The 72,089-nt window shown below is 35.7% G+C and overlaps 2 protein-coding genes across 2 annotated transcripts; both read left to right on the plus strand.

Annotated features, from left to right (window-relative positions):
* The first annotated feature begins 20,864 nt into the window (after positions 1-20,864).
* Positions 20,865-21,362, plus strand: LOC141703457 (uncharacterized). Its single transcript, XM_074506986.1, has 2 exons — positions 20,865-21,020; positions 21,066-21,362. Exons 1-2 carry the CDS (start codon positions 20,865-20,867, stop codon positions 21,360-21,362), a joined length of 453 nt encoding a protein of 150 aa, XP_074363087.1.
* Positions 21,363-33,089: 11,727 nt separating this feature from the next.
* On the plus strand, positions 33,090-34,160 carry LOC141703474 (uncharacterized). The gene is made up of 3 exons (XM_074506996.1): positions 33,090-33,102; positions 33,340-33,752; positions 33,825-34,160. The coding sequence occupies exons 1-3, from the start codon at positions 33,090-33,092 to the stop codon at positions 34,158-34,160; spliced, it is 762 nt and encodes a 253-aa protein (XP_074363097.1).
* The last annotated feature ends 37,929 nt before the right edge of the window (positions 34,161-72,089 follow it).

Below are 72,089 nucleotides of genomic sequence, written 5' to 3' on the forward strand. Positions count from 1 at the left end.
AGATCATTTATTTCTGAAAGTGTTATTGATAGATTAAAGTGTGTAGCGTACCCTCTAGAATCTAATTTGGTTATAGAAGTAGCAAATCAGGAACGAGTTGCTGCCGATAGAATTTGTCCTAGTTGCGAGATTGTAATAGAAGCTCGGCACTTTTCTGCTAACTTAATTCTGTTTAAGTTAGGAGAATTCGACGTTATTCTCAGAATGGATTGGTTAGCAAACCACGATGCGTAAATCGAGTATAGAAGCAAGAAAGTGAAATTGAGAACCAAGGATGAAACTAAGGTGATATTCAAAGGAAGGAAGCAAGATAGGAAGTTTCTAACAATAATTCAGACAAGAAGATTATTATGACAAGGATGTGAAGCTTATTTGGCTCATGTAAAGGATGTAGAGAAGGAATCTGTGACACCCTCCAAACCCGGGGTCTAGATTTGGGGGTCACTTGCCACTAAATTATAATAAAATAATCACAGCGGAATAATAATATAATAAATACGACCCCTTTACCTGCACTGGATCGATCACAGGTTATAGTATGGAACAGGCACTACTACAAATCAAGTGTTATTACAACCCATAAGTCTAATTAGTTTTACAGATTATTCAAATTTTATTACAAACCTCTAGACTATCCAAGCGTCCCAAAACAGTCTACCTGGAAAACACACCAAACTATTTACAAGCACTCGACTTCTGGTCAAACCTGGATCTCAAGCTTGCTCTGGTTTAGCTGAAAGATTAGATTGATAAACAAGTATGAGCGAAAGAAATGCTCAGCAAGCAATATAAAATGCACTTGTAATGATCAACCACATTCCAATAATAACTGAACAAAAGAATAAAAGCAGTAATATTTGATCATTAATAAAAGCTTCACAAACTATCAACAATAAACGATAACTTTTAGATTGGAATCTAACTCCGACGGACGTACTATCACATGCTGATCAGCCCGTGTGATAGCACAAGGTCATGATTCATAGAAACATGTCCCCAAAATACGAGTACTCAATTAAAAAGGCAATATACCTGCCTGTGGCAAAAATGGTGTCATAGTATTTCATACAACACATAGAAATAGCCCTCCGCTGGACCGTCCGTCCCGGTCACTTACGCATTCATCCAATCCATAAAACATTTTGATCAAAGGAGCCGAATCAAAGGACATCCTTATCCATATAACTCTCCATTTCTCATGGTCCAGAGTTATCTCAACAATCGATGGCGAAATAACTAGAACAATTAGTTATTCGCTAATCTCAATTCAATGTTCCACTGTATAGAGTGATTTATAGCGAAATATATAAAACGTTTAACTATTCTGAACTTAGAATAGTATGGAAATCGAAAGAATAAAGTTCAGAGTCAATATCAATTGAATGATAAACGAAGATAGAGGTACTTGCATAATATAATTCAAAATAAACGTCACTTGAACAATAAGTGAAGTTAGGGGTACTTGCCTGGTATGCTCAATAATCTCTTACTTTAACTCTGCTTCTAACTGATGGCTATTATCTTCATCTAACACTTGACTGCACTCCTTGCTACTTGATTCTATAAACAAAAGGACTATCTTAATTGACAGAACTAAACTCAATCGACGTAACTATACGTCTTGATATCTACCCGACCGTTTATAACTAAGCATGGCATATTAAACTGTAACAGATAGCATGTATATCACGTAACACGTAATCATGGCATTTATATAACACGTACTCACATATTTCATGTAATACATAAGTCAAATCATTAAAAGGTACGTCTCAGTGCATTCAGAATGAAAATTAGGTCAATATTAGTATTTACCGATCAAATACCAACTTAAACTGATACACAAATCAAATGACATTGCAATACAAAGGAAATTAGGTCTCAAAAGTATTTTTATTAAAAGCGCAATATTTTTCTGAATCTGTACGCATTCGTTTCGTATTAAACGGACGAACGGTTGATTTATTATGAATTTTTGAACATTTTTCGAAATAAAAACGATCTCCGAATCATTTAATAATTAAATAATAGGGTTCGAATACCTAAATATGACTTTAAAATAATTTATAATAATTATCGAGTCTTGAAAATAATTTAAAATAATATTTTAAAGTTCTAAACTATATTTCAAAATTTTTAAATTTATTTTTAAATAATTAAATCTAATTATTAAATCAATTAAAATTAATTAATAATTAATTAAATTAATTGATCAATTAATTATAAATTAATCAATTAATTAAAATAATCAAAAACTAATTAAAATTAATTAATAAAATAATTTCGATTTATTTTTGAATAAATAAATAATTAAAACAATTTTCTGGATTTAAAATAATTAAGTAACCATTTTCTGATTTTTCAATAATAAAATATCATTTTCAAAAATAAATAAAACAGAAATATGGTTTTTGTATGTTTTTGAAACTATAGTATTAAAAATGGAATTTTCTGAAACTTGGGGAGTTAAATTGCAAAAACAACATTTCAGAAACGTTTCTGCACCAAAACGAATCAAAACCGGGTCAAAACCCCGGGTCAACCTGACCCGATCGGGTCGCCCAAGTCTGAAGAACACGATGGCCGGAGAAAGAATCCGGCGAGGCAATTCCTGACAGAAACGGGGCTGCTGAACTCGATTAGTACGGGGTTATCATTCTAAATTCAGCCAGGAACACGTTGGAATCGTTTAAACCAGCAACTTACTGCCTGGACTCATATTCCGGTGAAACTCGAACCAAGCCCGACGAATATCCGACGAGCTTCGTTCATAGTCTTCCCGGATTCGATTGTAACATTAAAATACATATTTCGACTGCGAATCGAGCCGGGAACATAATCATGCTATCATAATCAGCTAATAACCCCTAGTCCAGAAATACCCAAATCGGAACATGAACCCTAAAATCGGGTTTATAAATTTACCAGTCGTTTAAATTATTTGATGGCATAAACAGAAAGAACATGAAAATCTGAACATTTTGGTTACTTATACTTCAAAATCTGAAGTCTGCATCACCCTCAAATTTGGGTTTGATTCTCAGAAATCTTCAAGAACACCAAGAACACATATTCAAGAAATTTTCAGAAATTAAAACCTTAATTTCTATATGATATTGAACTCTATTTTTGACATATAATATACCAAATTGACCAGAAAAACATGCTCTACAACATGGAAGCATCAAATCACATCAACAACATCAAGAACAAAAATTCATAATTTAATTATCAAATAATTCGAATATAAATAATTAAATAAGAAAATTACTGTGATTTCTGGAAGGAAACTGATGATTGATTCAGATAGAAGATTTCGAGAGCTTCATTTTGATATGCTGCACGCCCGAATCGGAGTTCGATAACGCCTTCGTTCGTGTGTTTGATTCTCGGGAACGTATCGGTTTTTCTCGGGTTTTTCTCTGTATTTACGGTGTTTTAACTGGTTGCAAATGAATAAACGGAATAAACGAAATAAAAAAAATAGGCTATTTATATTTATGGAATATTGGATCGTTCTGGATCATTTTGGATCATTTTGGATCATTAAATTAGTTGCTTAGCCGCTAAGTAACTGCAATAACGATCCGATTCGATACCAAAATTGGATAATTATCAAAACCGGGCTTTTTATAAAACACCATATACGAACATAACGTAAAAATATCCCGTCTTTCGAGATTACGGGTTTTATTGATTACCGAAATAACTATCGTATCGAAAATATTGCGCCGGGCCGCGCATGGGTCAAACCGTAATCCGGATCGAAAAAGTTAAAACACGGAAAATGTCCGGAATTACCAGATTAGGTTAGGAAGGAGTTTTTGGAAGAGTTTCGGGTTGTAAAAACGCAAAACGGTTGAAGTTTGGAAGATTCCCGGCTTTATAAAATAATTTTATAATTATTCTGAAAATAATTAATAATTCATAAATCATTATAAAATCATATAACATTCCAAAAATTACCAGAAAAATACCACAATTATCTATATTTTATTCTGGACATATAAAAATTCAACTATTCAAATAATGTCACATATAACATTCAGATATCTATTCTACTTTTCAGATAATTCACCAAAAATTTACATAAAATCACATAAACAATTCCAAATAATAATAATAATATTTGAAAATATATGGGATATTACAATCTACCCCCCTTAACAGGATTCTGTCCTCAGAATCAGCCTAGGAAAACAAATGAGGATACTTGGATTGCATTTCGCTTTCCCACTCCCAAGTCGACTCTTCAACCTTGGGATTCCTCCACAAGACTCGCACTAAAGATACAGACTTATTCCTAAGTACTCTTTCTTTCTTATCTAAAATCTGCACTGGTTGCTCAACAAAAGATAAATCTGGTTGGATCTCGATTGGCTCGTATTCTATTACATGGTTCGAATCAGGCAAATAATGCTTCAACATTGACACGTGGAACACGTTGTGAATATGTTGCATGTGAGGGGGTAACGCTAATTCGTAAGCAACCTTTCCCACACGCTTCAAAATCTCAAAAGGGCCAACATAACGCGGACTCAGCTTTCCTTTCTTTCCAAATCTTGATAAACTTTTCCAAGGTGAAACTTTTAATAACACTGCCTCTCCAACTTCAAATTCCATATCTTTTCTGGTAGGATCAGCATATTTGCGTTGACGATCTTGAGCTGCTGTTAATCTTTTCCGAATGAGTTCTATTTTCTCCTTCGTCTGTTGGATCAATTCTGGACCCAAAATCTTTCTTTCACCAACTTCTTCCCAACATATTGGAGATCTGCATTTTCTACCGTACAAAGCTTCGTAAGGTGGCATTCCAATACTGGCATGATAGCTGTTGTTGTAGGAGAATTCAACTAATGGCAAATGTTCGTCCCAACTACCTTCAAAATCTAGTGCACATACCCTTAGCATATCTTCAATAGTCTGAATCGTTCTTTCACTTTGACCGTCTGTCTGCGGATGATACGCGGTACTCATGTTCAGCTTCGTTCCGAGACAATCTTGAAAACTTCTCCAAAATCTTGAGTTAAATCGAGGATCTCGGTCTGAAACTATGGATACTGGAACTCCGTGTCTTGTCACAATTTCTTTAAGATATAACCGTACCAATTTATCCATTGAGAATCTCTCGTTGATAGGAAGAAAATGCGCCGACTTCGTCAATCTGTCGATAATAACCCAAATAGCATCATGATTCGCCCTGGTCCTTGGTAATCCAACTACGAAATCCATCGCTATATGCTCCCATTTCCATTCTGGAATGTCCAATGGTTGTATCAGTCCACTGGGCCTTTGATGTTCCGCTTTGACTCGCTGGCAAGTATAACACTTACTTACCCATTCTGCAATTTCCTTCTTCATGCTTGGCCACCAAAAGTTTTCTCTTAAGTCTCTATACATCTTCGTACTCCCGGGATGAATTGAGTATCTAGAGTTGTGAGCGTCTCGAAGAATTTCATCTTTCAGCTCGGCTATGTTGGGTATCCATATTCTGGAAGAAAATCTTAATATTCCTTTATCATCCTTTTGACCCCCTATTTCTTCTCCCGTCAAACTGTCTCGTTCATGGCTCATAACTTCCTCCTGACATCTTCTTATCTTCTCTAATAATTCTGGTTGAAAAGACATTGCACACAATACCTCTGTAGATATACTTGGAATACTAACCTCTATTTCCAGCTTCTCAAATTCCCTGATTAATTCCTCGGATGAAGTTATCATGTTCAATCTTTCTTTTCTGCTTAGCGCGTCGGCCACCACATTTGCTTTGCCTGGATGATAGTTAATAGTACAGTCGTAGTCCTTGATTAGTTCTAGCCATCTCCTCTGCCTCATGTTCAATTCCTTCTGGGTAAAGATATATTTCAAACTCTTGTGGTCCGTGTAGATCTCGCACTTTTCCCCATAAAGATAATGCCTCCAAATCTTCAATGCAAATACTATAGCTGCCAATTCCAGATCATGCGTTGGATACTTCTCTTCGTGTGGTTTCAACTGTCTTGAAGCGTAGGCTATCACCTTGTCATGCTGCATCAAAACACATCCCAATCCTTTGTACGACGCATCACTGTAAATCACAAAATTTCCTTGTTCATCTGGCAAGACTAGCACTGGAGAAGATACTAATCTATTCTTTAATTCCTGGAAACTTTCTTCGCATTTCTCATCCCATTCAAATTTCTGATTCTTCCTGGTAAGCTTTGTCAATGGCGTAGTTATCTTCGCAAAATCTTGCACGAATCTTCTATAGTAACCTGCCAGTCCCATGAAACTTCTTACTTCCGTTGGTGTTTTTGGCCTCTCCCAGTTGATTACGGCTTCAATCTTTGTTGGATCCACTTCCACTCCTTTATTGCTAATCACGTGCCCAAGAAATCGTACTTCTTTTATCCAAAATTCACACTTGGAAAACTTTGCGTATAACTTCTCATGTCGCAGTATCTCCAGAACTATCCTCAAATGCTCTACATGCTCCTTTTCTATTTTAGAATAGATCAAGATGTCGTCTATAAACACGATCACGAATTTATCCAAATACTTCTTAAATACTCGATTCATTAGATCCATGAAAGCTGCTGGTGCGTTGGTTAATCCAAATGCCATCACTAGAAACTCATAATGTCCATATCTGGTTCTAAATGCGGTCTTCGGAATGTCTTCAGGCTTGATCTTTAGTTGATGATATCCGGATCTTAAATCAATCTTAGAAAACCATACAGCACCTCGCAATTGGTCAAACAAATCATCGATCCTTGGTAACGGATACTTGTTCTTAATGGTTAGCTTATTCAGTTCTCGATAGTCGATACACAGTCGCATACTTCCGTCCTTCTTCTTGACAAACAGTACTGGTGCGCCCCATGGGGATACACTGGGTCTTATAACTCCTTTCTCCAAAAGATCTTGCAGCTGAGATGCCAATTCTTTCATTTCCACTGGTGCCATCCGGTACGGGGCTTTAGAAACTGGTTCTGTTCCGGGTGCTAGATCAATCGCAAATTCAATTTCTCTGTCGGGAGGTAATCCTGGTAGATCATCTGGAAAGACATCTGAAAATTCGTTGACAATTGGAATCGCTTCTAATGTTGGAACTTCCTTGCTGGTGTCTACCACATGGGCCAAATATGCTTCACAATTCTGACGCAATAACTTTTTCACTTGAGCGATCGCTAAGAACTTCTTCTCTTGCCTATTTCCTCGAAATATTATCTTCTTCTTACTATCCAAAGTTTGAAGTCTTAATTTCCTATTCTTACAATCAATCTGAGCATTATTTTCTGACAACCAATCCATTCCTAAAATAACATCAAATTCTCCCAACTTAAAAGGTATTAAGTCGGCATAGAAATGATGTCCTCCTATCTCAACATCGCACCTCGGGCACACTCGATCGACAAAAACTTGGTCCTTATTAGCTAACTCTATCGTTAACGCTGGTTCTAACAATTTAACTTCACAATGCAGTTTATCGACAAAACTTTGAGAAATAAATGACCTCGTAGCTCCAGAATCAAATAGAACTTTAACATCGACGGAGTTTACTGGAAGCGTACCTGCAACCACGTCTGAACTCTGAACAGCATCCTTCATAGTCATGTTAAATGTCCTGGCTTTTGGTTGGTCCTTTGCTGGTGGTCCTTCAATTCTTGGCATATTCTGAGATGGAGCACCTGTAAGCCTTGGGGTGTTGCTCGTCATACCTTGTGTTGGGCAATTCCTGGAAATATGCCCTGGCTTTCCACACTTATAACATCCAGTTCCCACATTCAGACCTTGAGTCGGATTCTGACACACATTAGCAAAGTGTCCCTTCCTGCCGCACTTGAAACACGTCACATTAGCATTACAATTCCCAAAGTGCTTCCTACCACAAAACTGACAATCTGGTATTGGTGGACGATTGGGCCTCTGCTGATTGGAATTCTGAAAACGGTTACCTTGTCCTCCATTTCCTGATTGTGGTCTTCTGAATCCCATATTCCTATTACCCTGAAAATCTGGCCTTTTGTTGAAACGGCCCTGAAAATTACTTGACTGCTGACCTCCCTCTGAGGTTTCCATTTTCCTTTTCTTCCCATCTTTTCCTTTCTGTGACATATCACTCCTACTCTCAATCACCATTGCCTTCTGAACCACTGCCACATATGAAGTCAACTCAAACATGGCCACTCTGTTCTGAATCCAAAACTTCAATCCCTGTTCGAATCTTCTTGCTTTCTTTTCATCTGTATCAACCTGGTCTGGCACGAACCTTGCTAACTCAGTAAACTTAGCCTCGTACTCAGCCACAGTAAGATCACCCTGGGTCAGATTCAAGAACTTAATCTCCATTTGATTCTTCATATACCTCGGGAAATACTTCTCCAGGAACAACTCTGTGAATCTCTCCCAAGTTATAAACTCACCTCCTTCCAATGCTCGCGTAGATTCCCACCAATAGTTCGCCTCACCCTTCAGAAAATAACTTGCAAACTTGGTCTTCTGCTCAGTTCCCGCTCCGACTAATTCAAAAGCCTTTTCCATTTCCTTGAGCCATGCATTGGCTTCCACAGGATCAGCACTTCCCTTAAACTCAGGTGGCTTCACTGCTTGAAACTGCTTAAAAGTCACTACAGATGGTGCTGTTGCTTGCTGCTGTTGTTGCTGTTGTTGCTGTTGCGTAAGATGTAACATCTGTTGCTGCATCAGTCCCAGCATCTGGATAATCGCTGGATCTGTACGGCTCTCGGTACTACCCTCTCCTGAATTATTCCTTCTCTTTGGAGCCATTATTCTGGTAAGAAACAAGCAATATATATAATAATCTGTCAAGCATTGTGTCAAATATGTAGCAATTCCTTAGCATATTAAAATTCGCAAACACTATCTCTTCTCAAAATATCATAAACTTGCTACCATATTAACACAAGCGACATGATTATCACATAATCCTGCTTATTATCTCGAGAATAATAACATAAAGAAAATTTACTCCGAATTATCCAAACCTTTTAAATCCTTACTTAAAATCTCAACTAAACCAACAAAATAACAGGGCAATGACACAAGGCCTAAGGCTAAACGCAAAACAGGAAACCTAAACAACTTAACTATAACCCAGCCCAATATCCTAAATTTAATCCTATAAATGCTAAACTACACGCGCCTATCTTATGTGATCTTCCTATGACTTATCTATGACAATCCTACGCCTGTTTCAGTGACCATAACCTGTAGCTCTGATACCAACCTGTGACACCCTCCAAACCCGGGGTCTAGATTTGGGGGTCACTTGCCACTAAATTATAATAAAATAATCACAGCGGAATAATAATATAATAAATACGACCCCTTTACCTGCACTGGATCGATCACAGGTTATAGTATGGAACAGGCACTACTACAAATCAAGTGTTATTACAACCCATAAGTCTAATTAGTTTTACAGATTATTCAAATTTTATTACAAACCTCTAGACTATCCAAGCGTCCCAAAACAGTCTACCTGGAAAACACACCAAACTATTTACAAGCACTCGACTTCTGGTCAAACCTGGATCTCAAGCTTGCTCTGGTTTAGCTGAAAGATTAGATTGATAAACAAGTATGAGCGAAAGAAATGCTCAGCAAGCAATATAAAATGCACTTGTAATGATCAACCACATTCCAATAATAACTGAACAAAAGAATAAAAGCAGTAATATTTGATCATTAATAAAAGCTTCACAAACTATCAACAATAAACGATAACTTTTAGATTGGAATCTAACTCCGACGGACGTACTATCACATGCTGATCAGCCCGTGTGATAGCACAAGGTCATGATTCATAGAAACATGTCCCCAAAATACGAGTACTCAATTAAAAAGGCAATATACCTGCCTGTGGCAAAAATGGTGTCATAGTATTTCATACAACACATAGAAATAGCCCTCCGCTGGACCGTCCGTCCCGGTCACTTACGCATTCATCCAATCCATAAAACATTTTGATCAAAGGAGCCGAATCAAAGGACATCCTTATCCATATAACTCTCCATTTCTCATGGTCCAGAGTTATCTCAACAATCGATGGCGAAATAACTAGAACAATTAGTTATTCGCTAATCTCAATTCAATGTTCCACTGTATAGAGTGATTTATAGCGAAATATATAAAACGTTTAACTATTCTGAACTTAGAATAGTATGGAAATCGAAAGAATAAAGTTCAGAGTCAATATCAATTGAATGATAAACGAAGATAGAGGTACTTGCATAATATAATTCAAAATAAACGTCACTTGAACAATAAGTGAAGTTAGGGGTACTTGCCTGGTATGCTCAATAATCTCTTACTTTAACTCTGCTTCTAACTGATGGCTATTATCTTCATCTAACACTTGACTGCACTCCTTGCTACTTGATTCTATAAACAAAAGGACTATCTTAATTGACAGAACTAAACTCAATCGACGTAACTATACGTCTTGATATCTACCCGACCGTTTATAACTAAGCATGGCATATTAAACTGTAACAGATAGCATGTATATCACGTAACACGTAATCATGGCATTTATATAACACGTACTCACATATTTCATGTAATACATAAGTCAAATCATTAAAAGGTACGTCTCAGTGCATTCAGAATGAAAATTAGGTCAATATTAGTATTTACCGATCAAATACCAACTTAAACTGATACACAAATCAAATGACATTGCAATACAAAGGAAATTAGGTCTCAAAAGTATTTTTATTAAAAGCGCAATATTTTTCTGAATCTGTACGCATTCGTTTCGTATTAAACGGACGAACGGTTGATTTATTATGAATTTTTGAACATTTTTCGAAATAAAAACGATCTCCGAATCATTTAATAATTAAATAATAGGGTTCGAATACCTAAATATGACTTTAAAATAATTTATAATAATTATCGAGTCTTGAAAATAATTTAAAATAATATTTTAAAGTTCTAAACTATATTTCAAAATTTTTAAATTTATTTTTAAATAATTAAATCTAATTATTAAATCAATTAAAATTAATTAATAATTAATTAAATTAATTGATCAATTAATTATAAATTAATCAATTAATTAAAATAATCAAAAACTAATTAAAATTAATTAATAAAATAATTTCGATTTATTTTTGAATAAATAAATAATTAAAACAATTTTCTGGATTTAAAATAATTAAGTAACCATTTTCTGATTTTTCAATAATAAAATATCATTTTCAAAAATAAATAAAACAGAAATATGGTTTTTGTATGTTTTTGAAACTATAGTATTAAAAATGGAATTTTCTGAAACTTGGGGAGTTAAATTGCAAAAACAACATTTCAGAAACGTTTCTGCACCAAAACGAATCAAAACCGGGTCAAAACCCCGGGTCAACCTGACCCGATCGGGTCGCCCAAGTCTGAAGAACACGATGGCCGGAGAAAGAATCCGGCGAGGCAATTCCTGACAGAAACGGGGCTGCTGAACTCGATTAGTACGGGGTTATCATTCTAAATTCAGCCAGGAACACGTTGGAATCGTTTAAACCAGCAACTTACTGCCTGGACTCATATTCCGGTGAAACTCGAACCAAGCCCGACGAATATCCGACGAGCTTCGTTCATAGTCTTCCCGGATTCGATTGTAACATTAAAATACATATTTCGACTGCGAATCGAGCCGGGAACATAATCATGCTATCATAATCAGCTAATAACCCCTAGTCCAGAAATACCCAAATCGGAACATGAACCCTAAAATCGGGTTTATAAATTTACCAGTCGTTTAAATTATTTGATGGCATAAACAGAAAGAACATGAAAATCTGAACATTTTGGTTACTTATACTTCAAAATCTGAAGTCTGCATCACCCTCAAATTTGGGTTTGATTCTCAGAAATCTTCAAGAACACCAAGAACACATATTCAAGAAATTTTCAGAAATTAAAACCTTAATTTCTATATGATATTGAACTCTATTTTTGACATATAATATACCAAATTGACCAGAAAAACATGCTCTACAACATGGAAGCATCAAATCACATCAACAACATCAAGAACAAAAATTCATAATTTAATTATCAAATAATTCGAATATAAATAATTAAATAAGAAAATTACTGTGATTTCTGGAAGGAAACTGATGATTGATTCAGATAGAAGATTTCGAGAGCTTCATTTTGATATGCTGCACGCCCGAATCGGAGTTCGATAACGCCTTCGTTCGTGTGTTTGATTCTCGGGAACGTATCGGTTTTTCTCGGGTTTTTCTCTGTATTTACGGTGTTTTAACTGGTTGCAAATGAATAAACGGAATAAACGAAATAAAAAAAATAGGCTATTTATATTTATGGAATATTGGATCGTTCTGGATCATTTTGGATCATTTTGGATCATTAAATTAGTTGCTTAGCCGCTAAGTAACTGCAATAACGATCCGATTCGATACCAAAATTGGATAATTATCAAAACCGGGCTTTTTATAAAACACCATATACGAACATAACGTAAAAATATCCCGTCTTTCGAGATTACGGGTTTTATTGATTACCGAAATAACTATCGTATCGAAAATATTGCGCCGGGCCGCGCATGGGTCAAACCGTAATCCGGATCGAAAAAGTTAAAACACGGAAAATGTCCGGAATTACCAGATTAGGTTAGGAAGGAGTTTTTGGAAGAGTTTCGGGTTGTAAAAACGCAAAACGGTTGAAGTTTGGAAGATTCCCGGCTTTATAAAATAATTTTATAATTATTCTGAAAATAATTAATAATTCATAAATCATTATAAAATCATATAACATTCCAAAAATTACCAGAAAAATACCACAATTATCTATATTTTATTCTGGACATATAAAAATTCAACTATTCAAATAATGTCACATATAACATTCAGATATCTATTCTACTTTTCAGATAATTCACCAAAAATTTACATAAAATCACATAAACAATTCCAAATAATAATAATAATATTTGAAAATATATGGGATATTACAGAATCCTTAAAGATTGAGGACATTCCTGTAGTTGAAGAGTTTCCCGATGTATTTCCCGATGAATTACCTGAACTACCTCCAGATCGAGAGATTGAATTCACGATTGATTTGGCTCCTGAAACGGAACCAGTTTCGAAATCCTCTTGTCAAATGGCGCCCAATAAAATGAAGGAACTAGCAACGTAATTGCAAGAATTGTTAGATAAAGGAGTTATTCGACCGAGTGTATCCCCATGGGGTGCACCACTGCTATTTGTAAAAAAGAAAGATGGAAGTATGAGATTGTGTATCGATTATCACGAACTTAATAAGTTGACTATCAAGAATAAGTACCCTCTTCCGTGAATTGATGATTTATTTGATCAGCTAAAAGGAGCTACTTATTTCTCAAAGATCGATTTAAGATCTGGATATCATCAATTAAAGATTAAGGCGGAAGATATACCCAAAACGACATTTCGAACGAGATATGGACATTATGAATTTTTGGTAATGGCATTTGGATTGACAAATGCGCCAGCTACTTTTATGGATATTATGAATCGAGTATTTAAGAAATATTTGGACAAGTTTGTAATAGTATTCATTGACGATATCTTGATCTACTCAAAGTCAGAAGCGGAGCACATGGAGCATTTGAGGATTGCTTTGGGAATTCTGAGAAAAGAGAAATTGTACATGAAATTTTCTAAATGCGAGTTTTGGTTAAAGGACGTTCAGTTTCTTGGACACGTAGTCAATAGTGAATGTATCAAAGTGGATCCTGCGAAGATTGAGGCTGTTATGAATTGGGAAAGACCAAATACTCCAACGAAAGTGAGAAGCTTTTTTGGACTAGCTGGATATTATCGACGATTCGTTCAAGATTTTTCTAAGATTGCAGTTCCACTCACAAAATTGACAAGGAAAAATGAAAAGTTCGTTTGGACGGATAAGTGTGAAGAAAGCTTTCAAGAATTAAAGAAAAGGTTAGTTTCTGCACCAGTATTGGTTCTGTCCGATATGAAAGGCGAGTTTGTGATATATAGAAATGTTTTGTATAAAGGATTAGGTTGTGTTTGTTGGATTTTAAACGCAGCGGGGGCATGGTAAAACACTTTTACACATATAAAATCCAAATAATAGCATATAAATCGTGGTAAAAACATAGAGATCGAATCTAACCTTTAAAATAATTCGGAGACAACGATCAGAGATCCTTAGCAGTTGCTCCTCAAGTGTGAAGCACTCCACCGGTATCCACCAAGAAAACGATGTTAAGGAGGAGGAAGGAGGTGGAGAGAATTGGGTTTTCTAAACTTTTTGGGTTTTTGGGGTTCCAATAAAAATAGGGTCTATAATAGTGTATTTATAGGCAAAATTTTCAGCTGAAATTTTTCCATAAATATTATTATTATTATTCCATTTATTATTCTCATTAATAATTAAAACACCTTTTAATTATTAATCCTTTTTCTAAACACTTTTGAAATAATTCTCTCTCTTGATTTAATTTCCAAAAATTAAATCCTTTAATTAATAATATTAAGAACTTTTCTTAATTAATTTATAATCAATTAAATCTCATTTAATCAATTATTAAATTTGCCAATTAATTATTTATTTCACAAATAAATAATTATTAGCCATTATTAATTAATTCCTCCACCATTAAATCATTCTCTTTTTATGGTGTGAACCTGTAGGTTCAATATTAAGTCGGTAGTAGAAATAAATAATAATAAAACTATTTTATCATTATTTATATAAATTCTCTAATTTATTAAATATGATTAATTAATTAATCATATTTATTCTACATCGTGAGGGATACTTCTTAGCATATCACGACTATCCGGATAATATGAATTCACTGCTTAGAATACCAAGAACCTATTCAGTGAATAGTTACCGTACAATAAACTCCTTCTACCCTACAATGTCCCGATTAAATACAAGGCATGGATCTCGTGTCAAGCCTATCTAATTTAATCACTTGCTTACCATTTACTATGCGTAGTTCTATGCAAATTAGAAACTCCTTTCTAATTTCATTCACTCTGGCCAGAGATTACTGAACTAGCATAAGTGGATCAGCCTTGAACATTCGCTTCCTTCACTGGAAGGGGTAGATCCTTTATTGATCATACACTATCTTCGTGTACAAATTCCTATACCCAGTAGAGCCCTAATAATTGTCCCTGGAGACTAAGAACTAAACCAAAGCATAGTTCAGTGTACACAAGATGACTATGATGACCTCAAGTCTAAGGATACTTGTACAACTATCACTATGTGAACAACTGCTGACACGTGAGTGAACTCCATCAGTTGTTCAGCTGGGCGAGTCATGTTCAGTGAACTTATTCTATAATAAGCACCTACATACTAGCTATAGTGTCACCATAAAAATGTCTATGAGAACATACATCCTTCATAATGAAGCAAGCATAGTATGTACCGATCTCTACGGATTATTAATTACCAGTTAGTAATCCTACGACTATGAACTAATTAAGTTTAGAGTTATCATCTTTTAGGTCTCACTATTATGATCTCATCATAATCCATAAAAAAGCTTTACTCTAAACTATGGTATATCTTATTTAAACACTTAAATAGATAGAGCCCGTAATAAAAACAAAACAAGTCTTTTATTAATATTAATGAAATCAAAACAGATTACATAAAGAGTTATTCCTAAATCCTCATACATGATTGGACTTAAGACATATTCCTTTCAGTGTTTTGATGCAGCACGGAAAGGTGATAACATATGCATCACGATAATTAAAACCACACGAGCAGAAATATCCTACGCATGATTTGGAGTTAGCGGCAATTATGTTTGCTCTCAAGATTTGGAGACACTATTTGTACGGAGAAAAGTGTGAAATTTAAACGGAGCATAAGAGCTTGAAGTACATCTTCACACATAAAGATTTTAACATGAGATAGAAGAGATGGTTGGAATTAATCAAGGATACGACTGCACAATAAGTTATTATCCCCAAAAGGCAAATGTGGTAGCGGATGCGTTAAGCCGCAAGGAAATATTGAATATGTTGACTTCGTCTACATAATTTATCAAGGAATTCGAGAAGTTTGAGATAGTGATACAGAGCCCAAGATTAGCTGATGAAGTGGTTTACACCATGGCATTTCAGCCAAAGATTTTGGAAAAGATTCGATGTTGTCAGGAATAAGTGATGGACCACGAGAAGGATAAACTGTCAGGTGAAGAAAGTAAAGCTCAAAAGGATGATAAAGGGATATACAGGGTTTGTTCACGTATTTGGATTCCTAATGTTATGGAGTTAAAGCACGAGATTTTCCATGAAGCGCATAACTCGAGATTTTTGATTCATCCTGGAAGTACGAAAATTTACAAGAATTTGAAAGAGAACTATTGGTGGCCGAATATGAAAAAGGAAATCAAAAAATAAATAAGTGTTACATGTGTGAAAGAGTAAAAATGGAACATAACAACCAAGTGGATTGCTTCAGCCACTGGACATACCTGAATGGAAATGTGAACATATCGCAGTGGATTTTGTGGTAGGACTACCAAAGACTAAGGCTAATCATGATGCAATTTGGGTGATTATCGATCGACTGACAAAGTCAATGCATTTCTTACCAATCATAGAAATGTTATCATTGGAAAGATTGTTCAAGTTGTATTTGGACGAAATTGTAATGCGTCATGGAGTACTAGTGTCTATCGTGTCTAATAGAGATCAAAGATTTAACTCAAGATTTTGGCGATAATTTTATGATCATTTGGATGCGAAATTGAAAATGAGTACAACATATCATCCGCAGACAGACGGACAAAGTGAAAGGACTATTCAAATGATTGAAGATATGTTAAGAACCTATGCGTTGGATTTCAAAGGAAATTGGGACGATCATTTGCCATTGATTGAATTTTCCTACAATAACAGTTGTCACGCAAGTATTGGCATGCCGCCTTATGAAGTGTTATATGGAAGGAAATGTAGATCCCCTACATATTAGGATGAAGTTGGCAAACACAAACTGTTGAACCCAGAACTAGTTCAACAAATGAAAGAAAAAGTGGAAGTGATTCGCAAAAGACTGATAGATGCTCAAGATCGATAAAAAAATTATACTGATCAGAATCGTAAAGATACGACATTCAAACCCGGAGACAAAGAGTTGGTGAAAATATCTCAATGGAAAGGCTTATCTAGATTTGTAAAGAAAGGAAAACTGAGCCCAAGATATATTGGGCCATTCAAAGTAATAAAACAAGTCAAAAAAATGGCATACGCGTTAGCGTTACTTCCGCAAATGCATCATCTCCATAATGTGTTTCACGTCTCTCTTTTGAAGAAGTATAATGCGGATGCTAGTCATGTAATCGAGTTGGAAACAGTGAAAATTCAGCAAGATCTATCTTATGTGGAACAACCCTTTCGAATTTCAGATCGAAAAGAAAAAGCGCTTAGAAATAAAGTGGTACCATTAGTTAGAGTTTTGTAGAGAAATCCTAAAATTGAAGAATCAACTTGGGAATTAGAAAGCGATATGTGAGAAAAGTATCCCCGTTTGTTTGTTTAGACTAGATTCTGAGGACATAATCCTTTTAAGGGGGGTAGATGGTAACGACTGGGATTTTCATGATGTATTTATATGAATAAAATATAGTTTTTATGTTATCACGCAGATTTATGTGTATAAAATAAAAGGTTAAATGATTTTGTGGTTTATGTGTAATTTCTGTAATATAGTAAAAGGAAACGTGAGATAACTCGTTCCAGTTTGATGAGTCAGTGAAGTCATAAGATACGTGGAATGTCGGGCCGTCAGGTTGAACGAAACCCGTAATATAAAAAGAGAATTAAATGAAAAAGGGAATAATGTGTTTAAGTGTACAAAGGTGAATTATGTTTTATGTTTCTGTGTAAATATATGTTATTTGATGGTTACGTGTGTGAATATGTGATTTGTGGGTTTTTAAAAGAATTTAGTTGGTAAAATAAGTATTGTTTTGGTCCTTATATATTTCTATAAAACAAGAAGAATATGATCGAGGTGTGAAATTTATTTTATTACCCTTAGAATAATCCCAGAGACTTTTCAAAAATAATAGTTGGATTTAATTTGACATTTGATATTTTAAAATGATTTATCAGAGTTTATTTTTGTTATTGGAGATTTATTTGTAAAATTTTATAATAAATAATCTATTCGCTCAAAAATTTATTTAAAAATATGGGTGAAGAGATAATTTTATAATTTACTTTATAAAAATAAAAATTTTAGTTATTTGCATTTTGTGTGAAAATAAATAAGTATATTATTATGTTTCTGGGCATTAACAAAAGTAGAAAAAGAAAAGTTGAAATTTCCAAATTACTAATTTGCCCTTAAATTGTATATATATACCCCCTCTCCTCCTTCTCTCTCATTTCTCTCTCATCTCTCTCTCTCTCTCTCTCCCTCTCTCTCCCTCTCTCTCTCTCTCTCCCTCTCTCTCCTCGGCTCTCTTCGATTCTCTTATCAAACTCAATTATAATTTAGGATTTGAGTTCCTTTCATCTTGTATATATACATACATGGTTGCATATATGTGTGTGTGTGTATGTCAGTGTTTGATTCGGTAATGACCCTCTCGGGTTCTTATTCTTGATTCGAGTTTTGGTTCGTTTATGCAGAGAATTAGTTGATGAATGCTTGCATGTGATTGTTAGCCGGATTTTTGAGAAATCGGCGAGGTTTCATCGAAGAAAACCCCGAGTGGGGCATCTCCGAGACTTGTCGCCTCCGGTGATGAACTCCGATGAGCCGGTGGTGGACTATGATGCTTTTCTGAGTCCTACCATGATTATTCAAATTCAATTAGTTGATGCATGGTGATTTAGTATGAAATTTGAAGTAATCGATTTCAAGTATTGATTTTTATAAGTCAAATTATGTGTTTTAAACTTGATTTATCGATTTGAGATTATGCATGTTAGTATTCTTGAAATATTTGGTTTTGAAAGGATTATTGGGTTCGTTTTAATTGTTAAATTCGGTTAAGATGATTCAAGTCCAAGAATTTTGGTTCGAATATGTTTAAGTGAAGAATTTCCATTTTTCATTTAAAATTGGTATTACTAGGTTCGAAATTCTGAATAATTCGATTCTAATTATTTGATCAAGTTCGAATATGTGTGATTGTAAGATATAAAATTAGGTTCGATTGATTTTGAGATAATATTTGTTAAGATGAAAGTTGCATGTTATCGTTTGATTTGGTATATTAAGTTGTTCGATTGATAATCGTTTAGGGAATTGCATGTTACTTATTTTTAAGTACAAACGGCTAAAGGTTTGGTTAATTGTTGTATTTGACCAAAAGGGTTAGCGTATTTTCCAATACGTCATGCCCGGTTTTCAAAAAGAAAGTATGTATATATATATAAAGTATAGACGTAAAGTTTTGGTTATAAAGGAATGTGTCAGGTTATTTGAATTTGTGAATATGTGATTACTTGCTATGTGTAAAAGATTGAGTTAATTATTGATCTAAAACGTATAAAGGTGTAACCTATTATGTGTTACGTGGGGTATATATAAGATAAGCGGATATCGGGATTGGGGTAGAAATTAGACGTTCTGAGAAACGTCGTAAATTGATTAAGTTTCTAATTAGGGTTTATTTCGTAATTGTAGATTTAAAAAGCGAAGGCATTCAGGATATGAGCGGAAAAGAGGTCCTAGGTGGCAGTAGCTCGTATACCGTGAAACAGGAAAGCTATCTGAGACAAGTAACTCCGCCTTTTATTATGAATTGATTACAGAGAGATTATTTTTGATGTCATGCACTGATAGAGTAAAGAGTCCCCGTAAAACTTGTTATTGATTCTTGTGATAACCCTATTATTGTTCCTTATGATAAACTCGTTACCAATCCTGGTGACAAACCCTAATAGTAACCCCCTTGCTTCAAGTACTTATAACCTATACTTGTATTTTGTTAACTTATGATCCTTTGACCCTAAGAGAGTCTTAATGAACCTTTCATATGTTATATCATGTTAACCAAGATTGCTTTGATAACCCCTTGTGCCTTGTTTATGCATCGTTCTTTGAAACTATCCAGATCATGACCTTGGTATACTCTGTTTAAGGTTGGAAGATGACGATCTTAGGATGTTGTTGTTGGAATGGAAAAAGGAAGGTAACGTTGGAGAAGCGAGACCCCGTGATATAACGCGTGTGCCCCCTACATACCTAAGTGACGGTAGGGCGCAACATCGCGAACACGAGCGTGCCCCTCCGCGTGGAAGATTTGGAAGTTATGGCGGGGGTTATCAAAGGAACGTTCGGGGAATGATGGAATATCAGAAGAGAAGGGGTCTATATCATAGAAGGCGTGAGGGCTCGCCCTCAGCTAAAGAAGCTCCCATCATTATTCCTATAGCCTCACACAGTACCATAGGCAATGGATCGAGGAGGCATCCTCATGGTGAAGACGACATCCGAATTCAAGAAAGGTTGCAAAACAATGATGAGGCCCCGAGACGTGACTAGGAGATACCTCATGTATAAAGGGAGGTTCAAAATCAGGATGGTAATATACCACAGCCGCAGCCTCAGGGCGGCAAGATCCACCGATACACCCAAGGGGTAACCAGGGAGAACAACAGCAACCCCAACAACTCAATGTTCAAACCATCCCTGGAGTTAGAATGTTCAATATGGATGATCTTAAGAGGTTGCTCAACCATCTTGAAGGAGGAAGGGTCACATCAACTATGCAAGCTCCATCCCCCTTCTTTGTTGTTTTAAGGGAAGCGTAGTTACCCGTTGGATATATGAACATGACTAATGACTTGCATTTTTATGGAAACTCTGACCCCATGTAATTTCTGGGACGGTTTAACATAGAAATGGATGTATATCAAGTACCTGATTTGGCACGGTGTCGTCTTTTGACAGCTACCTTTAGAGAAGGCGCTCAACAGTGGTTCCAGAAACTTGGTCCGGGAATTATCACGTCATGGGAACAAATGAAAACTTTGTTTTTGACTCAGTTCCAAGCTGCGGTGAAGTATACTCCTCCTGTTACCACACTGGCAAATGTGAAATAGAAAGAAGGAGAAAGCTTGACTTCGTACTTCAAAAGGTTCAATGCAGTCTCTACCTTGGTGAGAGGCGCAACTGACGAGACACTGAAAATACTTATTATAGCTGGTCTGCGCGTGGGAACAGATTTCTGGAAACACTTGCAAGAAAAAGACCCTGTGTCGTTAGCTGACGTACTTGCGCAGGCTGATACCTTTAAGGCGATCGAGCAATCGTTTGCTGAGACCAGAAAGAATGATAACACCAACAACTCAAATGGGAGAGCTAAGAGGAGAGATAGGTCCGCAAGTCCAGAGTATTGACGGAGTGCTTGGAGCCCCAACAAGGTAAATACCAAGAGCATGCGGAGAGAGTGGAGTCCACCATCAAATTATGAAAAGAGGGTAAGCAATTATACTTCTTTGGCAATATCCATTGATCACATTTTTGAATCAAACAAGGATAGGGGAATCTTCAAGAAACTGAAACGCTTGACCTCATGGAAGAGTAAAAAAAAATATTGTGAGTACCATGAGTCTACCGGGCACGATACCCATGAATGTCGTTACTTAAAAGATGAAATTGAAGAGTTGATCAAGGATGGGTATCTGGGAGAATGGATTGACAAGATGAAGCGATGCATGGGAAATGACGACAAGGGGAAAGACGAAAGGCATCCCCCGCAAGCATACTTTAATGACAAGCCAACAGATGTCAAGTTCCAAAGAGCTAGAAGTATTAGGGCAATTTTCAGAGGACATCCATTTATCGACGATAGTAATCGGGCGTTGGAGAGGAATGCTAGAGAGGCACGACATCAACCACTCACCAACATTCATAGCTTGGAGGAATGGCCTCCAAAAATATTTAAAGGGGAGTTTGGTGATATTACTTTCAGGGAAAGAGAGTCAAGATGGGTGCACCATCCTCATAATGACGCGTTGGTGATAAGTGATAACTATGCTTATTGGAACGATGAATGTAAATTGGGTCTTTCTGGACAACGGAATCTCTGCGAACATCTTGTACTATAGCACGTACAAGAAATTGGGTTTCCCAGTTAGCGATATGAATTTTGAAGATGAGCATGTCTATGGTTTTACCGGATAAGCAGTAAGGGTTATGGGATCGATTAGACTTCCTGTCACACTTGGGGAAGAAGCTCTGTCTGTTACTCAAATGATAGAATTCAAGGTGTTGGATCAAGAATCCGTGCATAATGTGCTGGTAGGCAAATATTGGTTATGAGCCTTCAGAGTGATAACCTCGATACATCACTTAATTATAAAGTTCCCTACACCTAACGGAGTGGGCAGCCTGAGGGGATCACAATACGAGTCACGTGACTGTTCCCACAAGGCCGTTAAAGAATTTTGCAGGAGAAGATATGAAGGAAAGGGCCTTTTCGAGGAGGATGTGACATATATCCAAGTGAAGCCAAATGGATAAGTTCACGCCCATTATTTTGTGGAGGACCCGGAGGAAGAAGAGACTCGTGTGACAAATACCTCTGCTTTGGTGCTGGGGAATGTTTCAAGAATTCGTAGCGTGGAAGAAGTCATGGTGAATCATGACGAGGATATTTTGCAGAGAGAATTTAATGGAGAAAGATTGGAAGGGAGGAGTGAAATCTTTCAAATCTTAAAAATTAACCCCAGGGTGGATGCTCCTCAAAGGGAGGAGGCGCCCTTGGAGAGTGAAAATGAGCATGAGGTGGATGCTCCTCAAAAGCAAGACGCGCCCTCCATGTTTACAATGTCAAATAATCATGCTCCTCTAATTGATGACACGCTCTCTACACTTGCAATGTGTGAAACTTTGCCTTGTCCTGAGATGGATGCTCCTACTTATAAGAACGCGCCCTAAAGTACAAGAATGGAGGTGGAAGGCCCCCAAGACTTTGATTTCGATCTGGATCCTAGGATCCCTAATAGGGCCAGCTGAGGATAAGATATCTATCCCTATCGATAAGGATGATCCGAGCAAGATATTGAAGGTGGGATCTTAGTTAAGCTATGAGATGAGAGAGAGGCTCACCCATTTTTTGGTAAAGAATCTCGATGTCTTTGAATGGAGTCATTTAGACATGGTTGGGATTGACCCGGGAGTAATGTGTCATCATTTGAACATCTTCCCTAATTACACGGTCATACGATAAAAGCGTCGCCTGGTGAGCGGGTAGAGGGCGATAACATTAAAGGAAGATGTAAATCGACTGTTGGAAGTTGGGCTAATCAAGGAATCTTTCTACCCTGAGTGGCTCGCAAATCCGGTGCTTGTGAAAAAACCAAATGGGAAGTGGAGGGCATATGTAGATTTTACAGATCTGAATAAAGCTTGCCTGAAAGATACTTTTCCACTCTCACGGATTGATCAGTTGGTTATGAAACAACGGGGCATGCCTTGTTAAGTTTCATGGATGCATACTCCGGTTATAATCAAATCCTGATGTATGGCCCCGATCAGGAGCATGCATCCTTCATCACCGACAGGGGGTTATTGTTAGTGTAGGTGCCCTAGAGGCAATACATTATTCTTTTATCTTTATGTGAGTTGATCATTCAATAAATGTATTTATTATGACCTTAATTACTGCGATATTTTGTTAGCATAATAAATGTCCTTAGAATCATGATACAAATTGTATAGTTTAAGTACATGACTTGAACTTGAGATTATATAATATATCATATTCTTAAAGGTCCCTAGTCGAGTATTATTATATAGGACAATAATAATACATAAATAGACTAGTATGTTGTTTGACAAGATAACCACATCTCATTGGTTATAAGTATGGGGATACTAAAGTCAATACATAGGTACATGTGAGAGTACATGGTACTGGACAGACCCACAGTGAGATTCTTCATGTTTAATAAAGTCATAAGAAAGACTCACAGTGATAATGGTGTAACGATCCTTTGACTTGAAATCATTATATTCCTATACGAGGATTAATATACTTTGACTACATTAAAAGTTACTTTTGATCGGGTGATGATAAAAGTGGACATCAGGTATATCATGAGTCGTATGAGAAATATGAATGATAGATAAAGGATTTAACCCTCCTATAATTAGGAGAGATATTATTGGCCTCTTGATTGAGTGAGATTATAAAAGCATGGCCATGCTCAAATAATGATTTGTCTCAATAATCTACTCATGGATCAAGTAAACCCGGATTAAATGTTGAAGAGGATGACTAAATACATGCCTCGAGTTTAATCTATAATATATATGGTTAAAGGGATTATATTACACGAAAAACATTAATCACGAAAGGTTTTATCTAATCACGATTTAAATATTGTTTAATTGGGTAACAATGATGTATTACTAGATACCGCTCATTGTTTATAATTTTATTAGAGAATAAAATTATTGCCAATTAAATAATAGCCTATAGGGTCGCACAAATAGAGCACTTAATTGAATAGTTAATTTAAATTATGGATTTAAATTAATTGATGATTATTTGAATTTTATTATAATTAAGTAAGACTTAATTGAGATAATATAAATTCGAATTAAAAGGAAAGTTTTTGCCCATAATAATTAAGTATGACTTAGTTATTAATTAAATAATAGAAATTCATTTTTATTATTTAATCCAATACCTACTAGGGTTGGGCTTTGCTATTATGGGCCTTTTTAATCAGTCATTATAAATAGATAATGAGAGGTTAAAGAGGTTTGTACGTTTTTAAGAAAACCCTAGCAGCAAAGAGAGGCAGAGGCAATTCAGATCGTCAAGAAGGAGGCTAGTACATCCATTCCGTAGTCAAGTTCGTGAGACGTTCTTGAAGGTGCTCGTGTGGATACCATAGAGGTGTTTCTCCGAGAGGTAGACACAAAGTGTGATAGCTAGGATCTCCGTTGAGTTCGTGAAAGTTAATCTCTTGAAAGGTATGATTCGTTATCTCCATAATCTGCCCATAATTATACATGGATCCTGTTTTTGGGTTTCGAATTTTTTTTGTTTTATTTACGTTTATCCGCTGTGTTTTATGCCTTCGGAACCCAACAATGGCATCAGAGCTACGTGTATAAGGGGCTGATTTGGTTACGTGTTTACTATATTTTTACAAGTATGCATGTGTGATGAGTCTGCCATGATAACAGTTATGTTATATGAGTCTGCCATGACAACAGTTATGTTATATGAATGATATGATGAATTTGTTAATGATCTATATGATGATACTAGTATGTTTAAGATCTGCCATAACTCATATGTATGCGATCTCTTAAAATATGTATACTGATACACGTTTTTGGTAACTGGGATATGGATCGTGTGTATACTGATACATGCTTCTGGAATAGTATTCTGATACATGTTTTTCTAGTATTTTGATACTTGATTTTGCAAAAATTTCCGCCATCGGGGGGCTCGCTGCCCCCCCGAACCCCCCCAGCGACCTCACCGCGGAGGTCGATCCGCGTGCTTAGGGTTTCATTTTTAATTTGTGCTTATGACATATGCTTTACTTATTTATTATTCTTGATTAGATCATGATAAGTGATAAATAGTATGTCATCTTTATATGATCTATCATGTTCTTTAATGGTTACTTGAGCATGGTGCATAGTTATGGCCTTAAGACCTTAGTTGTAATGGTTTATTCTTTTGGTTTGGAATAAATACGACTTGCATGTCGTTTTCTATTTGTAGTTGTTTTATCTCGAATGTAACTCGAGTTCTTTTGTAAGTTCATTAGTATAATTCTTAATGTAAAATCCAAGAAGGACAAGGGAAAGAGGAGGCATCCTATGGAGGCCAAGGAGACAATGGAAGCAATAGAGAAGACATATGTAATAGTTATTTTTACACCATAGATTGACCTTGATCTTTTCATTAGCCTGAAAAGATCACATAGGATTGGGCCATAACTATTGCACGTTTACTTTACGTACTTTTCATATGATATATAAATAGTATGTGTAGAGTAGAAAATGCATGTTTTAATTAGATTAATGATGCATGTATGTATTAGATACATCACCCATGCCATGCCTTTAAACAAGATAAAATCTGTAACGACTCAAGATTTAAAATTAATAAACGATCATGAGATTCTCGTGTTTATGAAACACGGAATAAAATACGAATTTTCTTTATTTCTGACATGGGGCGATTTTGTCAACAACGGGTTCATAGAACTTGTAAGGCTGTGGGTTTTAAGCGAGACCGATGTGACTCCTCCACTACCTGGAAATCAAACCATTGACGAGTATTGATTTGAAGTATTTTATTCAAGGAAAAATTGGGAATCTCTTTATGATGGGATCATGATCGTTCTAAATTAAAAATCCCTAAGTAAAAATATTAAGTTTTAATCAGATGCTTTCCAATGAATGAACACTCATTAAATCCTAGATCGATAAGGGGAAGGGCTGTTAGTGGCAGGGGACTCCTATCTATCATGGTGAAATGCGACGAATATAAACGGTTATATTCGGACGTTGTATCATTGGGTCTAACTTAACTGAGTCATCATAATAAGGTGAATATAAACGGTTATATTCAACTATTATGAACTTAGAAGCATAGAGTTTGGTTAAAAATCTATTAGATAGATAAGATCAATTGTTGTTCACCAAATTATCCAAGAATTATATATGATATAATTGACAACTGTTGTCTACCTAAATAATCATGTTTTAAGGATACCAGTGGTTGACTTAGAACATGACGAAATATGGATCTTGGCTCACTAGAAAGATTTATGGGATATACTTTCCGAATTAATAGTTAGGGCTATTAATTTGATAAAAAAAAATAGTGGGAGATATATTACGAATATATCATAATCATATGAACATAAAATTTTAACTCAGATAATCTAATGTTTATTTTGCGCTTTTATTATTGTAGATACTGAGTAATGGCAAACAACACAAACACACTATCCGTACGTTCAGTCCTTGAGAAGGACAAGCTGACAGGAGGAAACAACTTCCTAGACTAGCAGAGGAATTTGAGGATTGTCCTCAGGCAGGAGCGCAAGCTTCATGTCATTGATATTCCTCCTCCAGGCCCCCTTCCCGAGGGTGCTACTGCTGATGAACGAGCAGCACGCACAAGGGATGAAAATGATGCAAATGATGTTGCATGTCTTATGTTGGCAACTATGAGTGCTGAGCTTCAAAGACAGCATGTACATATGGATGCATATACTATCAATGAGCACTTGCAAAGCATGTTTGCAAGCCAAACTCGTCAAGAAAGGTTCAACACGAGTAAATCACTTTTTAATTGCAAACAAGGGGCGAGTGAACCAGTTGGCCCACATGTTCTAAAGATGATTGGTTACATTGAGTACCTTGAAACTTTGGGTTTCCCGATTGGTCCGGAAACTGGTATTGACCTAATCATGAATTCTTTGAACAACAAATTCACTCAGTTTGTTGTGAACTACAATATGAATAAATTTGACAAAACACCTACTGAATTGTTGCATATGTTGAGAACATATGAGACCAACATGAAGACAGCTGAACCTGCTCCCATACTGATGGTGAGAAATAAAGGTAAGGCCAAAGGGAAGGGCAAATGGAAGGGTAAGAAGAAGATTGGATCTGATTCTACACCCAAGCCAAAGTCAGGTCCCAAACAGGCTTTAAAGCCTAAAGGTAGTGTGGCCAAGGGTGAATGTCACTACTATAAGAAAGATGGTCACTGGAAAAGAAACTGTCCAATTTACTTGGAGGATCTGAAGAAAAAGAAAGCAGTTCAGATTTCTGGATCAGGTATTTATGTTATAGAAGTCAATTTGTCTATTTCTACATCTTGGGTATTTGATACTAGATGTGCTTCTCACATTTGTATAAATGTGCAGGGCCTGCAGAGAAGTAGAACTTTGGCTAAGGGAGAAGTAGACCTAAGAGTAGGCAATGGAGCAAAAGTTGTTGCTTTAGCTGTAGGGACTTATTATTTATCTATGCCCTCTGGGCTTGTTTTAGAACTAGAAGACTATTTTTACGTGCCTGCGATTCGCAGAAACATTATTTTAGTTTCTTGTTTGGACAAGAAAGGTTTTTCGTTTACAATAAAGAACAACAGTTGCTCTTTTGCTTTGAATGATTTAACCTATGGTGTTGCTTGTTTATTTAATGGTTTATATGTTCTTGATTTAGATAACCCTGTCTGTAATATAGAAAACAAACGACTTAAAATGAATGACTCAAATCAAACATACCTCTGGCATTGTCGTCTAGGCCACATAAATGAGAAACGCATATCCAAATTACATAAGGATGGATACTTGGATAAGTTTGATTTTGAATCATACCAAGAATGCGAATCTTGTTTGCTTGGTAAGATGACTAAAGCCCCTTTCACTGGTAAGGGTCAAAGGGCCACTAAACGTCTGGAGCTAATACATAGTGATGTATGTGGCCCAATGCGTGTAATGGCTAGAGGAGGCTACTACTACTTCATAACATTTACTGATGATTTCAGTAGATATGGATATGTATATCTTATGAAGAACAAATCCGATTCTTTTGAAAAATTTAAAGAATACAAGGTTGAAGTAGAGAAGCAAATTGCCGGAGATGCAAGTATTAAGATCTTACGATCCGATCGTGGGGGTGAATACTTAAGCACCGAATTTAGAGAGTATTTGAAAGAGTGTGGTATTGTATCACAACTCACTCCGCCAGGAACACCTCAATGGAATGGAGTTTCAGAGAGGAGAAATCGCACCTTGTTGGACATGGTGCGATCGATGATGAGTCATGCAGTCTTCCAATTAGTTTCTGGGGTTACGCTCTAGAAACAGCGGCTTTCACACTTAACCGTGTTCCTACTAAGAAGGTTCAAAAAACTCCATATGAAATATGGAAAGAGAAACGGTCAGGCATGAACTTTATGAAAGTTTGGGGATGTAAGGCGTTTGTGAAACGTCAAGAATCTGACAAGCTTGGACCTAAATCCGAAGAGTGCATTTTTGTAGGATACCCTAATGAAACAAAGGCGTATTATTTTTATAGTCCTTCTGAGCAGAAAGTGTTTATTGCTCGAGATGCTGTCTTCATGGAAAGAGATTTTGTTTCCAAAAGAAACAGTGGGAGAACTATAGATCTCGATGAAGATCGAGAACCGCAAAATAGCATTGAACCTGAAGTGGAACAACAGTAGAATAATGATAATGCTCAACAAACACAGGTTGTTCGTAGATCTGGTAGATTTTGCCATGAGCCAGAGAGATATGGATTTCTCATGACTCAGTGTGGTGATTTGATGCTCATAGATGAAGATGAGCCTCTCACATACCAAGATGCTATGAACAGTCCAGACTCTAAGAGATGGCTTGAAGCCATGAAATCCGAGATAGATTTCATGTACGAAAACCAAGTATGGACTTTGGTTGATCCACCTGAAGGGGTAAAACCCATAGGGTGCAAATGGGTTTTTAAGAAGAAAAAGGGCATGGATGGAAATGTTCAGACCTATAAAGCTAGGCTGGTTGCAAAAGGTTTCAAACAAATTCATGGTATTGACTATGATGAAACTTTCTCACCAGTGGCTATGGTCAAGTCTATAAGGATTTTACTTGCCATTGCAGCATTCCATGATTATGAAATCCGGCAAATGGATGTCAAAACAGCCTTCCTTAATGGAAGCCTTGAAAAGGATGTGTACATGACACAACCTGAGGGTTTTGTCAATCCAAGGAATGCTGGCAAGGTATGTAAATTGCGTCGATCCATTTATGGATTGAAGCAATCCTCTAGGAGATGGAATATCCGTTTTGATGAAATAGTCACAGAGTATGGCTTTGTTCAAAACGAAGATGAACCGTCTGTTTACAAGAAGGTTAGTGGGAGCTATGTGGCATTCATAGTACTATATATTGATGATATACTACTAATGGGGAATGACATACCTTCTCTAAAGGCTGTTAAGACTTGGTTAGAGAGCAATTTCTCCATTAAAGACTTAGGAGAGGCATCCTACATTCTAGGAATGAGGATCTATAGAGAAAGATCTAGAAGGATGATCGGTCTAAGTCCGAGCACATACATTGATAAGGTTTTGCATCGTTTTGGAATGTAAAATGCAAAAAGGGGATATGTCCCCGTGTCTCAAGGGATAACGATCTCTAAGGACCAGTGTCCAAAATCATTGGATGAGAAGGACCACATGAATAAAGTTCCATATGCTTCAGCAATTGGATCTATCATGTATGCAATGGTATGTACTCGCCCAGATGTCTCGTATGCTTTGAGCATGACGAGCAGATACCAGTCTAATCCGGGTGAAGGTCACTGGACGGCAGTTAAGAATATTCTTAAGTACCTGAAAAGAACTAAAGATTCATTCTTGGTGTATGGAGGAGAAGAGAAACTCGTTGTAAAAGGTTACACCGATGCAAGTTTCCAAACAGACAGAGATGATACTGTATCACAGTCTGGTTTTGTGTTTTGTCTAAACGGAGGTGCTGTAAGCTGGAAGAGTTCAAAGCAAGAAACAGTAGCTGATTCTACAATGGAGGCTGAGTACATTGCAGCTTGTGAAGCAGCTAAGGAGGCCGTTTGGATTCGAAAGTTCATTTCTGATTTGGGAGTGGTTCCATCGATCGCAGATCCCATTGATCTATACTGCGATAATAATGGAGCCATTGCACAGGCTAAAGAACCTAGATCACACTCCCGGGCTAAACATATACTCAGGAGATTTCACCTTATTCGAGAGATTAATGAAAGGGGTGATATACACATATGTAAAGTGCACACAAATGATAACATTGCAGACCCACTGACCAAAGGCTTGTCGCAGCAGAAGCACGATGGTCACACTAGTTCCATGGGTATTAGATATATGGGTGATTGGCTCTAGTGCAAGTGAGAGATTGTTAGTGTAGGTGCCCTAGAGGCAATACATTATTCTTTTATCTTTATGTGAGTTGATCATTCAATAAATGTATTTATTATGACCTTAATTACTGCGATATTTTGTTAGCATAATAAATGTCCTTAGAATCATGATATAAATTGTATAGTTTAAGTACATGACTTGAACTTGAGATTATATAATATATCATATTCTTAAAGGTCCCTAGTCGAGTATTATTATATATGACAATAATAATACATAGATAGACTAGTATGTTGTTTGACAAGATAACCACATCTCATTGGTTATAAGTATGGGGATACTAAAGTCAATACATAGGTACATGTGAGAGTACATGGTACTGGACAGACCCACAGTGAGATTCTTCATGTTTAATAAAGTCATAAGAAAGACTCACAGTGATAATGGTGTAACGATCCTTTGACTTGAAATCATTATATTCCTATACGAGGATTAATATACTTTGACTACATTAAAAGTTACTTTTGATCGGGTGATGATAAAAGTGGACATCAGGTATATCATGAGTCGTATGAGAAATATGAATGATAGATAAAGGATTTAACCCTCCTATAATTAGGAGAGATATTATTGGCCTCTTGATTGAGTGAGATTATAAAAGCATGGCCATGCTCAAATAATGATTTGTCTCAATAATCTACTCATGGATCAAGTAAACCCGGATTAAATGTTGAAGAGGATGACTAAATACATGCCTCGAGTTTAATCTATAATATGTATGGTTAAAGGGATTATATTACACGAAAAACATTAATCACGAAAGGTTTTATCTAATCACGATTTAATTATTGTTTAATTGGGTAACAATGATGTATTACTAGATACCGCTCATTGTTTATAATTTTATTAGAGAATAAAATTATTGCCAATTAAATAATAGCCTATAGGGTCGCACAAATAGAGCACTTAATGGAATAGTTAATTTAAATTATGGATTTAAATTAATTGATGATTATTTGAATTTTATTATAATTAAGTAAGACTTAATTGAGATAATATAAATTCGAATTAAAAGAAAAGTTTTTGTCCATAATAATTAAGTATGACTTAGTTATTAATTAAATAATAGAAATTCGTTTTTATTATTTAATCCAATACCTACTAGGGTTGGGCTTTGCTATTATGGGCCTTTTTAATCAGTCATTATAAATAGATAATGAGAGGTTAAAGTGGTTTGTACGTTTTTTAAGAAAACCCTAGCAGCAAAGAGAGGCAGAGGCAATTCAGATCGTCAAGAAGGAGGCTAGTACATCCATTCCGTAGTCAAGTTCGTGAGACGTTCTTGAAGGTGCTCATGTGGATACCATAGAGGTGTTTCTCCGAGTGGTAGACACAAAGCGTGATAGCTAGGATCTCCGTTGAGTTCGTGAAAGTTAATCTCTTGAAAGGTATGATTCGTTATCTCCATAATCTGCCCATAATTATACATGGATCCTGTTTTTGGGTTTCGAAATTTTTTTGTTTTATTTACATTTATCCGCTGCGTTTTATGCCTTCGGAACCCAACAGTTATATTGCTACATAGGTATGTCATTCGGGTCGATCAACGCGGGCGCGACCTACCAGCGGTTGGTGAACATGATGTTCAAAAATCAGATTAGAAGGACCACGGAGGTATATGTAGATGACATGCTGGTCAAATCAAAGGAGGCAAATGATCATGTAAAGCATCTGATGGAAATGTTCAACATCCTAAGGAGGTTTCACATGAAGTTGAACCCGAAAAAATGTGTGTTTAGTGTTGAGTTGGGAAAGTTTCTTGGATTCATTGTCAATCATAGGGGGGTTGAGGCCAAACCTGCCAAAATTCAGGCTTTACTAGACATGAAGTCTCCCACAAGTGTGAAGCAGGTGCAAAGCTTAACTGGAAGGATTGCTGCATTAAATCGATTTATGTTCAAATCATCGGACATATGCAAAGAATTTTTCAAGGCAATTAAGGTGGCAGGGAAATATTTTATGTGGACTACGAAATTTGAGGAGGCTTTCAGGAAGATCAAGGAGCAGCGGGGGAATCCTCCCATGTTATCAAAACCGTTGGATGGGGAATCTTTGATTCTATATTTGGTAGTGTCCGAGTATTCGATCAGCGTAGTGTTGGTGAGAGAAGAGGATGGATAGCAATCACTAGTGTATTATGTAAGTAAGAGGTTGCATGATGCGGAGACTCGGTACACCGGCATGGAAAAATTGGTCTATGCTCTAATCCTTGTATCAAGAAAGTTACGCCTATATTTTTAGCCTCACAGAATTGAAGTCCGTATAACATATCCTCTACAGCAAGTCCTTCATAAACCAGAATCGTCAGGGAGGATGTTGAAATGGGCTGTGGAGTTGGGAAAATTTGACTTAGAATACGTGCCGCGCACATCGATCAAAGGACAAGCCCTAGTTGATATTTTTTCTAGAATTTGACTCCGAAGTTGGTGACAAGACTCTGGTGGCATTACATCCGCCTTGTCCTGAAGAAGTTTTTGGACATGTGGCAAAAAAAGAACTTCTGCATCCTTGGTGGATCTTGCATGTAGATGGAGCAGTTAATAATGGAGGAGCGGGCACGGGCATAGTGCTTATATATCTGGAAGGCCATCATCTGATGAGCGTGATTCACTTTAAGTTCTATGCTACAAACAATGATGCGGAATATGAAGCATTGATCAATGGCCTGGAGAATGCCTTAGAAATGGGAGTTCTGAATCTGACTGCGAGGAGCGATTCAGAGCTTGTGCTAAACCAGGTGAATGGGGGGTTTCAAGCTCGAGGACCGCGGATGAAATTGTACTTGAGATACACGCAGCGACTGCTTGGAAAGTTCAAGGAGGTTAGACTGGAATGTGTACCGCGATAAAAGAATAGCAATGCAGATGCCTTGGTAAAAATGGGGTCTTAATAGGAAGCTATGTTGTTGGGATCAATACCTCTGGAAATTCAGGAGATTCCTAGTATCCTGGAGATAGAGGTAATGCAAGTGGATGAAACTCCTGAAGAAACATGGATGATGCCTCTTCTTGCCTACATTAGCAAGGGAACACTTCCCAAAGACAAGTTTAAGGCCCGGAGACTCCGTTACCAGGCTGCGCGATATGTGGTGTATGATAAGGTACTGTATAATAGAGGTTTCAATCAATCGCTGCTCAGGTGTATTGATGAGGAAGAAGAAAATTACATTTTAAGGGAGGTGCATGAAGGAATTTGTGAAAATCACTCAGGGGTAGCTTGTTGGCAATGAAGATTCTACGCCAAGGTTATTACTGGCCTACGATGAAGGAGGAATGCTACGAACTTCGTTAGAGCATATGATCGTTGTCAATGCTTTGCAAACTACTCATCTATGCCGACAATGCTTTTGACGTCCATGGTGATTCCATGGCCATTTTCCATGTGGGGGATGGATCTTATTGGAGAATTATTGAAAGCTAAAGGAGATGTCAAGTATGCAGTTGTTACAATTGATTACTTTACTAAGTGGGTCAAGGCCATGCCATTGGCAACCATCATTGCGAAGAAAATCAAATATTTTGTCTTCAACTCCATTGTGTGCAGATTTGGGATCCCTTATAAGCTTGTCTCTGACAACGGAAAACAGTTTGATAGCAAGGAGTTGCAACAACTATATGAGGATTTGAAGAATAAGAAGGAATTTACAGCAGTCTATCATCCATATAGCAATGGACAAACAGAGGTTGTCAACAAGATAATAAAGCATACTCTCAAGACCAAGCTGGAGGGACGTAAAGGGAATTGGCCTGAAGAACTCCCAAAAGTGTTGTGGTCTTACAACACTACTCCAAGGTCCACCACGGGAGAATCTCCTTTTATGCTCACTTATAGATATGAGGCTATTGTTCCCGTAAAAGTTGGTTCGGGATTGCTCCGTAAGGATTGGTATGCAGAACAAGATGCGGAGGTTAACCAGGTATTTTATTCGGATCTCTTGGAGGAAACGAGGGAGAACTCTTAGTTAAAGCTCGCAGCGTATCAGCAGCGCACAACAAGGTACTACAACAAGAGAGTCAAGGGAAAACTGCTAGAAGTGGGAGAACCGGTGCTCAGGAAGGTAATTCCAAACATGAAGAATCCACAGCATGGAGTGTTTGGAGCTAATTGGGAAGGACCATACATAATAAAGGATATTCTGTGGAAGGGGACCTATCATCTTGAAGACTTGGAAGAAAAACTTGTCCCGCAAGCGTGGAATGCATAGCATTTACGGAAGTACTACCAGTAAGGCGTGGCTGCGGCCCCTTATATATTATTATTTATATTTCCAATTGATTTAAGTAGGGCTGTGCCCGAATAGTAGACTAGAAGAAATAAAATTCCTCCTAGCCTAAGGGGTAGTGCATGTACTATTCTACCTTAGAACTAGTTAAAGGATCATATTTTGGAATAATTTTCCATGGGACCGATGCACTTTTGACACTGGAGCACAGTATTAATAAAAGACTTTGAAAATTTCTTCGCCAGTTGACAGTTGTTGTTTGATTGATTTTTTTGCAAGATAAAATATCTCAGAAGTGTATATTGATGCGTCCTAAAAGAAAAACGTGCCCTGGAGTGAAAATTATGTAATGATAACTTGCATGCAAAGTGTGAGGATGCACCCTCATAGTCCTTATAATATTATAGACAGTTTATGATGCTTGAATCAAATTAGCAAGTAAGGTAGATGCCTCCTGAACGTAGGACGTACCCTCACAATACAACACTTAGCTTGTAATATTAAGGAGTTAGCATAAGATGATTTATTTACATGGAGAACTAAGAAAAAATTTGGATGCAATTGTAATGAGGATGTGCCCTCATTGGGAAAGGTGTTCTGGAGGTTATCTTAGATAAAGGGTGACGCATTTTGAGTTGAAGACGCGCCCAACATACAACCTGTTAAGTAAACTTATTGTTCTATGGCATATGGGAAAACAAGGTAAATATGAAAGTAAATATGCATAAAAGTAATTCAAGGTATAAAACCTTGAGAAAGTACCATCAAACAAAATCCAGAAATACCATCATGGCTTTCTCAGTCTACTCTTCTATCCTAAAAATCCATCCCTTTACTTCCTCTTCAGAAAAAAGACCCGAGGGGGATGCACCCAAGTGCTTACAAACAAGTGAATGATCCTCTGGAACGGTTCTTTGACATTTATAGGGCGCATCCTCTCTGTCTGAAATGTCTACCAAGGTGGTATCGATGGCTTTGAGAGGAGGAGAAGGGACCAATAGCAGGGGGTCTTTGGCTTTCGGATCATTTTTTGTGGCAGGGTGCTTGCTCCTCCCAGCTTTCTAATTTTTGGAGGCACCAATGGAAAACCCTTTGGGAAGAGAAGTCATATCTGCAAAAAAACATAGCAAACATTAGTCATGGGCACGCCCACAAAGGATGACGCGTCCCACCTATGTGATAAAGTGTGAACATAGTCAACAAACTTATAACACTGTATGGCATTATGAAATTTGACAGAAGTTGAAGGCATGGATATGGTGGCTTTATGTAAACAGGAAATATTATTAGTAGAGAATGCTAAAGGGCGCGCCCTAGTGACGAGACACACTATGAAGTAAAAGAAGACATGAAAGCTATGTATATCTATCACGACGCGTTGTAGGTATCATGACGCGTACTATGTACATTATGAAAGTAAACACGGAACATGGAAAACAAGTTATGTGTATCATACATGACGCGTCCAAAGTATAAGGATGCTCCCTAGTATTGTTAATCTTACCTTGTTCCAAATCCACTTTTCTATTGATGTCAATTTGAACCAACTCATTGACATCGAATCCCTTAGCTTTTTTCGAGGCAGTTGGAACAGGTTTTCCACTTATAAATTCTCTGTATTTGCAGAGGGAGCCTACCCTTTCGGAAAGGGCACCCACTCTCTTCAAGTTGGACTCCGTAATCATGTATTTGAGGTTGAATTTTCTCTCAGCATACTTCAAGACTTGCTCGACTCTCTTCTTCTTTTTTCCTGCCAGTACCTTTTGGGTTCTTTAAACTAAAAGAGAAGGAGTTGTCAGAGAAAGAAGTGGGAGTTTTTTAAAGCCTAAAAGTTAGAGAGGACGTGCCCACATGGAAGGATGCGTCATAGATTACCTGGATCTAAGTTAAAACGAACACGAGTCCTCTTCACATCGTAGAGATAGAAAAATGGTTCTTTTCATTCTCGTTCATGACTAATCTTGCCTTCATTAAAACCTTTATTATTGGGCCATTTGTTGACAACAAGAAAATGATACCCTGGGATATATTTTATGATACTGAAGAAATATGAGAATTCGTTCATAGAGGGCGCGCCTAGTTTATAATCGTGGTACATGATATAAAGAGCCCATGCTAGTTTGTAGGAGTTTGGGGAAAGTTGAACTGAGGCCACATTATACCATCTTAAAATCTTTTTGATGTACGGGTGCAAGGGCGCACCCATGCCGAGAGAGATAAGTTTGGGAGTAAGCACCATCCTGGGAATTCCCAGGTTCTCCATGTTAAAGATGTGTGGCCTCATCTTGAAAAGAGGACGCACCCAGATTCCTTCCTTGTCATAGTACTTCATGTGCCATGCAATTTCCAAGTCAGTGGCTGTGAAGTTAAGGCCAACACATGCAAGCTTGTTTTCTTTCTTCCTCCGCACATTTTTCTCAGCTTCAGGAAGGCTCTCAAATTCCTTCCAGTCAAAATCCAACTCTACGTCCAATGTTTCCCAGTGCTCAAGTGGGGGGGGGTCAGATTTCTGAGGTGAAATGGGGTATTTTTTAGGTTCAGGAGCCCTATTTTCAAAATCACTTTTGTCATGAGGAGACGACCCATCCTCTTCTGGCTGGATGTCTTTGCCCCTGAACGCGTCATAAGAAGGAGACGCGTCCTCCTCAAAGACAACTATTCGAGATTGTGGGTGGCTTATTGAGGGGACGACATCGTCATCGGTCCAATATTCTATAATAGATCTAGGTTTAGTTTGAGGAGTTCTTTTGTGCTTTAGTCTTTTGCTTCTAGTAATCAAGGGGACATCATCCAAGGAATCGTGGTTGGGGGAAGACATGTTGAAATTATGAGATTTGATCTCTTCAAAAGCACATGCTTTCATTTCAAAAAAGAAATCAGTCATGTGATGGTCAGGCAATTTAGGAATGAAAGAAAGAGTGAATGGGGAATCAAAACCCAATCGTATGTTGAAAGCTTCAAATGGGTGGAATGGAGATGGTGAAGATGTGCCTCGCCTTCTAGCTGAAATAAGAAAATAAAAAAGCTTAGAGCACATCCATGACTTAAAGAAAAGAAAGAGAACAATAAAGATACATCAAAAGAAAGACACGGCAGAGCATATGAATGAAAAAGTGGGAAATTCTAAATGAAGACGCGTCCTGGGGTCTATCGGAAGAAATATAAAAGTCAGCTAAAAGAAGTTAGAAAAAGACACTGCATGACGCATCTTAGAACGATGGCGCGTTCGTGATGCCTTCATCGTGACAGGCTAATCTATATCAATTAAGCTATGCAATAAACAAACATTATGACGCGCGATGTAGGGTAGACGCGTCCATAATGATTAAAACACATATGAATTCTAATCGATTGTTGACGATTTGGGGAAAATTTAGGTAAACCCTAAAAACATGTGATTTCAAAATCAAGAGAGCAAAATATGGAGATTTAGCAAATACATACACATATATATACTTACAATAAATGAAGAACAATCAAGTATAGAAAATGAAGAATACAAACAGCTTTTTACTTATTATGGTCAAATCACTTGATGAAACAGAGAAATAAAGACAGATTTATATACCTTGTGAGTTGGGAGATTGATTGAGCACGAGAAATCGAGAAATGAGCGAAGAAAGTAGTCGGATTCTTGAACTTCGATGACAACGACGACGGTTTAAGATAGAAGAAAGAGTAAAGTCGTTTCTTAATTTTGTGAATAGTATTTGTAGACAGAAGGGAAAAAGAGGGGTGATGACGTGTATAATAGCTGTCGTACAACGACTAGAAATGGTTCAGTTTCCTGAAAATACTCAAACAAAACGATGACGCGCCCAAAGAAAAGGATGTGTCCTGATGTTCAAAAGATAGCAAGCCAAATTTCACCAAGAGATTCTAAGGATAAAATTCCAACTTTGTTTTTAACTGCGTATGGAATTTGGGAAGGTAGTTGTTATAGCCAAAATTTGGCGTTGGGTCATTTCGGGTCAAGCATGGGTCAATTGGAATCGAATTAGGGCAAAAAGATGAAGAATTAGGTTTTGGGCTACAATGCACGAGGGGAGGACGCGCCCTGGGGCTAGGACGCGCCCAATGATGGGTGAAGTGACTGATATGAGTTATTCAGAAGTAAGATGTGATGGGTGCACCTCGAGGAGTGAGGACGCACCCTAGCATTGAACACACAGTCGTCAAATGAAATGCAGGGTATGGATTACAATACAAGGGAGAATGTTTGCATTCCACAGGACAAGGACGCGTCCTAAAGAGATGCATATTTTGTGTTCATTTGGATATTTGGGCTTCTCCTCGCCTAGGACAAGACAAACAAAGACAAGTTCAGGATAAAGCAAGGATAGAAAGAGCAATGGAGGATTATTTTTACTAATGTATTTGTTTCAGGTACTCTTTGAAGAATTCCCTCTTTGAGTCAGTCAAGGAGGGGGATGTCCGTGAAAAGCTTGAAGGCCTCCAGGGGTATTCCTGATGATTGAAGGCATCCTCCTGTATTCAACGGGTGTCCTCGTTGGGGATGCGGGTGAACGTTAGTGTGTGCTTTGGGAGCTCTGTTCTTGTATTCAACGGGTGTCATCGTTGGAGAACTTTGGAGTCATCCTGCACTTTTCACCCAAGAGCTTGGGATCACCTGCCCTGTTATCTGGTGGGTTATCCTCATTCGGGGGACAGGGATGCTTCCGGCATTTGGGGTGAACCGTGGCTATACCTGCGTTCGTAAATCAAGGGAGATAGATGTAGCAGAGTGTTATCCTTGCACAGGGAAATGCACTATCCGTGAAGTCCTATGATTACGAGCGAGCCTTGGGCCGTCGCGGTTACACCTCATAGTTGGACATTACTAAAGCTAGCGGAAGATGGATTCTGGAGGGACTTCTACCGAGCCTAGGAATGAGAAGTCTAAGCCCATTAGATTTCTTGTTCCCCAAAATTTATGTTAGGATTGATCCCTATATAAAGGCTACGTAGGCACATTAAGAGGGTAAAAAGTTGAGAGCTGATAAGGAGCCACCACTTACCCTAATCAATCTCAGCCACCAATTAACACACAACCACCACACGCCGCTTGATTTTTCGGCAAAGAACCACCGTCACAGATCTTGATTTTGGCGATGTTGTTACCAGATTCCTCCGTCAACATATCCTTATTTATAATCATTTAGCCTTCTGCTTTATACATACATATAAACATATATAGTAACTCACATAGAAGAAAGAGAAATCTCATATTATATCTAAGGTGCTTATATATAAGTAATTGAGGGAGGGGGAGGGAGGGGGAGAGAGAGGGGGTGGTATAGATTAAGAAAACTCTACCATCACAAGTTGAAAGTGTCATGACTATGTCTTCATCATCCTCACCCTCACGGTGTCACAAATTTTGCATACAAGCCAAACATGCATTGATCATATTCAATAATGCCATAAGTTAAAAAAATTGAACACAATATGCATATAAGATTCACTATGTAATTGTCAAACAGACCATCCTCGAGAGTATGCCCGTCACATTTACATACCAAAACCTTAAAATTCTTTACACCTGATCAATTTATGAATCATTCACACAAACTGTAATATAATACAAGGAAGGAGAAATATTAATAGTCGGCCACACACTGTAAAACATCCATATCTAACTATATAGTCTAACCAGACGTAATTTCGAATAAAACACAAATAGTGAATAGGCACCTTACTAGCTTTTATGGTAATAAAGATTAAAAAATTTAAATAAGCAACGACTAACAAAGATTCAGATAAATCTACCAGCACAAATGGTGTGAAGAGTCAATACTTGTCTTTCTCATGGTCACCGCACTTAAGTTCTACATCTTACAGATAAGCCAAAATACTTGTTGGTCATATTTATTGATGTCATGTGCAAAACTCAACTTTCAAGCATAGTTTCTATATCTACACTAGAAAATTATGAATAAAATCAAACCAGAGACTATCCTCTGCAGTTCTCCCTTTGCATGGACATAACAAACCTTTAAAATCCTTCATGCTGCAGGTTCTCAACTACTCAAGCAAACTGTCGTATTAATTTATTCTCGTGTAAAAATACATTTAGTTCCCGTCAAAATAATTGATCGATCATCATGTTCACTGGTGTGATCAATAACATCGGGCAACAATTATGTAGAACATACCTATATTCACCTAAACTCATAAGAAAAAGAAATGGGAAAAAGAAACAATAACCTTCTTACGCTAGAGATATGGCATCCTTATATTACATTCAGCCTATACCTACTTTACACACACATATGGAAAGGGTGGTTGGATGGGGGGGACTTGATCATCATACCAGTCTAGTATAATCCATTATCTAAAAAAGGACAATTGTAAAGAGTAAATATAAAACATTATAAGCATATACATAAACTCACACAAAAGAAAGAAGAATTTAAGATTAAAAACTTGAGTGTGTGCATAAATAAGTAATTTAGAGGGGGGAACGCTCTACAATCCCACCCACAATTAAAGAGTCATGACTCTGTCTTTATCGTTATCCCCCCTCCCGGATAGTGTCATACATCTTACATCCCAATTTTTCCGGTTAAAATTTACTGCATAAAATCCAAAACATGCATTGATCGTATTCGATAATGCCACAAGTAAAAAAAAAGAAAACCTCTGAAAGTTCTATCGTAATGTTCCCGCATAACGAATTCTGAGAAAATAAGTGGTCCTGGAGAGAGATATATATAATCTTGAATACTGATCTATGGAGAGATAATATATGAAGACCATTAAGCACAAGCCACAAATTTTTTCTGACCTATAGTGTACGCCTTACGTTCATGCAATTTTGGGAAACATCAGTAGTAGAAACTGGTAAAATAATCTTTACCAAGAAACATGCACCTCCTGACTTGTGTGTAAAATCATTGGAGCTTGCAAATATGTTAACACATTATAAGTTACAAGTACATAATCACATTAAGCTATATAATCATATTACATGGTAAAGCGCACACAACAGTCTCAGATAAACAAACTAATCGAGAATAAGTAATAACCGTAAATCCACCCAAATTTAGACATAAAAAATTTGTTTGATGGGACAGTTGTTGCATATCATGGCCACTTGAGCTAAAACCAAGAAAAACTTTCATAAAAAAATATGTTAAACAGACAAAAAACAGAATTATAACGAACAAAGGGTTTGATTCATGAGAACGAAAAAGATAAACAAATTCAAGAAATCAACGACCAATAAAGATTCAAATAAATCTACCAGCACAATTAAAAGGGTCATGACTTGTCTTCCTCATCATCACCCATCTAGGTTGTATATCTTGCATATAATATTAACAATGTCATGTGTAAAACGCAATTTTTAAACATAATTTCACAAAATAATTAGGAATAACATCAAACCAGAGTCTATCCTCAGCAGTTCTATATTGCATGCATATTAAAAACCATTCAAACCCTTCACTCCATAATTTTTTACCCACTCACGCAAACTGTTGTATTAACTAAAATTGAAAAGAGAAACATTACCGAGAAACATTACACAAGTCCTTATTAGGCACTTTTCGGGAAAAAAATTACTCGATAAAAACCTAGAATCTTTACTGACGCCACCACAAAATACCAACATAAAAGTGTCAGCTAGCAAAAGTAAAACTGATCCACGACAATGAAAATCAAGATATGATTACCACAAAAATACTCAGTATTCACTTTTCGGGCAAAAGTACTCGAGAGAAACCTAGAGTCTTCATAAAAAACAACAACAAAAGAAAACCAATTGAATAACATCCACCGAAAATTAGAAATAGGCATGATAACGAAGATTAGAATAATATTACCGCATAATTTATCCTTTTTAGTCACCTTCGATATAATTACTTGAAGCAAACCTAGAGTTTTCATCAACACTAGCACCAGAAAAATAGCACCAGGCATAATAATGAATATCAAAACCACATTACCACATAAATCCTCCTCTTCGAAAACTTCTCTGACAAAATTAGGCCTAGAGAAACATAGAATCTTTAACATCACAATCAAAAAAATACCAATAGCAAAGCATAAACTCAAAACCAACACAAAGTTAACATCAGGTACAAAAATTGAACTAAAAAATAGCAAAGCATAACAATCTTGAAGGAGCCTCAAATTGTCTTCTTTGTGTAGAAAAACATTTTATTCCCGCCAAAATAACTGTTCTCATAATTATGCTCACTTATGTAATAAATAAAGTCTCGCAATATCTAATTAGGACATACACACCTTCACCCAAATTGTAAGAAAAGTAAGGAAGAAAAGAACCAACAACCTGCCTGTTTATGACAATTAGAGATTCATTTGTATAATTCATTAATTTAACCTACAACTGCTGTATATTTGGAGGGGTGAGAGAGAGAGAGGGAGAGTTGATGATCATCCAACCAGTCCAGTACGATCCATTAACTAAAAAAGGATATATAGACAAAAAGCTCCCACATAACAATACTGTATAACTTGCACAGAAGAAAAGAGGAATTTTAGATTAGAAACTTGTATGACATAAACAACTGAGGTCAATGAGAGAAAGAGTTAGAGATAGAGATAGAGAGAGAGAGATTGATTGAGAATACTCTTTTATCATTCGTCGAAAGTGTCATGATTGTCTTTATCATCACCACGACATCACCCCTGTTGTGTCATATATCTTGCATACAAAGCCAAAATACGTATTGATTATAATATGAGAAAATTTCATCTTAAAATTCCAGAATTGTTCTGAAAGATAATCTATGAAGACCATTAAGCATAAGTTATGAATTTTGCCTCACTTCTGGTTTACGCCTTAAGCTCAGGCGATTTTCGGAAACATAAGCAAAAATTAAAAAAAAAAGAAAATTTTAATTCGTTGCTCGAGAAATATGCACCTCAGAACTTATGTGTGAAATTTATTGAGCTTGCAGACATAACAACATATGTTACAAGTACACAATTGCATTAAGCCATATATGTACATTAGATGGTATAGCCCACAAAGTAGTTTTAGGTAAACCAGTTACCAAGAATAAATTACAACCACACTCCCATCAGCTTTAGCCATACAATGGTTGTGCTAGGGACAGTTTTACATACCATGATCAATAGACCTGAAACAAGGTAAAATTTTGTACAAAAAACATGTTAAAAAGACAAGAAATAGAACCGCAAAGAAGAAGGGTATTGGCCCCAATTGTCACTTTGGCATAAAAAATGGTCCAAAATACTCAAAATTATGGCATAAATTCTCACTTTATCACGTTACATCGTGTAGCGTTTGGAAAATAAACCAAAACACTACATCCAAATACTACACGATTTAGCGTTTTGTATTTTTTTTTATTTCAATGTTGTAACACGTTACATGAAGTAGCGTTAGTCTGGTTAACTTTTTTTAATATATTCAATAGCTAAAACGCTACATCTACGCTACATGATGTAGTGTTTTGGCACCAAAACACTACATCATGTAGCTTTTTGAACCCAAAATACTACTTTATATATCATTTTATACGGATTATTTTTTTTTAATTTTTTTTATATCGAAGTAAAAAATTATTAAATCCTAAATTAAAAAAATTATTTTAAATTATATCTAAAAACTAAAATGGTAAACCCTAAAATTTATAAAATTATTAAATTAAGTCACACCTTTAAATTTTAAAATTATTTAATTTATAGTTTATATTTTTTGTTCCTAGGGTTTTGGGCCTAAACTCTAAATCCTTGAGCAGGAAAAAAGATAAACAAACTAAAAAATGCAACGACTAACAAAAATATAGATAAATCTACTAGCACATGGTGAAAGAGTCAAGACTTGTCTTTCTTATCATCACCCCAATTAAGTTTTGCATCTTGCATGTAAGCCAAAATACATGCATTCATCATATTAATTGATGTCAGGTGTAAAACGGAACTTTTTATACATAGTTTCTATATCTTAACCAAAAAATTGAGCATAAAATCAAGACAGAGTCCATCCTTAGCAGTTCCCCCCTTGCATGTACATAGCAAACCATTAAATCCTTCACGTCTGTTACGAATATATTGTGAACTTGATGATAAGTTAAACAAAACACTTAGTAGATTTAATTAAGTGAATTTGTAGCTTTCAACGGATGATCATTTCAACATCCGTTGAAATAGTAGCTTATGTAATAATAAGTTTAGTAGCACATTTCTGCATATTATAATGCCTTAGTGAACTAGATGTTGTAGAATGTTTAAGTCATGTTGACTACTAGATTGATATGCAAGATAGGTTGGTTAATTTTAAATATTAGATGCCTTGCAATCTTGTATAAATGAAATGGAGTTAACTGCCATGAAGACAGTCTCAACGGATGTTTCACTAGGCTTCAACAGATGATCATCTACAGCTTCAACGGATGCTTCACAAAGTTTCAATAGATGATTAGCCAAAGTTTCAACGGATGATCAACCATAGTTTCAACGGATGATCCAATGAAGTTTCAACGGATGATCAAATTCAAAAGAGCAGTTGATAGTGACTTGACAGTCACATGCGTTGATTGTATGCAAGTGGAATGTGGCAGCCTAATTACAGGTTTTAGAGAACAAAGAAGCATTTTCATTTCTATGCTAAACTGAAGATATTCAAAGATGCTGGATTGAGAAATGAAGAAGCATGTGAATTAGACTAGAAATATTTTTTCTTATTTGGTTGTCTTTCCATCATGTAACTTGGTAATATATAAACCAAGTATAGCAAGTAGAACTTTATCCAAGTTAGTAAGTAGCTGTGTACAACATTGTAACACAGAGTTCTCTATTTAATATATATCTCTGGTGGAAAAGTTCAATCCACCAGAAATTTTTTAAGTATATTTAATTACTTTGTGGTTTAATTTCTTTACTACTTTCATTCCGCACCATTGCTAAATCAAACACAGTTATATATTCATAATAGAACTGTTCCTAAAATTGAAAAGAAGCTAGAATTACATTCAACCCCCCCTTCTGTAATTCTTTGTTAGATTGTTTGGGAATAACAATTGGTATTAGAGCAAGCTCTTGAAGAACAAAGAGTTTAAAGATCACAACAACTAACAAGATGAGCAGAAAAGATGTTGGAGTAAAAATTACTTTTTTGGACTGTTAGGCCCTTAATCAACTGTAGAGGGGGGGTGAATACAGTTAATGCAATCAACTAGACAAAGCTTCAACAGAATCAAACGGTTTTTATATAAATCTTATAAAAACTTATTACACAAGTACTCTCTCGAAAGGATGAACAAATATCCTTGAGAGCTGTTAGGTTATGCGAAAGATATAACAATGTCGCAATGCATATAGCATGAACCTAAACTATGTTTTTATAGAGCACAACTACCAATGTATAAGGAATTGTATTCTATTAACAACTAGGAAACATATACAATTGCTTCTGAGATAAAGTCCTCCACCGCCTTGAAATTCCTGTTTCATTTTCCTCTTCAAAGATCAACTGATGTGACAAATACTGATCTCATCATCCGTCGAATACCAACATCCGTTGATATCATCATCCATTGATGCTTCTACTCATCATCCGTTGATGCTTGTAAACATCATCCGTTAATGCTTCTGATAGTTTCTGTTTGATATCATCACTTGCTCCTAACAATCTCCCCCTACTTGTTCATTATGGAATTATGGACAAGTTCCAATTGATGATGTCAAAACTATCTAAATGCAGGAACCAAGTATGTATATTCAATGTTGTTTCAGTGAATATCAGACTTTAACTCTTCATCCTGAACTGCTTCTTTAACTTGAGCAATGTCAGAAGTTAACTCTTCTTCCTCAGCTCAGAATGCTTCTAGAAATATTTCTTTAATCACCAGCTTGGATGATTTCTGCTTCGATAAGATTTTCTTCAGCTTTGGCTTTTAATCTTTGAAATTTTCTGACTTTTCTTCTATCTTCTCCTTTCCTTTAAGCTTCATGTTAGCAGTTCCAATAGCTTGTGATATGAGAGATCTTTCACTTTCCGCCTGACTGATTTCCCTTATAACTATACCTCTGGTTGGTCTGTTAGAAGGATCATCTTCATAAAGTACTTGAGAACAAACAGCAATATCAGCATTTGCTGTCTTCATAGAATTTTTAAAGTCTTCCTCTATTTGCCTTAGCTGTTTAAGATCAACTCCAGGATTTTCCTTTGAAAATATTCTTCTACTTACTTCAGAATCAAATAATTGAATCTTTGGATCTTTGGAACTTTGCAGAATAAAGTTGTCTTTCTTCCTTTAACTTTCAGAGTTTGAAGATATTGGATTGCTTCAACACCAGCTTCTTTCTCCAGAATACCTTGGTCTTCATCAGCAACAATTATGTCTTGTGAAGATTTTTGCATTTTAGCAGTCACAGTCAATTCTTCAACTCTTCTTTCATTACTCTTGCTTTTTCTTCCTTTTCTAGACTGAAATCTAGTGATTGCTTTTAATGAACCACTAACTCCAACTAGCTCTTTACCTTTTTTTGACCTCCTTTTGTTCCCCCTTATTACCTCTATTAGAATTTTCATCATTAGTACTTATCAATATCAGCTGTTTGCATTTAGATTTAACAATTTTCTCCCCCTTTTTGGCATCATCACCGAGAAGTAAAGAAAGAATCAACTCCATTGAATTCTGTACTTCAGTAAGTTGAGCAGACATTTGAGCTTGATGAGCTTCCAATCTAGCTTGATTGGCTTCAATTGCAGATTTTCTGACAACTATTGGTAAAATTTGTTTATGAATTTCCTAATGAGTAGTCAGCTTTGAAGCAATCAATGATTCTTTAATATGATTGATTGAGTAGTTGTTGCTTCATGACTTTTGTGTAAGGATCTGACAACCGAAGTAGATGCCTTCAGATAATTCAGCACATCAGGATTTATAATCTTCTGTTTTGCTATTTCCAGATGTTCAACTGCACGTGTGCTGGAAATATGATATGTAGTATCTTTCCAATAAGCATTCCAGAGATTATCAGAATAATCCTACTTCTTCTTAGCATCTAACTCTGTCAGTTTTTGTTGTCGAACATGCATAGGCATATCACCACGAAAGAAAAGATTATCCTCAATATCTAACATAGCAGTAGATACATGAGTTTCTTTACCATCATTAGATTCTTCAATAGTAGTTGAATCTTGTACTAATTTATGAATGTTATCTTCAGCTTCAGTATGCAGAATTGAATGGAAAATTGATCCAATAGCTTTAGAAGCTTCAACACCTTCAGCAATTATCTCCACATCTTTAAGTATTGTAGATAAATGAATTGGAGCTTCAATAACTTCCAGAAGTTCAGTTCCTGTAACATGCTGTGGTGATTCTGAAATGGATGAATCTTGATGAATGGACTGTTGTGCTACTACATCTTCAGCAACAACAGGGATTATCTCTTTTGATGGAATAGAAGAATGAATGGACTGTTTTTCAAACAAAAACATGGATTATCTTATGTGGTGGAATAATAGAATGTATGGACTGCAAGAAAGTATCAGTACTTAGACTTACAGGGAGATTAATAACCTTTGATATATCAAAGTATTCCTGAGATGCAACAGACTGCTGTTGTAACAACCCGCACTTCGGGAATGTTAATTCTAAAATCGAAACTAAAATACAATACAATTTACTTATAATTTATCCAAAATTCAAATAACAAAAGAGACTATTACAAAAGCGCAGCTAAAAGCGGAAGTCTAAAAGTCAATTTATTCCAATACTAAGGCCCTCGAATTCCAATGTTATCCAACTTGAACTCTTAGAAGAAACCTGAAATATTAAAAGGGGTGAGCTACAAAGCTTAGCAAGAAACCAATCGATCCCACTAGTAGGCCAAGTAACACATATACATACAATAAAATACGATAATCTATACGATACGATATACGAAACAAACACTTTCGATACATATTCTTATTCTTATTATTTTACATACAATACACATACCACATAAATAACAATAATTCAAAATCAATAACTCATGCCACGACCACTACAACCCGGTGATAACGGTCCTAAATTTTCAGAAAACTGCCACTATAATCAGGTGACTGCGGTCCTAAGTTCTTATTCGATATTTTCACAAACCATAGTACAAATCAGAGATTCAAAATTATCGTCTCGACACCACATATACACAACAATACATATACTATAACACATATTAATTTCAAATATATGATCACTTAGCCCATGTTTTGATAATCAACTATAAATGCATAACATACAATTTTGGAAACACTAGCAAGATCGATCGAAAACTTACCTCAAATTCTGACCAGATCTGAAATTAGTCTTTTTGACCCACTAAAGGATGTTTTCTTGGAAAACACAAAACAAGAAAATTGTATAGAACGAAAATAACTTTTCGAAAAGTCCAGGATCACTGAATTCTGACTTACGATGAATTTTCTATGAATTTTACAAGACTGCTGATTTTTATGCAAAAGAGGCTTACGAATTTTAAGAATAAAAACGAGGAAGACGAATATGGTGTATTTATAACGATACAAAACCCTACATATTAACCTACAAATTATCCATATTAGAATATGATCCAAATTTTAGGCCAATAAATCTAATATAAATTTTAAATCCTAGTCCTTATCCAATTTTAATTCTTTTTTCTATTATTCTATTATTAATCTAATTCTAAAAAATACGGGATATTACATACTATGTTAGGTCACACACACTGTAGAAGGGGGTTGAATACAGTGTTTACTACAATCAAATTGAATATAAGAACTCAAGTAACAGAACACAGATTTTATTCAACACAATAAACTCTGTTACAAAGAACTGTTCTCTCTCAGTGATGAACAAATTATCACGAGAGCTGCTAGGGTTACAATGAATAATAAACTCAATTAAGATAACACATTTAGTGTAAACCCTATGCCTGTGTTTATATACTACACAGTTACATGATAATCTTCTAATTGATATCGAATATAATTCTGCTTCTTAATATATCAACTAGTTATCTTTTCTTCTAAGTATTATATTCTTCATAGAATTCTTCTCCATGCATATCTCTTCTTATGTTAGTTTTGATCTTCTTTCCATTCAATCAGCCGCCTTCCTTATCTGAACGTCTCCTTAAGTCCTGATATTATCTCCTGATAAATATCTCCTGATAACTTAAGTTCTGACAACTTAAGTTCTGATATCTTAAGTCCTGACTTCAGTATACGTACTGATTTCCAGTTAAGTCCTGATTTGTCATGTTTAAGTAAGATCTGAAAACTAAACACAAATCATATTAGACATGACATCATAAATATATCTAACATACTACCCTCCTTAAAAAGAATTTGGTCCCCAAATTCACAACAAACCTATAAATCTACGCCCCTAATATCTTATTAGTCAAACTTAAACTAGGGTCCACAGGAACGTATTCTAGGGAATGTACTAGTCCCATACCTAATACACTCTGAAGGACAGCCTGCTCTTGATACCAATTGAAACAGCCCGCACTTCCGGAATATTAGTTCTATAATCAAAACTAAAATACAATACAATCTACTAATAATTTATCCAAAATTCAATTATAAAAGAGACTATTACAAAAGCGCAGTTAAAAGCGGAAATCCAAAAGTCAATTTATTCCAATACTAAGGCCCTCGAATTCCAATGTTATCCAACTTGAACTCTTAGACGAACCCTGAAATATTAAAAGGGGTGAGCTACAAAGCTCAGCAAGAAACCAATCGATCCCACTAGTAGGCCAAGTAACACATATACATACAACAAAATACGATAATCTATACGATATGATATACGAAATAAACACTTTCGATACATATTCTTATTCTTATTCTTTTAGACACAATACACATACCACATAAACAAAAATAATCCAAATCAATAACTCATGCCACGACCACTACAACCCATTGATTAAGGTCCTAAATTTTCAGAAACCTGTCACTACAATGGGGTGACTGTGGTCCTAAGTTCTTATTCGATATTTTCACAAACCATGGCACAAATCAGAGATTCAAAATTATCATCTCGACACGACACATACACAAAAATACATATACTATAACATATATTACTTTCAAATATATGATCACTTAGCCCGTATTTTGATAATCAACTATAAACGCATAACATATAATTTTGGAAACACTAGCAAGATCGATCGAAAACTTACCTCAAATTCTGACCAGATCTGAAATTAGTATTTTTGACCCACTAAACGATGTTTTTCTGGAAAATACAAAATAAGAAAATTGTAGAGAACGAAAAGCCCTTTTCGAAAAGTCCAGGATCACTGAATTCTGACTTAGGATGAATTTTCTATGAATTTTAGAAGACTGCTGATTTTTATGCAAAAGAGGCTTACGAATTTTAAGAATAAAAATGAGGAAGAAGAATATGGTGTATTTATAACGATACAAAACCCTACATCTTAACCTACAAGTTATCCATATTAGAATATGATACAAATTTTAGGCCCATAAATCTCATATAAATTTTAAATTCTAGTACTTATCCAATTTTAATTCTTTTTTCTATTATTCTATTATTAATCTAATTCTAAAAATTACGGGATATTACTTACTACCCTCCTTAAAAAGAATTTGGTCCCCAAATTCACAACAAACCTATAAATCTATGCCCCCTAATATCTTATAAGTCAAACTTAAACTAGGGTCCACAGGAACGCATCCTAGGGAATGTACTAGTCCCATACCTAATACACTCTGAAGGACAGCCTGCTCTTGATACCAATTGAAACGGCCCGTACTTCCAGAATATTAATTCTGTAATCGAAACTAAAATACAATACTATTTACTAATAATGTATCCAAAATTCAATTATAAAAGAGACTATTACAAAAGCGCAGCTAGAAGCGGAAGTCCAAAAGTCAATTTATTCCAATACTAAGGCCCTCGAATTCCAATGTTATCCAACTTGAACTCTTAGACGAAACCTAAAATATTAAACGGGGTGAGCTACAAAGCTCAGCAAGAAACCAATCGATCCCACTAGTAGGCCAAGTAACACATATACATACAACAAAATACGATAATCTATACGATACGATATCCGAAACAAACACTTTTGATACATATTCTTATTCTTATTCTTATTCTTTTACACACAATACAAATACCACATAAACAACAATAATTCAAAATCAATAACTCATGACATGACCACTACAACCCGATGATAACGGTCCTAAATTTTTATAAAACTGTCATTACAATCAGGTGACTGCGGTCCTAAGTTTTTATTCGATATTTTCACAAACCATGACACAAATCAGAGATTCAAAATTATCGTCTCGACACCACACATACACAACAATACATATACTATAACACATATTAATTTCAAATATATGATCACTCAGACCATGTTTTGATAATCAACTATAAACGCATAACATACAATTTTGGAAATACTAGCAAGATCGATCGAAAACTTACCTCAAATTCTGACCAGATCTGAAATTAGTCTTTTTGACCAACTAAACAATGGTTTCTTGGAAAACACAAAATATAAAAATTGTAGAGAATGAAAAGACCTTTTTGAAAAGTCCAGGATCACTGAATTCCGACTTACGATGACTTTTCTATGAATTTTACAAGACTGCTGATTTTTATACAAAATGGGCTTACGAATTTTAAGAATAAAAACGAGGAAGACAAATATGGTGTATTTATAACGATACAAAACCCTACATCTTAACCTACAAGTTATCCATATTAGAATATGATCCAAATTTTAGGCCCATAAATCTAATATAAATTTTAAATCCTAGTCCTTATCCAATTTTAATTCTTTTTTCTATTATTCTATTATTAATCTAATTCTAAAAATTACGGGATATTACATACTACCCTCCTTAAAAAGAATTTGGTCCTCAAATTCAAAAAAAACCTATAAATCTACGCCCCCTAATATCTTATAAGTCAAACTTAAACTAGGGTCCACAGGAACGCATCCTAGGGAATGTACTAGTCCCATATCTAATACACTCTGAAGGACAGCCTGCTCTTGATACCAACTGAAACAGCCCACACTTCCGGAATATTAATTCTGTAATCGAAACTAAAATACAATACTATTTACTAATAATGTATCCAAAATTCAATTATAAAAGAGACTATTACAAAAGCGCAGCTAGAAGCGGAAGTCCAAAAGTCAATTTATTCCAATACTAAGGCCCTCGAATTCCAATGTTATCCACCTTGAACTCTTAGACGAAACCTGAAATATTAAAAAATGTGAGTTACAAAGCTCAGCAAGAAACCAATCGATCCCACTAGTAGGCCAAGTAACACATATACATACAACAAAATATGATAATCTATACGATAAGATATATGAAACAAACACTTCCAATACATATTCTTATTCTTATTCTTTTACACAAAATACACATACCACATAAACAACAATAATTGAAAATCAATAACTCATGCCACGACCACTACAACCCGGTGATAACGGTCCTAAATTTTCATAAAACTGTCACTACAATCAGGTGACTGCGATCCTAAGTTCTTATTCGATATTTTCACAAACCATGGCACAAATCAGAGATTCAAAATTATCATCTCGACACCACACATACACAACAATACATATACTATAACACATATTACTTTCAAATATATGATCACTTAGCCCATATTTTGATAATCAACTATAAACGCTTAAAATACAATTTTGGAAACACTAGCAAGATCGATCAAAAACTTACCTCAAATTTTGATCAGATCTAAAATTTGCCTTTCAACCTACTAAATGATATTTTATTGGAAAACACAAAACATGAAAATTGTAGAGAATGAAAAGACCTTTTCGAAAAGTCCAAGACCACTGAATTCTGACTTACGATGTATTTTCTATGAATTTTACAAGACTGCTAATTTTTATGCAAAAGAGGCTTATGAATTTTAAGAATAAAAATGAGGAAGACAAATATGGTGTATTTATAACGATACAAAACCCTATATATTAACCTTTAAGTTATCCATATTAGAATCTGATCCAAATTTTAGGCCCATAAATCTAATATAATTTTAAATCCTAGTCCTTGTCCAATTTTAATTCTTTTTCTATTATTCTATTATTAATCTAATTCTAAAAATTACGGGATATTACAGCTGTTCAACAACTGTTCCTTGAGTACTCTGAGCATCTACAAACATGTAGAAAATTAAACTTAATCTCTCTATTATTTTAAAGTAGTCTCACTACTCCTCACACCACACATCTCATGACTTTTAATAGTCAGAGCTTGCTCACAAGGATTACTAAATCCTATCTCTCATCTACCTTTTCTTTTGCCAGGAAGGATCCTGCCTCTCTTAAATTCTGTTTTTCTCTCAATCTTTTCACACATCTCACATTAAAAGACTCAGAAAGATTTTCTCCAAAAATAAGAGGTGGCTAAAGAAGGGTGATCTGTGATCATACAACTAGAGGTAATCCTTTGTAAGGTCTAGATGTAATCACATCAACATGATTTATATCATGAAAAGTATACTATAAATGCTGAAAGAACGAAATCAGGTATTTAAATTAAATGCTGATAAAGTAATACCGATATTTATACCTTGTAATTTCACAATTAGACTCACAGTAGATACTGTGGTTATGACAGTTGTTGTTCATCAATAATGAGAACCTTCATTTGAATTGGAGAGGATTTGATCAGGTTATTATCTGTTGGATTTTTAAACGCAGCGGGGCATGGCAAAACAATTTTACACATACAAAATCTAAATAAAAGCATATAAATCGTGAATAAAAATTCGAGGGATCGAATCTAACCTTTTAAAATAATTCGGAGACAACGATTAGAGATCCTTAGTAGTTTCTCCTCAAGTGTGAAGCACTCCACCGGTATCCACTAAGAAAATGACTTTTAGGAGGAGGAGGAGGTGGAGAGAATTTGGTTTTCTGAAACTTTTGGGTTTCTGGGGTTAGAATAAAATAGGGTCTATAATAGTGTATTTATAGGCAAAATTTTCAGCTGAAATTTTCCCATAAATATTATTATTATTATCCCATTTATTATTCTCATTAATAATTAAAACACCTTTTAATCATTAATCCTTTTTCTAAACACTTTAGAAATAATTCTCTCTCTTGATTTAATTTCCAAAAATTAAATCCTTAATTAATAATATTAAGAACTTTTCTTAATTAATTTATAATCAATTAAATCTCATTTAATCAATTATTAAATTTGCCAATTAATTATTTATTTCACAAATAAATAATTATTAGCCATTATTAATTAATTTCTCCACCATAAAATCATTCTCTTTTTATGGTGTGACCCTGTAGGTTCAATATTAAGCCGATAGTAGAAATAAATAATAATAAAACTATTTTATCATTATTTATATAAATTCTCTAATTTATTAAATATGATTAATTAATTAATCACATTTATTCTACATCGTGAGTGATGCTTCTCAACATATCGCGACTATCCGGATAATATGAATTCACTGCTTAGAATACCAAGAACCTGTCAGTGAATAGTTACCGTACAATAAACTCCTTCTACCCTACAATGTCCCGATTAAATACAAGGCATGGATCTCGTGTCAAGCCTATCTAATTCAATCACTTGCTTACCATTAATTATGCGTAGTTTTATGCAAATTAGAAACTCCTTTCTAATTTCATTTACTCTGGCCAGAGATTCCTGAACTAGCATAAGTGGATCAGCCTTGAACATTCACTTCCTTCACTGGAAGGGGTAGATTCTTTATTGATCATACACTATCTTCGTGTACAAATTCCTATACCCATAAGAGCCCTAATAATTGTCCTTGGAGACTAAGAACTAAACCAAAGCATAGTTCAGTGTACACAAGATGACTATGATGACCTCAAGTCTAAGGATACTTGTACAACTATCACTAGGTGAACAACTGCTGACACGTGAGTGAACTCCATCAGTTGTTCAGCTGTGCGAGTCATGTTCAGTGAACTTATTCTATAATAAGCACCTACATACTAGCTATAGTGTCACCACACAAATGTCTATGAGAACAGACATCCTTCATAATGAAGCAAGCATAGTATGTACTGATCTTTGCGGATTATTAATTACCAGTTAGTAATCCTACGACCAGGAACTATTTAAATTCAGAGTTATCATCTTTTTAGGTCTCACTATTATGATCTCATCATAATCCATAAAAAGCTTTACTCTAAACTATGGTATATCTTATTTAAACACTTAAATAGATAAAGCCCGTAATAAAAACAAAACAAATCTTTATTAATATCAATGAAATCAAAACAGATTACATAAAAGTTATTCCTAAATCCTAATACATGATTGGACTTAGGACATATTCCTTTCAATCTCCCACTTGTACTAAAGCCAATCACTCTGGTATCTAATACCCATCTCATCTTTATGACGATCAAAGTGACTTTCAAAAAGTAGCTTTGTGAGTGGGTCTGCTATGTTGTTATGTGTGTCATCTCTAATTCAATACAATACAAGAAATGTTATCGCGCTCCCACTAACCCTTTTGTAGACGCATGGTTCATCCACGTTTTTGATAAAATCAAACTCTTTGATTGTCTCATCAAAACGGATGTTCCATCTACGAGAAGCTTGCTTTAAACCACATTAATTGCAAGCAAAATCCGAACTGATTTTAACAGGGCTACATGTAAAAAGTTTCATCAAAGTCAATCCATTGCCTTTGTTTGAATCCCTTTCCCAAAAGCCTGGCCTTATAGGTCTCCACCTGGCCATCTGCTATAATCAATCTTTTGTATACTGTATACGTAGATTCCATTCTGGATTTCATGGCACTATGCCATTTCTCTGAGTCAACACTACTCATAGCCTCATTATAGGTCACAGGGTCGTCATCATCAAATGATTGACAACTCATTGTCATTCTCAATGACAAGGCCATATTACCTCTCAGGTTGGCGAGACACTCTCCCTGACCTATGAATGGGCTGTTCTACAAAAGGTTGTTCAGTCAGAACAGGTGTTTCCACTTGATCCGTAGTAGTTTGTGCTTCTTGAACTTCATCAAGTCCAATTTTGCTCCTACTGTTTCCTTCAAGGATAAACTCCTTTTCCAAGAAGGTAGCATGTCTGGAGACAAACACCTGATGATCGGTGCAAAAGTAATACCCTAAAGTCTCTTTAGGATATCCCACAAAACTACATTTTACGGATCGATATTCCAGCTTATCTGGGTCAACTTACTTGACATAAGCTGGACATCCCCAAATCTTAACGTGTTTAAGACTCGGTTTCCTTTCTTTCCATATCTCATACGGAGTTTGAGGAACAGATTTGGAAAGCACCTTATTCAGTAAATATGCTGAGGTTTCCAATGCATAACCCCATAGGAATACTGGAAGATTTGCATAGCTCATCATGGACCAAACTATGTCTAATAAAGTTCGATTTCTCCTTTCAGATACCAATCTGGAGGAGTCCACTGGGAGACTATACCATTTACTTTGAGATAATCTAGAAACTCTCCGTTAAAGTATTCACCACCTCGATCTAATCGAAGAGTTATAATACTATATTTGGTTGTTTCTCCACTTCATACTTATATTCTTTGAACTTTTCAAAGGCCTCAGACTTGTGTTTCATCAAACACATATCCGAATCTAGATCTATCATCTATGAAAGTAATAAAGTATGAAAATCCACCCATGGCTTGCTTAGACATTGGTCCACATACAACTGTGTGTACCATTCCTAGCAAATCTGCAGCCCTCTCTCCATGTCTACTAAATGGAGACTGCAGTGCCACAATGAAGTGAGATTTTCATCATCCCTTTTCTTTTATTAGTTTGTTCAATCTGAAGTAAATTATGTCACATATATTCAGACCATTATTTAAAGTACCACGTCCATAAAGAATATTATCTCTAAGAATAGAACATTCATTATTCTCAATAATAAATGAAAATCCAGCCAAGTCTAACTTGGGAATAATATTCCTCACAATCGAGGGAACAAAATAACAATTATTTAAAACAATAGTCTTGCCCGTAGGCTTATGTAAATGAAATGATTCTACATCTTCAGCAGCAACTCTTGCTCCATTTCCATCAGTAGAATCACCTCCTCTTCCTCAAGAGTCCTACTTCTCCTTGGTCCCTGCAACAAATTGCAGATATGAGAACCACAGGCGGTATCGAATACCCAAGTAGAAATGACATATTCACTTCTATCATGAACATACCTGAATCAGAAGCGGTAGTCTTACTACCCTTCTTCTTCAATTCTGCAAGGTAAACCTTGCAGTTCCTCTTCCAGTGCCCCACCTTGTTACAGTAAAAGCAAACAACTTTGCTCTTGGGGTTTTCAGCTTTTGGTGGAACCGGCGTTTTCTCACCTACTTTCTTCTTCTTGGAAGAGTTCCTCTTCCTTTTCTTAGGATTGGAACCTTCACCAATTAGAAGAACAGAACTCTTCTTAGGGGGAAAATTCGATTCCGCAGTCTTCAACATGTTGTGGAGTTCAGGCAGGCTGATATCCAACTTATTCATGTGAAAGTTCACAACAAACTGCGAGAACGAACTCGGAAGTGATTGCAAGACCAAGTCTTGGCTCAGCTCCCCATCCATGGCAAAACCAAGTTGTCCAAGACGTTCAATCAAATTGATCATCTTAAGTACATGGTCATTCACAGATGATCCCTCAGACATCCTACAACCGAACAACTCCTTCGATATCTCATATCGAGCTGTCCTCCCTGCCACATCATACAACTCTTGTAGATGCATGAGGATAGTGTGAGCATCCATATGCTCATGTTGCTTCTGTAGCTCAATGTTCATGGAAGCTAGCATGATGCATTGAGCAACATTTGCATCATCTATCCACCTACGATACACAACATGTTCATCATTATGTGCATCACTAGCAGGTTCAGTAGGCTTAGGTGAGTCAATCACGTATTCCAGCTTCTCAATCCTGAGAACAATTCTCAAGTTTCGAAGCCAGTCAGCATAATTAGGACCAGTCAATTTGTGAGCATCTAGTATGCTCCTGAGTGATAGTGCAGAAGACATAACGTACAAAGTAAATCTGTAAATGATAAACACATTACAACACTTAGCAAATATTCGATTTCATTTCAAAACACTATATGAATCGGGTCTTTATTCATAAGTGGCTCCCACTAGTTTATCTAATTTATTCAACCCTCTACGTGAAAAAATTAAGCATTCATAATGCTAGTAGGAATAGGGATCCTACATTCCATTACACAACCCCGGCTGTGGCACAAAACGCATTGTAATGTTCAATAGGCAGACAACTCTTGTCAATTACATCTTATGTTATTCCCTAATCAAACTTTAGCCTCTTGAATAATTGAGTCACGGCTATGGCACGACAAATTCAATATTCTAAGTCAAGTCAAACCCAACATTCCGTACAATTGAATCAGTCCCCAAAGGCCAACGGCTGTGGCACGTAACGACCTTTAGATTCTTATTCAATGTACACATCTCTATGTAATAGACAAGTATTTCTTATTTCGAAATCAAAGCCCTCGGCTGTGGCACGAAACGACAATGATTCAAAAATAAGAACTACTTTCTATCATGTTGGAAGGCTATGACCGACACAAGCCCGTTGTATCATTGGCCAATTACTACTTAATATTATTTAATTTTAGAGGGATTATATTACATTACAATCATAATCATATTATAAAGAGATTCTTCCTTTTAAATTAAATATTTCAAATCAATAATCAATAATCAGACGATTCCCAGATCGGGTGGAGCATTGTCAAGAGGCGTCACTTAATAACCATTTCTTACAGATAGAAATCTGTTGTTGACAGAATCATCCTTTCTCTCATATCGAAAATTCATATTCAATTACGTGTTTCACAAACACAAGAATCTCAAAATTGTATTCATAATATTATTCTTAAGGTTATGAAACAATTTCACTATACTAGGTTGTCTAACAATCGCCTTATGTTTATTTAAGTTCACCTAAATCTATCATCGCATGATAAACTAAGCATATATCACATATATAAACATGAATAAACATCAAGGTAGGCATGTTATATCATCTAGCACATTGGTCTAAGCAATATACATCTCTATGTATCACATGAAGTATTTAAAAGCAATTTAAACAGTTAAAAACAGCTTAAAAACACTTCTGTTAGCTATAAACAGTTAAAAACAATTTCATAAAATATCATATAATATACCATTAGAAGCGTCTCGAAAAGACGAATCCAACGGCACCAAAATCACCCAATTCTGAGCTTCCACGCGCTCTCACGCGCCCTGAGAAGGTGTCCCACGCGCCGCCACGCGCACACGCGCTGTCAGGCGCGTGTCAGACCTCCCCCACGCGCGCCCACGCGCCTCACGCGCCCCTAACCCCTATACTGACGTCAGCATGACGTCATCTGATAACGTCAGCATGACGTCAGCATGACGTCACCAGCGCGTGTCTTCCACGCGCCGCGCGTGGCACGCCAGCGCGTGAGCCCCACGCGCGCGTGGTCGACGCGCGGTCCTTCGTCCTGTTATCAGCAGTCGCCGTTTTCCTCGCACGGATTTCCGTGCCGCCGTACCTGTCCTTCTTCTCTTTCCGTGCAACACAGCAGCAACAGCAGTGTACAGACAATACAAAAAAGGAGATGCATTATATATATACTTACTAACAATTATATATATATATATGATTATTTAATACGAATTTAATTTCAACAACTTCAAAAATTCATAATAAAAAATCTATACATCCTAAAATTATGAAAAAAATACCCAGACGATATATAACACTTGTAGAACCCAGATTAACATTCAAAATTATTCTGAGAAATGATTTCTCATCAGACAAAATTAATCCATAATATAACTTGTAAAAATCATAATTAATTCATACAAGCACATAAAATTCTGAATTTTTTACCACAGATCTATGTGCATACGACCTATGCTCTGATACCATTGTAGGATTTTAAACGCAGGGGGGCATGGCAAAACACTTTTACACATACAAAATCCAAGTAAATGCATATAAATCGTGAATAAAAATTCGAGGGATCGAATCTAACCTTTTAAAATAATTCGGAGACAACGATCAGAGATCCTTAGCAGTTGCTCCTCAAGTGTGAAGCACTCCACCGGTATCCACCAAGAAAACGACTTTTAGGAGGAGGAGGAGGTGGAGAGAATTTGGTTTTCTGAAACTTTTGGGTTTTTGGGGTTAGAATAAAATAGAGTCTATAATAGTGTATTTATAGGCAAAATTTTCAGCTGAAATTTTCCCATAAATATTATTATTATTATCCCATTTATTACTCTCATTAATAATTAAAACACCTTTTAATCATTAATCCTTTTTCTAAACACTTTAAAAATAATTCTCTCTCTTGATTTAATTTCCAAAAATTAAATCCTTAATTAATAATATTAAGAACTTTTCTTAATTAATTTATAATCAATTAAATCTCATTTAATCAATTATTAAATTTGCCAATTAATTATTTATTTCACAAATAAATAATTATTAGCCATTATTAATTAATTCCTCCACCATAAAATCATTCTCTTTTTATGGTGTGACCCTGTAGGTTCAATATTAAGCCGGTAGTAGAAATAAATAATAATAAAACTATTTTATCATTATTTATATAAATTCTCTAATTTATTAAATATGATTAATTAATTAATCACATTTATTCTACATCGTGAGTGATGCTTCTCAACATATCGCGACTATCCGGATAATATGAATTCACTGCTTAGAATACCAAGAACCTGTCAGTGAATAGTTACCGTACAATAAACTCCTTCTACCCTACAATGTCCCGATTAAATACAAGGCATGGATCTCGTGTCAAGCCTATCTAATTCAATCACTTGCTTACCATTAATTATGCGTAGTTTTATGCAAATTAGAAACTCCTTTCTAATTTCATTTACTCTGGCCAGAGATTCCTGAACTAGCATAAGTGGATCAGCCTTGAACATTCGCTTCCTTCACTGGAAGGGGTAGATTCTTTATTGATCATACACTATCTTCGTGTACAAATTCCTATACCCAGAAGAGCCCTAATAATTGTTCCTGGAGACTAAGAACTAAACCAAAGCATAGTTCAGTGTACACAAGATGACTATGATGACCTCAAGTCTAAGGATACTTGTACAACTATCACTAGGTGAACAACTGCTGACACGTGAGTGAACTCCATCAGTTGTTCAGCTGTGCGAGTCATGTTCAGTGAACTTATTCTATAATAAGCACCTACATACTAGCTATAGTGTCACCACACAAATGTCTATGAGAACAGACATCCTTCATAATGAAGCAAGCATAGTATGTACCGATCTTTGCGGATTATTAATTACCAGTTAGTAATCCTACGACCAGGAACTATTTAAGTTCAGAGTTATCATCTTTTTAGGTCTCACTATTATGATCTCATCATAATCCATAAAAAGCTTTACTCTAAACTATGGTATATCTTATTTAAACACTTAAATAGATAAAGCCCGTAATAAAAACAAAAAAAATCTTTATTAATATCAATGAAATCAAAACAGATTACATAAAAGTTATTCCTAAATCCTAATATATGATTGGACTTAGGACATATTCCTTTCATTATCATGTACCATGATCTCAAACCATTATGTTCTTTTTCAAAGAACTAACACTTGAAATGTGTTTAATGAAATCTATCACAGAGTCTTTAGTAAAAACTGATGAAGCATCTGTGTCTCTGTTAGTATCATCAAGATCTACCTCCACAAGTAGTCTCTAACCAACTAAATATTGTTTCTGAGTGGTGAACATAATTCAAGAGTTATGACACTTAAATTTTGGCAACATTTGAGAAAAGAATTCAAGTGTTTCAATTGTGAGAAGAAATTTAAGATTTAAGATATATGAAATTTGAGATTGAGTGTGTACCACTTTCTTTATCATAAAAGAAAGTTTCAAAAGATTTAGAATTATAAGCAACACTCAAAGATTATAACCCTTAATGATTAAGAATTAAATCTTTTCTTAAATTTTCTTCTTTGACAACCATTACTTCATGTAGTGCTCAATCTATACTGAAGTCACATATAGCTTAAATAGAGATCAGTTTAGTCATATGAACTTGAAAAATATCACAAGTTTAGCATGCAGTACTGATTTAACATTTAATATTTAAGAATTTTTAAGCACACATTCAAGAAGTAAACAGGTAGTAATTTAATGAAGCAAAAGAAGATAATATATATTCATTCATTTATGAAAAAGAAAGGGAGAAGGCAGAGACAAGAAAATAGTCCTAACAAACTTAGGCTATTCCTAGAACCTATCCTAACTTTTTCTTCTTCATCTTTCTTGCTTCTTCAGAGTTCGGCGGTGATAAATTCCCGAGATAGATATTGCGAGAGAAATAATTTTCTCTTGCAACTCAAGATTCTCTCGCTCAGCCTCCTTGGCTAAGCTTTCATCCTCAAGAGTTATTTCCAACTGAAATCGCTGAAAATCTATTTGCTGATCTCTTGACAACTCCTCATAAACTGAGGATGGAATATCATGAGAACCAAAGATTTGATCATTAATCTTGACTCTACGATCCCAGCGGTCATAGTAAACACGACCCTTTTCGAACTCAAAGACTGGATGGTAAATTCCAGCAATATTACGAGTACTAAACAAGCGTTGAGCCATGATTGCTTGAAGAGTTAAGAAGTTGTGTTCAAGAAGTCTTGAAGAATGAGTATTTGAAGTGGAAAGTCAGTGAGAAGATTTGAGAGTGAAGGGTTGTATTTATAGAGAGAAGATGGAAGCTGAAGAGACTCTTTGAATGATCATGCAATAATTAGACATAATAAGCATACACAGTTACGTGTATCTAGGCAATCAAAAAGTAATCTCTCTCTTCATATTCCTATTCCCAATGTAAATGTTAGGAATATGTTGTGTACTTGATGATAACTTGAACAAAACACTTAGTAGATTTTATTTAAGTGAATTTGTATCTTTCAATGGATGATCATTTCAACATCCGTTGAAAGAGTAGCTTATGTACAATAAGACTAGTAACACATTTCTGCATACTTAAATGACTTAGTAAGCTAGGTGTTATAGAATGTCTAAGTCATGTTGAATACTAGATTGATATGCAAGATAGGATGGTGAATTGTAAATATTAGATACCTTGTAATCTTGTATAAATGAAATAGAGTTAACTGCCAAAAAGACAGTCTCAACGAATGATTCACAAAGCTTTAACGGATGATCAACATAAGTCTTGACGGACGATCAACCAGAGTTTCAACGGATATTCAATCTAAGTTCCAACGGATGTTCAAATTCAAAAGAGCAGTTGATAGTGACTTGATAGTCACATGCGTTGGTTTTATGCAAATGGAATGTGGCAGCCTGTTTGAAGGATTTAGAGAACAAAGAAGCATTTCCATTTCCATGCTAAACATATGATATTCAAATATGCTGGAAAGAGAAGTGTAGTAGCATGAAGTTAGACTAGATACAGTTTATCTTAGTATCTTGTCTTTTTATCATGTAACTTGGTGATATATAAACCAAGAGTAGCAAGTTGAATTGTATCCAAGTTAGTAAGCAATTAACCAGAGAAATAGATAAGGCAAAATCTGTTAAGAATTTCTCTGTTCTTATTTTTCAACTTGTAAGCAGCTGTGAACAATTTTGTTACACAGAGTTCTCAACTTAATATATATCTCAGGTGAAAAAGTTCAATCCACCAAAAAGTTTTTAAATACTTGTATTTATTTACTTTGTGCTTTGATTTCAATATTACTTTCATTCCGCACCTTTGCTAAATCAAACAGTTATATATTTATAGAAGAACAGTTCTTGAAATTGGAAAAGGAGACATAATTACATTCAACCCCCTTTTATAATTCTTGTTTAGATTGTTTGGGAATAACAATTAGTATTAGAGCAAGCTCTTGAAGAACAAAGAGTTTAAAGATCACAACAACTAACAAGATGAGCAAAAAGGATGTTGGAGTAAAGATTCCATTTCTGGACAAAGACAACTATCACCATTGGAAGGTGAAGAGATGAAGCATATGTGGACTGTATTGAGAAAGGTCCACATGTCCATATGAGAGCTGCTACAGGAAATAAAGCATCTGTCCCAAAGCCTAGAGCAGAATGGTCTGATCCATACATTGAACAAGTTCGAAAAGATAAAAAGGCCATGAACATTTTGTTTAATGGTGTTAATGGTGACATGTTTGACAACATCATAAACTGCAAAACTGCTAAGGATGTTTGGGAAACTATTCAAGTAATATGTGATGGAATTGAGCTGGTAAGGGAAAACAAAATGCAACTCTTGATTCAGTAATATGAGCACAGTGAAGAAAGTGAGTCACTCACTGACATATTTAGTAGATTTCAAAAGCTACTAAAGGCTCTAAAATTGCATGGAAGAGTCTATCAAACAAAGGACTCAAACCTTAAATTCCTTAGATCTCTACCAAAGGACTGGAAACCCATGACAGTCTCACTAAGAAACTCTCAAGACTACAAGGAATTCACCTTGGATAGACTGTATGGAATTCTAAAGACCTATGAGATTGAAATAGAGCAAGATGTAAAGCTAGAGAAAGGAAGAAAGAAGGGAGGTTCCATTGCATTAGTTGCTGAGCAAGAAAAGGAGAAGGAGATAAAGGTTGAAGCTGTTAAATCTGCACCAAACCATAGAGTTTGTCAAAGCAAGGGAAAAGGGCTAGTAGCTAAACATGATGATAATCTTAGTCAAGATTACATGAATGACATAGATGAGTATCTTGCTTTTCTATCCAGAAGATTTGCCAAGCTCAAATTCAAGAAGAATTTTGGAGCAGCCAAGTCAAACAGAAATATGGTTGATAAGTCTAAATTCAAATGCTTCAAGTGTGGCTTGGAAGGTCATTTTGCTAGTGAATCCAGAAAGTCTGATTCTTGTAAAAAGAAGTTTGAGGCTGTTGATTACAAACATAAATATTTTAAGTTTCTCAAACAAAAGGAAAGGGATTTCATCAAACAGGAAAATGACTGAGCTACAAATGGATTAGAAGATGATGAAGATACAAGCTACGTCAATCTATCACTTATGGCCAAATCAGATAAAACAAAGGTTAGTTCATCAAGTACTCAGGTAATTACCATTAATCTATCACATTTATCTAAAGCTGAGTATAATGATACCATAAATGACATGTCTACTGAAACATATCATTTACGTGTTACACTAAAGTCTCTCACTAAAGAAAACACTAATCTTAAAGAGAACAATCTATTTCTAAGTGAAAGAAATATTATGTTAGAAACTCAATTTGTTGAGTTTGAAAAACTGAAAATAGAATGCAAGATTGCCAAAGATGAATTGACTGAATCCCTAAAGAAAGAGGAGATTTTAAGAAAGCAGCTTGAATAAAAACATGAAGTAATTAAGGCATGGAAATCATCTAGAGATGTCCATGCTCAAATTACTAAAGTTCAAGGTATAGAATCTTTTTGTGATGTAGCCTGGAAAAAGAACAAGGAGAGGCTTGATTCCAATCTGGTTGAAAGACTTTCAACGGATGTGGATTCGACGGATGATGAAAATTATCCGTCAAATAATCAAAAAGATTATTCGTCGAAAGATAATGAGCCACATCCATTGAGTGCAAGTAAACCAGTTAGCAAAGCTAAGCTAGCTAAATTGAATGATAAATATGGACCAGTTTCTAAGAACTTTGTTCCAGGAGAAACAAGTCAAGTGAAACAAAACAAGAGATTCAATGTAGGGCTTCTGTCTATTAAGCAATTAAATGACAAATTGGAGAAAATTAAAGTGAGAACATAGTCAAAAAGGAAAAGTAATAGAAATGAGAAAGTATGAATTAACAAACATAACAACTACACACCTGATAAATATGCACCAAGAAAGATCTGTGTTAAGTGTGGTAGTGTTAATCATTGTCTGTTAATTGTTAACTTGCTATGCCTGCTCCCATGTCTGCACCTCCTTCATTTCTCAGCATGACTACAATGCCTGTTAATGTTATGCCTGCACATAATTTGAATGCACAGTTTGCTAATATGCCATTTGCATTAAATCCTTACTATGCTGCATTTAGTATGCCACAAATGCCATTTAGCATGCCATACTGGAATACCATGTTTTCTCAAAATATGTCTTTCGATGTTAATCAGTCCGTGCATGATAATTCTGCAATGATAAATGGTTTTAAGGGTTCTCACTCAATTGACTAAGGATGGAATTCAAGTACCTAAGTCAAATGAGGACAGACCTAAAAAACCTAAGAAAAATGCTAACAAAATAGGATCCAAGGAAACTTAGGTACCAAAATCAACTTGATTTGATTTTGCTGTGTGCAGGGAAACAGAAAGAATCTTTGGTATTTGGATAGTGGGTGCTCAAGGCACATGACTGGAGATTCTACCATACTCACCGAGTTCAAGGAAAGAGCTGGCCCAAATATCACTTTTGGAGATGACAACAAGGGTTATACTGTGGGATATGGCTTGATTTCAAAGGATAATGTCAACATTGAAGAAGTTACCCTAGTGGATGGACTCAAGTACAATTTGTTGAGTATTAGCCAACTTTGTGACAAGGGCAACTCAGTAACATTTTATTCTGAAGCCTGTATTGTGACCAACAAGAAAAGCAATAAAGTGCTTGTTACTGGAGTAAGAAAATGGAATGTGTACCTAGCTGATTTCAACTCATCAAATGCAGAATCTGTCACTTGTCTATTTAGCAAGGCAAGTCAAGATGAAAGCTGGCTATGGCACAAGAAGCTGTCCCACCTTAACTTCAAGACTATGAATGAGCTAGTCAGGAAAGACTTGGTGAGAGGTATTCCTCAAGTCTCAAAGGATGGACTGTGTGATGCATGTCAGAAAGGAAAGCAAATCAAGGCATCATTCAGAAAGAAGCTTGATTCAACAATTGAAGAACCTCTACAACTATTACACATGGATTTGTTTGGACCAGTCAATGTGTTGTCAATCTCAAGGAAAAGATACTTCCTAGTAATTGTGGATGATTTCTCAAAGTTCTCTTGTAAATATTTTCTAAAATCCAAAGATGAAGCTAGTGAAATCATCATCAATCACATAGGGCAAGTCAACAATCATCCTGATTTCAAAGTTAGAAGAATCAGAAGTGACAATGGAACTGAGTTCAAGAATTCTGTGATGAGATCATTTTGTGAAGAGAATGGGATCATGCATGAATTCTCAGCAGCAAGAACCCCACAACAAAATGGTGTGGTGGAAAGGAAAAACAGATCTCTTATTGAAGCCGCAAGGACAATGCTAGAAGAATCAAAGTTACCAACATATTTTTGGGCTGAAGCTATAAATATTGCATGCTACACTCAAAATATTTCTTTGGTTAATCAAGAAAAATGCATGACACCCTACCAATTGTTCAAGAACAGGAAGCCAACATAAAACTTTCTTCATGTCTTTGGCTGTAAATGCTATATCTTAAGGAATCAAACTGATCAGCATGGGAAGTTTAATGCCAAAGTAGAGACATTTTTGTTTGATATGCAGTTGGAAAAACATACAGAGTCTACAATCTCAAAACCAACATTGTTATGGAATCTATACATGTTGTGTTTGATGACAAAATTATAACGACCCGTATATTTTATTTATTATTTAAATGTATAATTATGGAATAAATAATTAAATAAAATATTTGTGTGGGTTCAGTCAGTGGGTTATTACTCTGTCACTATGTGTATGTGATTACTAGTGTATGAAATTGAATTGCGTGGTTAATTAATGAATTGTATGATTTTGTATTATTGTTAAAAATGGTGTTATTGCAGTTATATTTCCATAAATACTTGGATTATCTCTAAAATTGTTTTTATGACTTTATAATTTCAATAATTATTTTTAGGACTTTATAAAATTGGGAAATCAATATTTCATTAATTATTTATTTATAAATGATTTTCTGAGTGTGTTTAATAGTAAAATCCATATTTAATTATGAAAATCTTTAAAAATTATGAAATATTTTATTAAGTTCATATTATTCTGAGAATTTTAAAATTATTTTGGGAATTTTCAGGATTAGTTTTACCCGCGCGTCGATTCGTTTAATTGATAAAAGCGGGTATAAATTTTATTTCAGAAATTATTCTAAAATTACAAAATTCATGTTTTTACAAATTTCGGGATATTTATGATATTTTAAGACTATTTTCGTAAATTTTGGATATTATTTTATGTACATCTCGGTTCGTTAATTATGAATTGCGAGTCTTTAGCGCAACTCAAAAATGATTTAAAAATTACGAAAATTTTATTTTTATTAGTTTCGGGATTTTTAGAAAATTTTAAGAATATTCTACTAAGTTACGAGTTTATTTCATATGCAACGAGGTTCAATAAATTCCAAATGCGGGTCAGATCGGGGTTATCAAAAAAAAGGGGATACAACTCGTGTCAGGCGTTTGGCTATGCAGGAGTTAGGTGGTGGGCAGTGATTGGTTAAAAAAAATATATATGTAATAAACCCCCCCTTTGCTGTTACTGTGGTGCCCATTGTTTCTCTCTCTATTATCATCGAGATTTATCCCTCTTTCTCTCGATTAATCCTCACAGTCTCTCCTTGTAATCTTCCATTTCCTATTCTCTGTTCTTCCTTCGTTTGCGGTAAGTCTGCTGCCGGGTTTCTATTTCTCCAGCCACCCTCGCCGTTTGTTCTGTCGGCTGTTGTTTCCCCTTGGTTTCATATATATACGTATGTATATATGTGTGTATGGTTACGTGTGTGTGTTGTGTTGTGTGTGTGGAGGTGGAGGCGGCAACGCCGCCTGTGGCCTTGTTTCTTCCGGTTGCCGCTGGAATAATTCCGGCGAGGCGGCCCTGCCCTTTTTTGCAGCGCGTGTGCGCGTTGTCTGCTCTGATTTTGATTGTTTTGTTCAGTTGGCTGTGGTTTTTGGATTGGTCATTTCTGATTTAATTTTATTATTTCACGGGAGGTTAAGATTAATATTTGTGAAGTAAAATATATTCTGTGCGAAAAATAATATTAATTTAATCGTCGAAATCCGCGTCGGAAACCCGAAATAACGGGTACCCGCGAGTTTTGACGCCGTCGATGATGAGCCTCGGCGAGTCGACTGTGATGACTCGGTTCTGAGTCCTAATATTTTTAAAAAAATAAATAAAAATAAATTACGATTGTAATTTAGTTAAAATTTGGAAATGTGTGCAGTTATGATTGTTATGATTGGATTAAATCGGAGATTGAGAATTGTATTTGGATTAATTGTGGGCTGTTTGTTGTTGATTTGACGTCGAGTTTGACGTCGAGTTGGTCGACGGGTAGGCCGATAAACAGAGGAGGTGCTGCCCAAATTTTTTGAAAATTAAATTCGAAAATTCGGAACATACCCTGTAATTATCGGAACGTTGAGCGAGTATAAATAAGTATATACATATATTTTATGCCTAACCTGATTGTATGTAGTGGTAAATTGTTTTCCAAAACCAATAACCCTAATTTTGTAAAATGACTAGTATATGTATTTTCCGAAAATGAACACCGAACCGATTTTTGAAATGGTGAACCCTAATTATTGCGTGTGTTATTATAATATACATAATTACGAGTCGGGGTTGAATATTGTTGGGTAGAATTGGTATTGAGGATATGTCAAGCATACTTAGACGCCTAACGTAGGATATTTCGACTCTGTAGGTTCTAGTTGAAGGACTCCAGAAGTGAAGTCGAACTAAGAATACCCTAGTGATCAGTCGATAAGTGTAGCGAGGTTCCCAGTGAAGGACCTGAACGTTGGAGTCGGATTCAGGATAGTCTGATAGTAAGGTGATAAAGCCGAGTGTCCAAGTTAGTCCAAGGTCGATCAGTAATAGCGATAAAGCTCTGCAAGGCAAGTATCCCCGACCATTCTTTTATGGTTCAGTATATATGAATGAAGTATTGTTTTATTTTTGAACAGGAACAGAAACGTTTTAAGTTACGTATCCCCTGTGTTTGAAAATGTTGTTAAATAAGTGTTTTTGGGGAAAAGTAACTTTTGAAAATACCTATCTCTAAAGTGTGATTAAAAATGGAAAAGAGGTTTTGAATAGTGTGCTATGACATAATTAATTTTAACAAGAGATAGGTAAAAGTGATTTTGAAACTGGATAAAACGAATCAGATATTGGATAACGTTGCGTAAGTGGCTAATTCGGTTGCGCGCATTATATAACCGATTAGTCCAGCATAGATAATCAGAGACCTAGCTAGTCTCTGCGGATCCGGTGATTTTGTGTGAAAGCCCGATAAGCTTTCCTAGACATTTTGTATGATAGCCCAGCCAACTATCCTAGATAAATTGTGTGGAGGCCTGATCAGCCGTCCCTAGATAACATCCAATACATATCTGATTGTGATTTTGTGATTCCACTAATGGAACAAATGGCTTTGGGTCCCCGTAATGGGACAGATGGTTTTATGGTTCCTATGATAGAACGGAAGGTTTGAAAATGAAAATAGCATGCTAAAATTGAACTATGGTTTTTATGCACAGTACACAATTGTTGTTCTTGTTTTACAGAACATGCTAGTTTTGATATCCAGTTTATACATGTTTTACATGTTTCTGGCAAGTTATGAATTATGTTCCTATAACCGCTTTACTTTAAACTGTTTTGCTTGTTATTCATATAGTGGTGCTGCTGAGCAAGCAATTGCTCACCCTTGCAGAATGTTTTATATATGTATTGCAGATGCCTAGAAGATTCTCTCGCAGTAGTCAGGGCAGAGTTCCAGTTCCCTTCGTGTTAGACTCCTCTGAGCTGGTTGTGTTGGACCAAGGGTGGTCTGTTGAGTTGATGTGTTAAGTTAGCTGCTTCAGGATGATTGTCGTAAGTTGGTT

The sequence above is a fragment of the Apium graveolens genome, chromosome 2, assembly GCF_009905375.1.
Source record: "Apium graveolens cultivar Ventura chromosome 2, ASM990537v1, whole genome shotgun sequence".
In the NCBI taxonomy this organism is placed as follows: domain Eukaryota; kingdom Viridiplantae; phylum Streptophyta; class Magnoliopsida; order Apiales; family Apiaceae; genus Apium; species Apium graveolens.

Coding starts and splice junctions, on each gene's coding strand:
- LOC141703474 (XM_074506996.1), top strand. Junction 33,753..33,824: donor TGCTTGGAAAGTTCAAGGAG/GTTAGACTGGAA, acceptor GGGTCTTAATAG/GAAGCTATGTTGTTGGGATC.
- LOC141703457 (XM_074506986.1), top strand. CDS start 20,865: ATGGATGTATATCAAGTACCTGATTTGGCACGGTGTCGTCTTTTGACA. Junction 21,021..21,065: donor TGACTCAGTTCCAAGCTGCG/GTGAAGTATACT, acceptor AATGTGAAATAG/AAAGAAGGAGAAAGCTTGAC.